Source organism: Guillardia theta (genome assembly GCF_000315625.1).
Source record: "Guillardia theta CCMP2712 unplaced genomic scaffold GUITHscaffold_63, whole genome shotgun sequence".
Taxonomy (NCBI): Eukaryota; class Cryptophyceae; order Pyrenomonadales; family Geminigeraceae; genus Guillardia; species Guillardia theta.
Genome location: NW_005434611.1, coordinates 5,993 through 70,020, shown reverse-complemented (window position 1 = coordinate 70,020; position 64,028 = coordinate 5,993). Strand labels below are relative to the sequence as shown.

General features: G+C 52.9%; 17 protein-coding genes across 17 annotated transcripts in view; 6 read left to right on the top strand and 11 right to left on the bottom strand.

Annotated features, from left to right (window-relative positions):
• Positions 1–846, top strand: part of GUITHDRAFT_112926 (hypothetical protein) — a gene marked incomplete at both ends in the record, with an annotated part of 4,865 nt that extends 4,019 nt beyond the window's left edge. Inside the window, 4 exons of the mRNA XM_005827845.1 lie at positions 1–64; positions 108–256; positions 300–471; positions 678–846. The exon at positions 1–64 is cut by the window's left edge and continues 84 nt beyond it. Of these exons, the coding sequence (XP_005827902.1) occupies positions 1–64; positions 108–256; positions 300–471; positions 678–846 (554 nt within the window). The remainder of the gene's footprint in view (positions 65–107; positions 257–299; positions 472–677) is intronic.
• A 245-nt stretch (positions 847–1,091) lies between these two features.
• On the bottom strand, positions 1,092–3,780 carry GUITHDRAFT_112925 (hypothetical protein; the record flags this gene model as incomplete). Its single annotated transcript, XM_005827844.1, has 9 exons — positions 1,092–1,166; positions 1,358–1,498; positions 1,996–2,109; positions 2,158–2,280; positions 2,336–2,392; positions 2,449–2,658; positions 2,708–2,903; positions 3,199–3,389; positions 3,442–3,780. 9 exons carry the CDS (start codon positions 3,778–3,780, stop codon positions 1,092–1,094), a joined length of 1,446 nt encoding a protein of 481 aa, XP_005827901.1.
• A 1,214-nt stretch (positions 3,781–4,994) lies between these two features.
• On the top strand, positions 4,995–10,557 carry GUITHDRAFT_142321 (hypothetical protein; the record flags this gene model as incomplete). Its single annotated transcript, XM_005827843.1, has 13 exons — positions 4,995–5,392; positions 5,420–8,291; positions 8,632–8,992; positions 9,037–9,125; positions 9,177–9,326; positions 9,376–9,476; positions 9,520–9,624; positions 9,673–9,792; positions 9,853–9,949; positions 9,997–10,071; positions 10,121–10,186; positions 10,333–10,415; positions 10,473–10,557. 13 exons carry the CDS (start codon positions 4,995–4,997, stop codon positions 10,555–10,557), a joined length of 4,602 nt encoding a protein of 1,533 aa, XP_005827900.1.
• Positions 10,558–11,179: 622 nt separating this feature from the next.
• On the top strand, positions 11,180–13,048 carry GUITHDRAFT_175501 (collagen type protein; the record flags this gene model as incomplete). The annotated part of the gene is made up of 10 exons (XM_005827950.1): positions 11,180–11,504; positions 11,555–11,799; positions 11,852–11,924; positions 11,973–12,062; positions 12,257–12,318; positions 12,370–12,408; positions 12,571–12,656; positions 12,710–12,760; positions 12,813–12,886; positions 12,996–13,048. The coding sequence occupies 10 exons, from the start codon at positions 11,180–11,182 to the stop codon at positions 13,046–13,048; spliced, it is 1,098 nt and encodes a 365-aa protein (XP_005828007.1).
• A 7,476-nt stretch (positions 13,049–20,524) lies between these two features.
• On the top strand, positions 20,525–20,762 carry GUITHDRAFT_43357 (hypothetical protein; the record flags this gene model as incomplete). The annotated part of the gene is made up of 2 exons (XM_005827842.1): positions 20,525–20,564; positions 20,611–20,762. Coding segments are annotated over 2 exons (192 nt in total), but the record flags the coding sequence as incomplete, so codon positions are not given.
• Positions 20,763–21,201: 439 nt separating this feature from the next.
• Positions 21,202–21,465, bottom strand: GUITHDRAFT_54660 (hypothetical protein; the record flags this gene model as incomplete). Its single annotated transcript, XM_005827841.1, has 1 exon — positions 21,202–21,465. A coding segment is annotated over one exon (264 nt), but the record flags the coding sequence as incomplete, so codon positions are not given.
• A 3,402-nt stretch (positions 21,466–24,867) lies between these two features.
• On the bottom strand, positions 24,868–25,847 carry GUITHDRAFT_88558 (hypothetical protein; the record flags this gene model as incomplete). Its single annotated transcript, XM_005827840.1, has 3 exons — positions 24,868–25,121; positions 25,168–25,329; positions 25,596–25,847. 3 exons carry the CDS (start codon positions 25,845–25,847, stop codon positions 25,056–25,058), a joined length of 480 nt encoding a protein of 159 aa, XP_005827897.1. The 3' UTR covers positions 24,868–25,055.
• A 3,407-nt stretch (positions 25,848–29,254) lies between these two features.
• On the bottom strand, positions 29,255–32,320 carry GUITHDRAFT_88554 (cytochrome P450; the record flags this gene model as incomplete). The annotated part of the gene is made up of 12 exons (XM_005827839.1): positions 32,234–32,320; positions 31,851–31,967; positions 31,713–31,805; positions 31,297–31,506; positions 30,988–31,119; positions 30,750–30,851; positions 30,489–30,548; positions 30,358–30,444; positions 30,179–30,313; positions 29,874–30,011; positions 29,455–29,734; positions 29,255–29,343 (listed from the first exon to the last, which is right to left on the bottom strand). Exons 1-12 carry the CDS (start codon positions 32,264–32,266, stop codon positions 29,255–29,257), a joined length of 1,476 nt encoding a protein of 491 aa, XP_005827896.1. The 5' UTR covers positions 32,267–32,320.
• A 1,288-nt stretch (positions 32,321–33,608) lies between these two features.
• On the bottom strand, positions 33,609–35,387 carry GUITHDRAFT_112917 (hypothetical protein; the record flags this gene model as incomplete). The annotated part of the gene is made up of 8 exons (XM_005827838.1): positions 33,609–33,722; positions 33,767–33,873; positions 34,098–34,144; positions 34,199–34,249; positions 34,297–34,517; positions 34,567–34,707; positions 34,759–34,858; positions 34,903–35,387. 8 exons carry the CDS (start codon positions 35,385–35,387, stop codon positions 33,609–33,611), a joined length of 1,266 nt encoding a protein of 421 aa, XP_005827895.1.
• A 2,532-nt stretch (positions 35,388–37,919) lies between these two features.
• On the top strand, positions 37,920–40,056 carry GUITHDRAFT_112916 (ammonium transporter; the record flags this gene model as incomplete). Its single annotated transcript, XM_005827947.1, has 10 exons — positions 37,920–38,790; positions 38,850–38,946; positions 39,044–39,087; positions 39,146–39,192; positions 39,252–39,491; positions 39,538–39,666; positions 39,710–39,740; positions 39,789–39,866; positions 39,913–39,989; positions 40,033–40,056. 10 exons carry the CDS (start codon positions 37,920–37,922, stop codon positions 40,054–40,056), a joined length of 1,638 nt encoding a protein of 545 aa, XP_005828004.1.
• Positions 40,057–41,426: 1,370 nt separating this feature from the next.
• Positions 41,427–41,811, bottom strand: GUITHDRAFT_158254 (hypothetical protein; the record flags this gene model as incomplete). The annotated part of the gene is made up of 3 exons (XM_005827837.1): positions 41,427–41,519; positions 41,562–41,703; positions 41,750–41,811. The coding sequence occupies 3 exons, from the start codon at positions 41,809–41,811 to the stop codon at positions 41,427–41,429; spliced, it is 297 nt and encodes a 98-aa protein (XP_005827894.1).
• A 1,014-nt stretch (positions 41,812–42,825) lies between these two features.
• Positions 42,826–43,834, bottom strand: GUITHDRAFT_153953 (hypothetical protein). The gene is made up of 2 exons (XM_005827836.1): positions 43,050–43,834; positions 42,826–42,999 (listed from the first exon to the last, which is right to left on the bottom strand). Exon 1 carries the CDS (start codon positions 43,591–43,593, stop codon positions 43,402–43,404), a length of 192 nt encoding a protein of 63 aa, XP_005827893.1. The 5' UTR covers positions 43,594–43,834; the 3' UTR covers positions 42,826–42,999; positions 43,050–43,401.
• Positions 43,835–44,037: 203 nt separating this feature from the next.
• GUITHDRAFT_153952 (hypothetical protein) lies at positions 44,038–45,055 on the bottom strand. The gene has a single exon (XM_005827835.1). The coding sequence runs from the start codon at positions 44,585–44,587 to the stop codon at positions 44,327–44,329; it is 261 nt and encodes an 86-aa protein (XP_005827892.1). The 5' UTR covers positions 44,588–45,055; the 3' UTR covers positions 44,038–44,326.
• Positions 45,056–45,802: 747 nt separating this feature from the next.
• On the bottom strand, positions 45,803–46,976 carry GUITHDRAFT_164498 (hypothetical protein). Its single transcript, XM_005827834.1, has 6 exons — positions 46,543–46,976; positions 46,433–46,489; positions 46,246–46,389; positions 46,097–46,178; positions 45,943–45,989; positions 45,803–45,889 (listed from the first exon to the last, which is right to left on the bottom strand). Exons 1-6 carry the CDS (start codon positions 46,966–46,968, stop codon positions 45,818–45,820), a joined length of 828 nt encoding a protein of 275 aa, XP_005827891.1. The 5' UTR covers positions 46,969–46,976; the 3' UTR covers positions 45,803–45,817.
• An 810-nt stretch (positions 46,977–47,786) lies between these two features.
• On the top strand, positions 47,787–50,769 carry AP12B1 (Adaptor protein complex 1/2 subunit beta 1; the record flags this gene model as incomplete). The annotated part of the gene is made up of 5 exons (XM_005827833.1): positions 47,787–49,099; positions 49,151–49,604; positions 49,773–50,168; positions 50,228–50,392; positions 50,497–50,769. The coding sequence occupies 5 exons, from the start codon at positions 47,787–47,789 to the stop codon at positions 50,767–50,769; spliced, it is 2,601 nt and encodes an 866-aa protein (XP_005827890.1).
• Positions 50,770–51,107: 338 nt separating this feature from the next.
• On the bottom strand, positions 51,108–52,595 carry GUITHDRAFT_112911 (hypothetical protein; the record flags this gene model as incomplete). Its single annotated transcript, XM_005827832.1, has 10 exons — positions 51,108–51,182; positions 51,304–51,397; positions 51,447–51,538; positions 51,583–51,648; positions 51,693–51,763; positions 51,815–51,907; positions 51,957–52,049; positions 52,096–52,235; positions 52,283–52,354; positions 52,519–52,595. The coding sequence occupies 10 exons, from the start codon at positions 52,593–52,595 to the stop codon at positions 51,108–51,110; spliced, it is 873 nt and encodes a 290-aa protein (XP_005827889.1).
• A 3,688-nt stretch (positions 52,596–56,283) lies between these two features.
• GUITHDRAFT_153949 (hypothetical protein) lies at positions 56,284–57,551 on the bottom strand. Its single transcript, XM_005827831.1, has 11 exons — positions 57,499–57,551; positions 57,393–57,453; positions 57,296–57,347; positions 57,177–57,242; positions 57,043–57,127; positions 56,944–56,999; positions 56,823–56,879; positions 56,707–56,782; positions 56,546–56,661; positions 56,445–56,501; positions 56,284–56,401 (listed from the first exon to the last, which is right to left on the bottom strand). The coding sequence occupies exons 6-11, from the start codon at positions 56,992–56,994 to the stop codon at positions 56,330–56,332; spliced, it is 429 nt and encodes a 142-aa protein (XP_005827888.1). The 5' UTR covers positions 56,995–56,999; positions 57,043–57,127; positions 57,177–57,242; positions 57,296–57,347; positions 57,393–57,453; positions 57,499–57,551; the 3' UTR covers positions 56,284–56,329.
• Positions 57,552–64,028: the final 6,477 nt, after the last annotated feature.

The window sequence follows — 64,028 nt, the reverse complement described above, 5'->3', positions numbered from 1 at the left end:
TCCTCAACAGCCCCGTCATCTCTTTCCTTATCAGCACCCTCCAGCACGGCCCTTACCACGCCAGGTGAGACGAGCTAGCTGGGCAGCAGCTGAGAAGCGACTCTCAGGTACTTCGCTTGCAAGGCCTTGAAGCGGCTGTCATGGACTGCGGAGCATGCGAGCACGATTGTCTCTTCCAACGCCATCCCCCCCCTCGTCAAGCTCGCCGGAACTCCCCGCACGTTGATCTGCGAGCCCGACGAGAGCGTCAGCGATGGTCCGAGCTGACTTGCTGCTGGGCTACAGCTGAGCTTGAGCAGGAGAGACTGTCCATCTCGACCTGCACATGCAAGCTAGCCGCGTGCTTGCCGCCCTCGCAGTCTGCATGGACGTGCATGTGCTGCTGGTCAAGGGAGGAGCGCTGGGATTCATCGTCGGCCTCTGTCGGTCGTCAGTCCCCAAATATCGCAGAGAAGGAGCGACGACCCTGGCGTGAGAGACGCGCGCGATCCTCCGCCTCACACCCTCCGCTCTCCTCCTCCACCCTGCTCCTCCTCCGCTCTCCTCCTCCGCCCTGCTCTTCCTCCGCTCTCCTCCTCCGCCCTGCTCCTCCGCCCTGCTTCTCCGCTCTGCTCCTCCGCCTTCACGCCCTCCCCCCTCCTCCCTCGCATCCCATGATGACGCACATGCGCGTGCAGGAACATAGCAGAGATCAGAGCAGATGCAGACTGCATGCTGCAAATGGTGCAGGGAGGGGCCATAGAGGCCCTGCAGGGGCTGACGGAGAGCAAGGACGACTTCACAGGAGCAGAGGCCATCCGTGCACTGTCCTTCCTGCTCAACTTCGACAGCGGGTGGGCAGAGTGAGTCCTGGATGAGGAGGGCAGCAACGAAGATGGGGCGAGAAGGAAGAGCAAGGGAAGGACTAGGACAATGGAGGGAGGGAGGAGGAAGGCAGAGAGGGGAAGAGGAAGAAGGAAGGGAAGCAGGAAGGGAAGCAGGAAGGGAAGCAGGAAGGGAAGCAGGAAGGGAAGCAGGAAGGGAAGCAGGAGGAGGACAGGAGGGGCATTGCTGTTTCCTCTAGTCTACTCGCTAGTAAAGATATCCATCTCTCAGGCCTCATTCAGCACGGCTTCCAAGAGGTCCTGACCGTACTGCACGTTGTCCGGCTCCCCGCTGAGGATCACCTGGCGGGCATGCTGAGGACGAGATCATAAACCTCCTCCTCCTCCTCTTTCTCCTCCTCCTCCTCCTTCCCTCCCTCCTCCTTCCCTCCCTCCTCCTTCACAGCCCTCTTCCTCACTTCTCCTCCTCACTTCTCTTTCTTCCACAATCCCCCTCCTCCCTTATCTGCTACCTGAGAGGAGGACACTCGTACCCCTCGCAGCTGCGCCTCCTCGCCGACTGCCGCGAGCAGCTCGTGAAGGGAGTCAAGCTTGCGGCGAGAGAGCGCGAGACGGAGGGGGAGGGAGATCTCAACGTCGTTGTCCGTCTTCGGAGAGGAGCTCTTGTAGATGACCTGAGCAGTGATTTTAGGCAGCGAGGAGGAGAGGAGGAAGAGGAGGAAGAGAAGGGCGGGGAGGAGGGAGCGAGAAGGAGATGATAGAGACAAGAAAGAAGGGATAGAAAGACGAGAGACAGACGTGAGGGAGAGGAGAGGAGGAGAGAAGGAGAGGGAGAGGAGGAGAGAAGGACAGGGAGAGAAGGAGAGGGAGAGGGAGAGACTTTCTGAACCTTCCAGCTCTCTCCATTTGTATCAGCATCCTTGTTGTTCATCGAGTCCACCTTGGTCCTCGCGCCCCCACAACATACATCTTACAGCCCATTTTAGCATCCTACTCCTCCTCCCTCCTCCTCTGTTCTCCTCATCTTTTCTCGCCCTCTCCTCGCCCTCTCGCTTCACCTCTCCTCCCTGTCCCTCTTCCTCCTTTCTCTCCACATTCTGCTCCTCTCCTCCTCCTTGTCACTTCCTTCATTCTTCCATCTCCCCTCCATCCCCTCCTCGTCCTCCCTCACTTCCTGACCTGCTCTGATCCCCTGAATCTCCGCCTTCCCTCGACCCGGCGGCTCCTCCTGCGCACTCTGCATCCTCTTCGGATTTCCTTCCCGCCGGTCAGCACATCCGAACATCTTTCATGCGTCATCAGTACAGGAGACTGTTGCAGTCCCACCCCTCACCCCCCGCAGAAATCCTCCGATCCCCAGCCTTCCTCTGCTTGAGGCGCTGGTGTCGTTTGACGCCGTCGAGTGGATGTTGGAGGGTTTGTCAGCAGGAGGAGCGGGAGGAGGAGCCTTGTTGATCTAGTTGAGACCAGACATGAGCTGACAGCGCAGAAGCGCAGGCAAAAAGATGTACGTGATCATGAGAAGGAGTTGGTGTTGGTGCTGTAAATGCTATTGATGCTTTCTCGTGCTGATTGTAAACACGTAAACTCCAACAAGTTTTTGGGCATCAAACAATTCTGTCACCTTCCACTCAGTTGTAGATTTGCTCGGAGCCTCACGTGGATGGGCCACACTTGCTATTTTTGCACTTTCGGCTTGCTTGCTCTCGCGATGGTTGTGAATTTCGTGCTTGTCATTTTGGTTGTCAATTTGGTTTTTCTGGGTATGATTGCGATTGTTCAGCTTCCAATCTATCTCCTCGCTCCTTCCCATCAGAAACGATTCCAAGTCTTCCTGCATTCTCTCATGTCATGAAATCTCAACAGCAACATAACAACTCTACTCGTGCAAGCTTCTCCGTGTCCTTCGTCCTCTCTTGCAACCCCATCCGCTCCTTCCCTGTCGTCTTGCCGTCTTCCCCTCTTCGTTCCCCCGCACCTCCCGACGTCTTGATGCTCGCTGTGGCTGCGGTGGGATGGTACGGGGACAAGGGAGGAGGTTCACCGGAGTAGGCGTAACGATTGGCAGAGCGCGACTTCCTGCGGGAAATTCACGCGCTGACAGAGGAGAAACGAGTGGACCAAGGAGGAACAGGATGAGAGGAGCGAAGCAAAGGAGGGGGAAGAGAGGTAAGAGGAGAGGGAAGGAAGAGAGAGTGAGGGAGAGAGGGGGAGAGACTGGCGAAGGGAGGGGAGGAGGGGAGGGAAGAAGAGGAGCAGTAGAGCAGGGAAGGGAAGGAGAGGGAAGAGAAGGGGAGGGAAGTAGAGGGAAGAGAAGGGGAGTAGAGGGAACGGGAGGGAAGGGAAGGGAAGCAGTGGGCATGCAGACGATTACCTCAGCTCGGGGTCAGTTGGGCGAGGAGTGTATCTACAGAGGCCCTGGACGAGGTCGAAGGGGTCTTTGAGAGGAGGACGAGACTTGAGGAGCTTCTCCGCCTCCTTATAGCCCCCCAGCTCCTGCTGCAGCCCCTTGCCCTGCTGGCTACGAGCGTCCTTGTCCCGCAGGCTCTTGCGGTACCTGAGCTCCTGCTCGCCACCATCCTCGTCATCAGACGGCCAGCAGGAGGGCGGGACAGACCTTCTCGACATCCGCGTGCTCGCCCGTTATGAGGGTCGAAAGGAAGGCGTCGCGCTTGAAGGATGTTCTAGTCGGGTCCTTGCGGATGTCGAGCAGGAGAGCGGATTCCTCCTCCTCCTCTTTCTCCTCTACTCGAGGATTTCTCCCCAGGACCTGACGGGTCAGCGTCCCACTTCGACCGTCTCTTGTTCTCTCCTCGAACATCTTGGGGGCGCTGGAAAGCTGTTCCTGATGTCTTGAGGAAAGGTCGGAGAACGCTCTCTGAGATCTCAGGAGCTCCTCGCTACGTTCTAGCAAGCTCGGATGACGAGCTTGTTTGTCCTCGATGTTCAACGACATGCGTTCAAAGGAAACTTCAGCCCCCCTGCCCTTATCAGCTTCAATTCCGTCAGCTCCATGTGATTGCTAGAGCTCAAACGCTCACCTGCTGAGATGGGTCTGAGATCAGCATGTTCCTCGACAATCTGAGCAGACAATGACTCTAGGTTAAGACTCTGCCGCTCGCTCTCATGCTCTGATTCAAGATTTCGTAATTCCGCGGCTGGTTTCGAAATCAGTCCTCATACACGCGGTCAAACAAGCACAGATTGACCTAGACTCTGAATTCTTGACGCCGTTTCATCAAAATCCATATCTTGATGTCTGCAAGGCACCATGTCATCACAGGAAAGACGGCTAGCTTTGGCTTTGAACTTTTCGAATTGTGGCATTCCCAACCTCTCATTTCTGTTTCGCACTTATATCATTCCCAGTCTTGCCCTCCATCATCCTGCTCCCTTCCTGCCCCCTTCTTCTGCTCCTCCATCTACCCGCGTCCTTTCCCTGTTCTGTTCTCATCCCTTCATGTCGCTCTCTCCTCCCGCCATCCCTTCCTCTTCTCCCTTCGCCGTCCGTGTCGTGGCATCGTTCGCCCAAAACAGTCTTACAATATATTTAAAGTTTATAAGTGATCTTGGTAGTGCTTTGCTGTTTATATGCAGTAAAATATTATATATCGATACACTCAACATAGTAAGCAAATCATCATCATACTTATTAATATGTATTTTAATGTCTGTACCAGGATGCATCTAAAACGTTTTATGTTGCGGATTTTGTCAGGGGAAAATGTGGTGATTTCACCGCCGACACAACACGGCGCAACCCGTAGCAGGATGGCGGTACATGAGAGCAACCCGTAGCAGGATGGCGGTACATGAGAGCAGGAGGATGTTCCTTCAGAGGCTCCTTGAGGAGTCTCAGCGGGATGCGATCCTGTACGACTACGATGGCAAAGGCGAAAGGTTCGTTTGTTGCCTCGCCAGTGGGTGGAAGAGCGCTGCATGCCTGTCACTGTGCACTAGTCTCGACGAACAGGAGGACAAGTTTGACCTCGTCTGGCAATCGACCGATGTTCGAGAGAAGATCGATGATGATGATGACGATGATGAGGAGGAGGAGGAGGAAGAGGAGGGAACTAGGGGGACGGTCCTTGTTCACGTTCTGCCGATAGCGGATTGGGGTTCCGAGGGTCAGGGAGATGCTTTCCCTGCCTTGCCTTGTCACACTCTGCCATGGGGCAAGATTTGCCAGAAGCTGGTGAAAGTGTGAAAGGCCTGACAGACTTTATGAGATTTTTCACCCTCTTCTACCAACCTGTTCCTCGCAGCAGGCAGGCAGACGGGTCACGATCTTGTGGTCTCCTTGTTGTCCCGCGACATTCTTTCCTGCCGGAGATCTCAGATGTTGTTCTCGTTCCAGCAAGAGCGCTGATCGTCGTGAGCAAGCTCGTGCCGACCTCTGTCGCCGACGTCATCAGGTTCGATCAGGACCGGCTCGCACAAGACTCGACGAACGTTCTCTTCCTCCTCTACCAGGTAGCTCTCCTAGTCGAGTCCCTTCACCGTCACTCCTTTGCCTTGGGCTGCCTGGACGTCCGGAGCTTGTCGATCGACGCGAGTTGGACCATCAGGTGTAACCTGCTATTCCCTTCCAGCAGACCTTCAAATCAAGTCCAGCAGCTTGCCGACTTGAGGGCTCGGGCGGAGGAGGAGGTGGAGGGAGCAGGGAAGGTGTACCGGCTGCCGAACAGATGGAGCCTGCTCTCGATGACACGGAGCTGGGCTGAGGGGACCTGCTCCAACTTCGACTACCTCATGGCCCTCAACGCCATGGCAGGGCGACGACTGGGGGACCCCTCCTTTCACCCCATCTTGCCATGGGTCTCGGACCTCCATGCTCCCTTCGGCGGTTGGCGAGACCTGTCAAAGTCAAAGCTGAGGCTGACAAGGGGGGACGTTCAGCTCGACGTCAGCTGGAGGAGCTCCTCGCCGCATCACGTGACGGAGCTGTTGTCCGAGCTGACCTACTGTATCTACCTCGCCCGGAGGCTCCCCCGCAGCCGCCTGCTCCAGGTCGTCCGTTCGCAATGGCAGCCGCACGAGTACCCGTCCTCCCTCGAGCGGCTCTACGCGTGGACGCCAGACGAGTGCATCCCTGAGTTCTTCTGCGACCCCCAGGTCTTCTCCTCCACTCACTCGGACATGCCCGACCTGCTCCTGCCCTCCTGGGCTCAGTCGCCCCATCACTTCATCGAGCAGCACCGCATGATGCTCGAGAGCGATGAGGTGTCGGCGAGCCTGCACGAGTGGATCGACCTCACGTTCGGTTGCAAATTAGTCGGACAGGAGGCGATCGACGCCAAGAACGTGCCTTTGAAGGAGAATACCTTCCCGTCCTACCGCGGGTTCTGCGTCTTGTTCCAACGTCCGCACCCCCCGCGGAGGGTCTCGAACAAGCAGAAGGTCGCCAACATCGAGCGATACCTCGTCTCCTCCGACTCCTCCTGCTCCTCCCGCGAACGTCCGGTGGAGGCAGATCACCCTGTCCAGGTTGCGGAGGAGGAGGGAGGGAGCGAGACAGGAACCTTGAAGGTGGTGGCAGAGAAGAAGACGAAGAAGTCGCTGTTTGCTGGGATCCGAAAGGCGATCGGGGAGCGGGTAGACATGGAGATGCTGATCCGACCGTCGAACGCGCATCGGGAGGTGTTGGGAAGGAGTCAGAGGAGCTCGGGGGATGAAGGAGAAGGAGCGGAAAGAACTTTCAGCTCCCTGGGCTTTGACGAGTCTTGCCTGCTGACGGACGAGTCAAACTCCGCCTTTCTCCTTGTGCAGGATCTAGTGCTGATGGAGGCCAGTGGCTGCTCCGGGAGAGCAGGAGGCTCGTGCTTGGGGGAGGATGCGACGAGAAGGGATCTCAACTTTGTCGGCAACTTCTCCTCCTACATATGTCACGATAACTCGACGATGATGGAGCTGATTTTGAGCGACTCTCACCTGCTCAACGACTCTCTCTGTCACTTCCCCTCAGTCGACTTCCCCTTGGGATCGTTCGTGGACTCCGTCAAGCAGCTGCAGGCAGGAGGAGGAGGATTGGGAGAGGAGGGCAACAAGTCACGGGCGGGCTCCATCCCAGCTCTACTTCAGGACGCTCTCGAGCATGCGAGGACCAGTCAGTGTCTCGCTAGGATGTTGCGATCAGACGTTGAGAGCAAGTCGAAGGTGCTGACGTCCGTTCAAGAACCCTTCAACAGCGACAAGGTGCTTCGGCTCGGCCTGCTGGGGGAATACTCGCAGTCGATCTCAACGGACGTCAAATCGATCGCACCTGGACCTGCGGAGCCTTTGAAAGCTCTTTCCTCCCATCGCATCTTCCCTGAGTATTTTCATCCCCTCCTCGAGCTCGTGCAGCTCCTCCGTTGCTCCGTGAACGCGGGGATGAGAAGAGAGAAGGTCCGAGCTGTCCTCCAGGACACGCATCGAGCTTCCGCTGCTCTCATGCGATCTCCCCTCCTCCTCACCCTCCTGCCTGACATCCTTCAGGCGTTCGAGGAGGAGGAGCAGGAGGTTGACGTTCTGCGCTCCATTGTTCCCATCTTCTGCAGAGGCATCGGGCAGAAGGAGAGCGAAAGACTGGTCCTGCCCCACCTGCTCCAGCTGATCTCCAGCGGAAGCAAAACGGACCGGGACAGCAAGCAGGAGGCGATGGCGATGGCTGGGCTCCTCGACGTGTCCTCTGTCGCCGGATGGATCGACTCGTTCGGCGTTGACTCGTTCCTCCACTCCCTCCTCCCTCGCCTCCTCGCCCTCCTCGTGAACTCGCCGAGCTCTACCGTCTCCTCCCGCGTCTCTCGAACCCTGGTGGGCCTCACAGGAGAAGTGCTAGGGGAGGCAGTCAGCCTGATCCACATCGCCGACCCCCTCGTCCCAAAACTCGCCCGGGATGCCTCAGGGCGGGTCTCTGGGTTCCTAGTGGATCTTGGGACGAAGATGGGAGAGGTCTGGTGCTCCCAGCTCCTCGTCCCGCGCATGCTCGCCGTCCTCTACGACTGGACCTTCGGGTCGACGGAGGGGAGGAGAGGAGTGGCGGCACACAAGACGCTGGCAGAGGAGAGGTCCCCCGATGATAGCGATGGGCAGAGGGCGGGCGGAGCTGGGAAGGACGGGAAGACTTTCACGCGCAGAGACTCTTTTCTGCTGATCTTGACGACGATCGAGCAGATGCTGCCCATGGTATCCAGCACGAGCTCCATGGACCTCTGCCTCCTCCACAACTCCATCCTGCTCCGCCTCCTGACAGAGGTTCCTGTAAGAGAGTGCAAGCAGGAGGAGGAGGGGGGCAGTCGGATGACTTCGAGAGAGTCTGTCATGGTGACTACGAGTATTCTCTGCGACCTGCTGGGCAAGTCAGGACCAGACGCAGTCAGAAAGCATCTCCTCCTCGGACTCGCTAATTGGCTTATGTCGCTGACTCAAATTTATTCCAAGGGGTTTGTGACTGGTAGCAATCCCCTCGGGCTCGGAGGGTCGGATGTAAGTGCCCTCTCGTCTCCCCATCCTCTGCTCTTCCTCTCCCCTTCAGCAAGGAGGGAAAAGGGAGAGGGAAGGGAGAGAGGAAAGTTCTTCCTGTGGTTCCTCCTGTGGTTCCTCCTGTGGTTCCTCATGTGGTTCCTCCTGTGGTTCCTCCTGTGGTTCTTCCTTTCTCCCTTCCTTCTCCCTTGTCGCTCCTTTCTCTCTCCGTCCTGTCCCCCACCTCTCTCCCTCCTCTCTCGTCCCTCCGTTCTCGTTTTTCTTCGTCTTTCTCCTTCCTCATGTCTAGTTGCCCTCACTTCCCTTCCTTTCCTTCTCGCAAGCCTTGACTTGTCCCTCCCAGCCGTCTTCTCAGCGCGGGCTGTCGGCAGAGAGCAGGAGTCAGTTGAAGCTGATGTACAGCGCTGACATAGTCCATGACGTCTACCACTCCCTGCTTGATCTTGTCCCTCCCTCCGACCCTTCCTGCGCCCAGTGGCAGTCGACGATCCGTCAAGCTGTTCGCAACCATGCCTTCATCGAGTCTCTTGTCGCCAAACATGCGTCCTCCAAGCCTCTCCCGACTCGATCGCTTGCCGAGGACAGGAGGGCGGCGGATCGAGAGAGCGGGATAGCGCGCTGGTCGGGCTTCGGGGAGCAGCGGCAGGCGGGAGAAGGGAGCATCGTGGTCAAGGACAGGTCGTGGGAGTGGACCTTCAATGGAGGTGGAGGAGGAGGTTGCGAGACGAGCCTCTCACTTCTCCCTCAGCTCTCGCGTGCTCGTGGAAGGGACACACAGGAAACGTCAAGTGCATCTGTCGGCATCCCAGCGAGCGAGTCTTCTTCACAGGAAGCAAAGTCCGCACATCCTCGCTACCCGCCCCTCCTCTCCTCTGACTTGACCTGCAGGACTCGACCGTCCGTCTCTGGTCTCCGCATAACTTGAACTGCGAGGGGATGTACACAGGACATCGCGAACCAGTGACGCGCGTCCAGCTGCTTCCCAGCAGACCCTGGGCTGTGTCACTTGACACTGAGATCCACGTGTGGGACTTCGAGGTGCAGCGAGACTGAAGGGCCGGCGAGCGAGCTTGACGCAACACGTCAGGTGCTGCAGAGGATGCAGACACACAAGGGCGTCTTGACGAGCGGGCATGTTGCGAGCATCACCAGCTTCGCGTGCCTGGAAGGCGACGTTGCAGCGACTGAGTGGGAGCAGCAGCAGCTCGTTACTTGCCTCACACAGCCGCAGGTTCTGGTTTGGAGGCAACGCCATCCTTGCGTGTACCGCCAAGTATCCTGGGCCTGTCGCTGTCAAGGTTGTAGACCTGAGGAGCAAGAGCAAGGGAGTCGAGTGGTGAGAGAGGGAACTGGCGACGGCGAGCATGACCGACGTTGCCCGCAGGCACCTGCCGCCTGCCCTGAACAACGTGCTGAGCATCAAAGCATCACGAGGGTCGATCTTCATGGGCACTAGCACAGGTCAGGTGTGCGTGATGGACCTCAGGTCGGGGGTCTTGCAGAGGTCAGGCGGACCTGCTGCGAGTTGCTGAGTCTGCTGAGCTGCTGCTGGATGTGTTTACAGCACGTGGAGGGCGCACGAAGGAGCGATCACGGGGCTGGAAACGAAGGGGACGCACGTTATCACTGCCTCCATGGACAAGTCGCTTGCCGTGTGGGATGTGAGAGGAGGCGGTTGACGTGGCAGGGGGTGACTGCCTTGTGTCAGAGTGAAGGCTCAGAGGAGCTGCTGTGGAGCACAGCATGGCTGATGTTGCCGAGGCTGTCGAGGTGGAGCGGGAAGGTGCGGGAGCAGCGCAAGCTCTTCTCCCCTCCTCACGTCTGAAACGCAGGAGGGAAGGGATCGGCTGTACCTCACTGATCCTGTGGTTGACCTGAAAGTGATGCCCAGCTCGATGGTAGCGCATGTTCACTTGTGTCCTGCTAGTCTCCCTGCTTGTTCCTTCTACTACTGCCCTCCTCTCCTCCTCACGCTATGGCTGCTCTCCCTCAGTCTTCTCCTGCTCCTTCCTACCGCTGAGCTTGTACCTATCGCTCTTGTCAGGCTGTCGCTGCTCTAGCTGGAGGGCTTGTGTTTGCAGACGCTCCTCGAGCTGTCGATCAAAGTCGGATGCGAGACGTTCGAAGGTGAGCCCAGCTGGACCGGAGGCGGGTAAGAAGCTGAGCTGACCGAGGCTGTCGCAGCAACATCTCGTGCGTGGAGGTCCTGCCGTATTCCCGCATGATCCTCGTGGGGTGCGAAGATGGGCGCGTGCGGGGATGTCAGTAGAAGAGGCGAGTGAGAGTTTAATTGCCGCTAGAGGCGAGCGAGGCCCGGACGATGACTCGTGAGACCCGGAACTCGGAAAATAAATGGACAACGGACTGACAAGCCTGTTCAACGGTTCCGAAGTTCGGCCATTAACTTCCGTCTGCCCCGTGCCCGGCCCGCACTGTTCAGTGCCACTGATGGATCGATACTATGCCAGCCGTGCCAGTCAGATAGCGCCGAGTTAACAAAAACTCTCATGTAAACCAGCCGTCTCGCTAAGGTCCTCTCATGTCTGGATGCTTGGGTTTCACATCCTAGCGTACAGTCTATCTCTCATGTGCTCCTCAATTCTGGTCAAGTCACTTTTGTGTACATTAAACTTGGTCTTGAGCAAAAACTGTCCGATCTTGTTACAACTTGTCACTGTACAAGTCTAACAATCTTGTGCTCCGTCAGCCACTACCCGACGGGAGCCTCAGGCGGTCACAGTGACTCGCTGGGCCGGCCCGGGCACTGGCAGGACCGTACGGTGATGCCCAGGCCCTGAGGGGCCCGGGGCCCCGGCAGGCCCCGCCTATCGAAATATTCGTTATCAGAAACGGATTTCAACGGTTCCGAAACCGCCGTGTCTCTTCGGGGCATGTCGAGGAGGAGGCAGGGAGCGGCGGCGGCGGCGGCAGGAGCTGCAGGGCTGATCCTCTTAGTCCTCCTGTCCCTCGTCAGTCTCAGAGCCCATGAGCGGAAGCCAACGTCCCTGGTCGAGGGATCGCGAACGACCATGATGCCCACATGGAAAGTCACCGGAACGCTCAACCCCGTGGAGGAAACGGAGAAGGAGGTGGAGGAAGAGCCGTCTTCGCCGCCACCACCAGCCGTGCAGGCGACCCCAGATGTTCCTCAGGAACAGGAAGCTGAGCCGTCACAATCGGAGTGGGTTCCTCCACCTAAGCCATGGGAGCCTCTAGGTTTGCACGTTCTATGTGATATTTATGCCGGTCTGACATGTTCGAAATAGCTGAGAAGAACATCGGCAGACTCGAAAGAACCAACAGAGAGGTTGTACGGGGTGACATGGAAAATGCCAACATGATCAAGAAACTTCGAGCTGCCATGCGACTGCTCAAGAAGCAGTTCGCCGCCAAGATCGTGAACCTGGAGCAGGCGTACGACAGGAGGTTGGCGCGCGAATCAAGGATCCTGCATCAGAGGATCAACACCGTCGCAATGCAGCCCGGACCAACCGGCATGAGCGGACCCCAGGTATACCGCCGCGAAGACGCTGTCCTCTAGACATACTCACTGTGCCTGGTAGGGTCTCCCTGGACCGACGGGCCCTGCAGGGCAGAACGGTTCTCCAGGCTCACCCGGTGCCATGGGCCCTCAGGGTGCGTGGAGTGAGTGAAAATGCGACGTGCCTTGACGTTCACCGGCAGGTCCCATGGGCCCTAGGGGATATCGGGGCCTGAGAGGGCCTCCTGGCGATCAAGGCAGGCCTGGTGACACGGGACGACCCGGGGCTCCAGGTGAAGAGAAAGCTGACATCTCACCGTAGCCTCCTCAAATCGTCTTGCTGGTCCTACTCCTATCTGTGTTGCTGTGTCTCGTTGTGGTTGGCCGCCATCTTATCGCGTCTGTGCTCGACCTTTCTCAACGTGTACCACCATCTTTACCTCCCACTGCTTGGCTTCTGGACTCAAGTGTAGTGACTACCCCACAGGTATTCCTGGTCAGATTGGGCAGAGGGGGCCTATCGGTCCGATGGGCGTGCAGGGTCCGGAGGTCAAACCAGCGACGCGCATGCTCCAGGCGTTGACGCTGTGATTTTGACAGGGTCCTAGAGGAAATCCTGGCTTGCCTGGTCCCCCTGGGGTAAGAAATGGCACATTACTCCTTCCCTGCCTCTCCTGTTCTCGCTCTCTTGGCCTGCTTGTTCCTCCAGCTTTTGTCTGTCCTTCCGTCCTCCCTCATGGCCTGGCGCACCTACTTGCTCTGGCTTCCCCTTTGTTCAGGCTCTCGCTAACTTGGCCCCAGGCTCCCGGAGTCCCTGGGATCGGCATCCAAGGGCCCGCTGGGCCTCCAGGACCTCCTGGACGCTTCCCAGCTACCGAGCATTGCAGGTGAAGGAGAGGAGAGGAGCGAAAGGGGTTCTCGAGTTTGACTGAATTGTCAGCTACGTCACTGGCGAGTGTGTAATCAACGGCAACGATATCTTCCATGCCATGTACACCTCCATTCTCTTCCTCGTCCTTCGCTTCTTGACTCGATGACGACAGGCGTGAGACTGGCGATGTTTCCTGCCCTCGGAACTACTACGTGAAGGGCGTCGACTACATCAAGTGCAACAATGGTGAGTAGTGAGAGCTTGAGGAACTGAGAAGGATGGATAGGGAGAAGAGTAGTGCGTTGCTAGCCCTTGTTTCTTGGAGGGGATGGTGGAGGTCTCATGACTGTGGCAGGGGCGGAGTATCACAACACACTACAGCTTCGATTGACTTGTTGTCTGCTATAGAAATCTCTCCATGTGAAACACTTGAACTTTAATCTTTCCCAACCATTTTTACATTCTTGAAGTGAATGAAACCAAATTTGCCTTGTACGAAGTTGAAAATAATGATTGCGACGAGCGAGTCGATTGAGATAACCTAGCTGCTGCTGCTGCTGCTGCGAAAGGATGAAGGTGGGTATGCGGTGGGTGGAGGAGAGACGAGAAACGATAGAGGAAGGCGTATTCAAAAGAAACATTGAAGAGGTGGGGAAGGTAAAACTGATTATGTGGAGGGAGGAGTAGGAGCAGGAGCAGGAGCAGGAGCAGGAGCAGGAGCAGGAGCAGGAGCAGGAGCAGGAGCAGGAGCAGGAGCAGATGACGCGAGTGGGTAGTTGAGGAGCGATGAAGACCAGACCGCCTGTATTCAAATCTTGAAACTTGATACTTGCCTCGATTCCATTTCATAAAATTTCATTTTTGTTGCAGCAATTTATGAGCCAAATTTGAAATACTTCAGCCTCCACCAACCTGTTTGTCGGGGAATGGCGGAGGTAAGCGCGGGAGATGCGAGAGGGAGCCAGTGATGCGAGTAGAAATCAGAGATGAACGGGAAGAGGGAGAGAGAAGATACGAAAAGATGTGAAGGGATGAGAGGAGATGCGATGTCATGCGAGCAGAGCAGAGCAGAGCAGAGGACATGAAGGGATCTAATGGAGTTGTAAAGGGGTAGCTTGTATAGGAGTGGCTTGTAGAGACGAGAGAAATACAAATGTGTGAAGCGATCTCTGTGATCAACTACGACTGACGATCTTCCTTGACACCCAGGACGCCATGCCGGTCAACCCGGCCAGCGCTTTAAGAGAGCTGATAGGGCAGAAGGAGAAGGAGCTCCAGGAGATGAACGAGCTACGGATCCAGGAACGACCTTGAGCCATGATGAGGGAGATGTGACCTTGCAACAGGCCTTGGAATCTACCATCACAGAGAGGGACCGACAGATCGCAGACCTGAAGGAGAACTTCAGGTATGGCGAACCAAGAGCGGCTGACGGTGACCTGGATGCAGGAAACTCAAGGTGGACTTCCAGTACAACCTGAAGCTGATCGAAGATAGGGATGCAGAGCTCGAGAGGTTGTTGTTCCGTGCTGATACTCGTGCATCTGACGTTGTCTGCAGATATGACTCTGCGTTCGTGAACCTGAAGAACATGGTTCGAGATAGAGACGCTGAGATTAGCGACCTCAAGGCTTGTTCAGAGCAAGTGACTTTCCTTCCATTCACCCCAGCGCACAGGTAGCAGCAGATGAGATGGAGTCGCAACTTCGAGCAGAGAGAGTGAGTGGAGCAAGTTGTCCTGTCACGCTGGTTGATCAGGTGCCGCAGGAGCAATCGCGGCAGCTTGCAGATCATCATCAGGTAGTAGTCCTCCTCCTCCAGCTCCGCCCCCCTTTCCCCCTTCTTCGTCTTCCAAGTTTTCTCCTCCTTTCATTGAAGACCGCAACAAGGAAAACATTCTGGAGATGAAGGAAAAGCTGGAAAGTGTGAGACGGAGCAAGGATGAGGAGATACGGAAGGTCTGAACGAAGAATCACCATCGCTCAACTGATGCTCCTGCAGCTAAGGAATAGCATGGATGAGATGCGACGAGACTTCGTGCGGCAGCTCTCAGAGAAGGTATGGAGGAAGGAGACGGAGAGGATGCGATGTGGGTCATGACGCAGTCCACGCAGGATGACGTGTTGGAGGTGCAAAGGAGAGACATGAGCGTGTCGTTCGACGATCTGATGAGAAGATTCGAGGTTGCTGGGGAGACGAGGAGGGTTTTAGTGACGGATCGTTGATCGCAGCATGAGGGCAAGTCAAGGGAAGACGATCTTCACGCTGAGATCCGAAAGTTGCAGAAGAACAATCAAGATCTGAGCACCAAGGTGAGAACACGTTTCTGCTCTCAGACATTCCAGCTTGCTGTGCCTCCCCCCCTGACGCTCTTGTTGACTCATGAGCAGATCACGGAACTTGAGAATCTCCTCGAGGAAGCGAGAAGGTCCAACGAGTCTCTCAACAAGCTATCGTCAGAGAAAGGTACCTGCTCTTGCCCTGAACAAGTCCAGCCCGCGCATGAGCTCTGGAGCCGCCCTTGATCTGCGTTGTGAACGTCATGGTTGCCTCAGGTGAATCGCTCAAGAGAATGGAGAGCGAGATCTTTGCGTTGCAGAGAGACAAGTCAGACCGGTGAGCTGGCTTGTTCAATTCGACCCGCCTCACGCCCCAGCAGCTCCAACGAACACGCCAGGGCCCTGAGAGAGCTCAACGCCAAGTATGAGGTGACGCGTCGACTTGATGGTGGGTGAGGCGTCTGATCTGGCTGCGAAGAGCATTATCGAAGAGAAAGAAGATAAAGTCAGTGCCATGGGAAGACCGCTCGTGTGACCTCACTGACAAGTAGAGATAAGATTGCAGAATTGCAGCGAATGATTCAAACGAGTCAGAGTGAAGCCGAGGGCAAGCAAGAGGTCATTTGCGGTGATTGAGCTGAACTCGTTGAGATGACGTCGATTTGAAGGACTTCGAGATCAAATTGAGAAGAGCACTCGAAGATCAGGAGAAGACACTGAGAGGTTTTCGCTCGACCTCGTTGCTTCTCACTCCTTTCATTGCCGCTTTCTGCTCTTCTCTGCTCTCTATCCTCTTCTCCCTTCTCTCCTCGCTTTCCTTGCTTCTGCCTTCACCCTGTGCGCATACCACCTCACCATGGGATGTTTGGCAAGGTCAAGTGCGGGAGGCGGAGAAAAAGATCGAGACTCTCAACGAAGAACTTGTTGTCATCACCGCTGAGAGAGACAAGTTGACAGCAAGACTTTTAAACTTTTATTTTGAACTTTTCACGTCAGGAAGCATGAGAGTGCAATGAAAGCTCAACGAGACCTGCAGGAGATGGAGCTTGCGCACCTTGAAGCCATTCAGGTGAGGAGGCGGAGGAGTGTGGGTGGAAGGGAGGGAGTCTTTGAGGAGGAGCGGCGGGAGGGAAGGTAGATCTTCGAGGACACGGAGCAAGAGGAGGAGGAGCTGCTGGTGATGTTGCCCTTGCAGGGTCTGGAGAGGAAGTACGAGAACGCTGAGAGCAGCAGAATGGAAGCTGAGAGGAATCTGACGTGAGACGTGATGTATGAGTTCTTTCGTCATGTCGCTGCTGCAGCTCGCAGAAGTCTCTGCTGGAAGAGGAGATCACTGGGCTGCGCGAGAAGGTGGCAGACGGGAGAAACTGTGGAAGGAGGAGGGAGGGGAAAATCAAGGGAGGGGAAGAAGCAGGGGTGATAGGGGGCAAAATAGAGGAGGAGAGGAGAGGAGGGGAGAGGGAGGGAAGGGGAGAGGAAAGGAGGAGGGAAGTTAAGGATGGGAGTGAGAGGGGATGGAGCGGGAAGAAGGATTGAAGGTCTGAGATTGACATTCAGGTTTCATCGTTGAAAAGATTGCTGGAGGAGGTGACACGTGACGTCTCCTTGACGTGACTGACCGTTGGACAGAGGCGTCAAGACCTGGACAAGATGCGGGAGGAGCTCAATGAAGCCTGCAAGCGGGAGGTACCAACAGAAAGAGGAAGAGGAGAGGAAGAGGATAGGAGGGGGAGAAGAGAGAGAGAGGAGAGAGGGAAGAGAGAGGAGGGAGGGAGGGAGGGAGGGAGGGAGGGAGGGGGGATCTTGGAGCTAGGGAGGTTGAGAGCACAAGGCAAGATGGAGCTGAGAGCTGCTTGAAGCAAAGTGAGAAAAAAGAGCGCAAGGAGGAGGAAGGGAGAAGGGGGAGGGGGAAGGAGAGAGGATGGAATAGCTGACTATTTTTGCAGGCTGACTTGAAGAAACAACTTGTTCAGAGAGAATTTGACATGGAGAGACTCTCGCAAGAGGTCAGTGGCAGGGAAGAGGAGGAGGTGGTGACGTATGCTGTCAGAGTGAGGACCAGGCGAACGTTCACTTTGCTGAACTGTTGAGAAACATGACGAATCAACGGGATCAGGCGATGCTGATGAGAGAGGAGGTTGATTCGACAGATGTTGAGTTGTGTCATGACGCAGTTCACAGGCTCAAGACAAGCTGACTGACGTGACGAGACAGCTGCAACAAGCACAAGCGAAGGTGCAACTGATCTTTATTCTCCTCACCGTTCTCTTCGCTCTTCCCTTCAATCCCCTTACCCTCACCTCATTGGATACGTTTGGCAGATCCACTCTCTGACCGAGTTGAGGGATAGAAGGTAGCTTGCTCTGATTTCTTCTCTCGTCTCTCCCTCCAAATTACTGCATCTCCTACTCGAAAACCTCCTCCTCCTACCCCCCGATCCTCCTCCTCGTCCTCCTCGTCCTCCTCGTCTTCGTCCTCCTCCCTCCCCTCAACGAGACGATGCAGGCCCGCAAACCTAACGATTGACCGGGGTGACCTTGACACTCCTCTCGACTCTCCAATTCAAGTTGCTCTCCTCTTGCTCCCTTTCCTCGCTTGACTCAACTCAGATGCCTCCTTTCCCTGACACTCCCTCCCTTCCTCCTTATCTCGGAGGCTCCCGTCCCACCACTGCAGATAGTGAAGCTATCAGGTACGACACTCGCTCTCGTCCTCGTCCTCGTCCTCGTCCTCGTCCTCGTCCTCGTCCTCGTCCTCGTCCTCTCCTCGTCCTCGTCCTCTCCTTGCCTCGTCCTCACCATCTTGCCTTGTCTTGGTCCGCTGTCATCTGGTGATATTTTCATCTGCTCACAGGCCAGGAACGTTGGACTTTGATGGAAGGAGACCGACGACGGGAGACAGCGAGGTGAAGGAAGAGGTTGTCACTGCTTGCCCGGCTGACGAGGGGAGGAAGATGTCACGAGCAAGCTCGCGAGATGTGATAGGAGGAGACGGGAGGAGGGTGCGGACGAGGATACACGAGCTTGAGGTGAGGCTGGTCCGAAGGAAGGCAAGGCCTGACGAGTCGCTCACAGGATCAAAACCTGAGGCTGCGAGAAGTCATCAGTCAGATGCGATCTGAGATCGAGAACATCAGTGGTGGGGAGCAGATAGAGAAGGCGAATTTTTCGAGTCGATTGAGGAAGACGGAGGTAAACCTCGCGGGAGGACGTGAGATTGGGAAGGGGGTGAGAGGCAGGAAGGTGGAGGGAGGAGCGGGGAAGGAGGAGCGGGGAGGGAGGAGGGAGGAGCCCAAGTGCATTGAGAGGAGGAGGAGGAGATGATTTCACAGACGGGCAAGTCGGATCTGATTGTTGACTGTCAGAACGCCCTCAAGCGAGTTACAGCTGAGCGAGACAAACTCATTCAAATCAGCAACATGCTGCGAGCTGATCTCAAGCGTCAGCAGCTCGACGACGCCCGGCCTCACAGGTAGACCACTACTTCCCTTGTTCAGTCCTGATGCCTCGTACAGTCAATGGGACCCGCTGTTCCCCTCCATGCGCCATGCAGACTCCTCGTTGGAGGGCCAGGACGAGGAGGACGAGGAGGGCGATGCGTGGGAAAGCATAGAGAAGTCGATGAAGCTTCTGGTCAAGAAGAACACGAACCTGAAGGCAGCCTCCTCCTGCCTCTCGCCTCGATCTCATTGCTCCTGCAGGAGAGGCTGACGACGGAGATGGAGGCAAGGAATGAGCGAGAGAGGATGTCGCATTCAGCTGGCAAGCACACGCTAGCCCTCGCCCTTCTCCCTCACTTTCTGACCAGATCCCAACCTACGCATGAGGCGCAAAGTGGAGCAGGTGAGGGAAAGCTTGGCGCTAGCTGGACAAGGAACGGACGTGCTGGAACGGCCGCCTGTCCTCGCCAACAGTCTCCGAGCAACTGAGTCGCAGCAGAGGTGAAGAGGGACGGCCGATGCTCCTCTGACGCTCCTGGTGCCGTAGAGCTTTCACGCGCGTCGCCATGCAGGCGAGCAAGAAGAAGCCGATCCGAGTTGTGTTTGACCGGGATGGGTGAGGAGGTTGATGGTGTATAGATGTTCAAGTTGTGTAGCATGTAAATCTCATCAAGTCACAAGCGACTCTCTGAATGATGACTCACCCGTCATACAACCGTGGATAGCGCCAGGTTGATGTTAGATTTGTACTAGAAATTATCAGTTACTTCTTTGAGTGAATTCAGTAGTAGCAGTCAATTTTTTTTCGGAAATTGTCATGTACCCTACCCCACGCTACAGCAAAAGTACCCTACGTTTGAAGCACTTTAGGTAGACAGTCCGTAAGGTGGGGTGATCTACCCTACCTTATCATGATATTGCCAGTTGCGGGCGCAAATCATCGAACATGCTGGTAATGCGAATGCAGGGATCAGATGCTGAAAGCGAAGGAGCGAGGACAGGAGATGGGAGAGAAGAGGAAAGAGAAGACGAGAGAAAAGAGAGGTGGAAGAGATGAAGGCAGCAGGCAGAGTCGAGTAGCAGGCAAACATTCATGTCACTTCGTATTTCTGTTGTGACGTAACACGATTTTTCGACAACTTTGACTTCATGGACAGAATGCAAGTGACGTTCAGGTCAAAGAGAGCTCAGCAAGGCAGAGGGCGATAGAACATCGGAGGCGGACATTTGGAGCAGAACACAACAAGCAGGGAACAAAGGAGGTGAGACTGACGATGAATTTGTTCCTGAAGTTTTACTCCTCACTCTGATGTGAAGGGTTCGCAAGTCTTCCAATCCTCTCCACAGCTCTTCAGAGGGCACGAAATGAACGATCACAGCAAGGTCTCAACACCTCTCCTCCATTCATGTATGCCTCTATCATCAGCAACTGACTTTCTCATGAGCAGTATGAAGACTTCCTAGACCTCACGATGCAGAAACTCAGCACGGGTGAAGGCATCAGCAGAGCGAAGAGCAGTGGAGAAGCTAACAGCAGAATAAAATGGAGTGAAGAAGGCATCAGCAGAACAAGGAATAATGGAGAAGTTTACAGCAGAACGAGGAGTGTTCAAGAAGGTGTCAGCAGAACGAGAAGCCCTGAAGAAGGTATCAGCAGAACGAAGAGGAGTGAAGGTATCAGCAGAACGAGGAGTGTTGAAGAAGGTATCAGCAGAACGAGGAGTAGTGACGATATATCCCAAGGGGACGAGGGTGAGAAGGCGAAGGGAGGATTCGCATTCAGGAGAACCACGTCCACCAACGATGCCGAGAGCATCAGGAAACATGCGCATTCCTTCCGCCTCCAGGGGTTGCAACGGTCGTACGAGCTCAATGGTCAGTTATGCACCCTTGTGCGACAAGAAGGAGACAAGACGGTAGTCAGCCTGTTGAATCAGCCCAACAGATTGCTCAAGGTCTCTCCTTGTTTCAGCTTCAATCTGTCTACTGATGCTCTTCAAGGTCCTTCCCGAGCACTTGTTTATGTTGGACGACGGTTCTCTGCTGCGTTCCAAGGAGTCAGAGAGTGCTGGACAACAACAGGAAGAGATCAAAGGAGGAGCAAAGGGAAGACGCAGGCCCAACGTGAGAGCGAGCTCGGAAGCTCCTTCCAGTGACGTGGAGATCGATCACTACACGCTGCTCGGCGTGTCAAGGGATAGCTCTTGTGAGTCGCCCGTCGCTTGCATCCCTGTCGATGAGTTGTGTTGCAGCGAAAGAGATTCAAGACATGTTCAAGAGACTAGCCAGGCAGTTCCACCCTGATCGCAATGTCGGCGATCCGACAGCAAATCAGAAGTTCTTTGCCATCAACCAGGCGCATCAGGTCTTGACTGACCCCGACAAGCGCGCGGAGTACGACAAGAAGGTGCGGCAAGTTACATGCGAGCCACTCACGTTGACTCGTCCAGCAGCTGCGACAGAGGGACAAGCACAAGAGGTCGAACACGCCAACCAAGTCGTCCTCCCTCAAGGAATCCAGTGAGTTCACTCGATCGCTGAGCGCGGGGGACGCACCGAGCATGCGCGGAGGGTCATGGCACTCGAGCCATTGAAGTCTGATGAGCAGCTGGTACGGCAGGGACAGAAAGATCTTGTATGTATGTATAGCACAAGTCAAGGCAGAGCTGAGAGCTGCAAGAGTAATACAAACAGCTAAGGTAGGAGAAGAAGTGTTGGTGAGATAGCAATAACCCATAAAAACAATATGAGACACCCCGACAGTCACGTCAATCAGACAACTTCTGCGTTCATCGCATGTAAGCCGCCACGTTGTAGTAGAGAGAAGCGTTAGGCGAGACGGTCGGCGTGTAGCTCATCCTCCCTCCGTAAGCTTCGAGCAGGTTCGCCCAGTAGCAGATTATCCGCTGCGGAGTCAGCCGCGTCCTCACGAACTCAAGCGCATTCTGCACGATCCTCCTGACCTCCTCGTCGTGCTCGATGGCCCACTCGACCATCTCCACCAGGTCTGACAGGTCCTCGCTGAGGGGGATGAAGTGAACGAAGGGCTGGAGCTCAAACTCCCAGAACTCGCGGAGGGAAGCCTCCTGCTTGAAGACGGCTGCCCCGCTGGAGAGCAGCGAGCGGAACCTGTTGCTCCAGTGGTTGTGGGGGCCGTGAGTGCAGATGACATACTTGAACTTGAATTGCTCGTTGTGATCAGTCTTGATCCCCTTCCCTCCTTCCCGCACCTGCGCTAGCACCTCCTCCACCCCCTCCCACGTCTCATTCAACGCTGGCCCGACCACTCGGAGGGCTTTGGCATCGATCAGATCCGGAAACTGCCTGCCGAGCTTCACGAGCTCCCCTCGTGCGCTCATGTGCCAGGAGGACACCGTTCCCCTCCACCACAGCTTAGGGACCCGCTCCTCCCACTTGAGCACGTTGCCTTGAATGTACTTGGACCAGTCTTGGGGAGGTTTGTACCAGTCGTGCGGCACGACGTTGTCAGGGTTCCAATAGCGAAAGAAGAGGTCGGGGATGACGATGTCCATATGCGCACTGCTGATGGTCATAGAGAGAGAAGCATGGTTCTCCCCCTTCAGTACCTGTGGCAGCTCCTCGGAAACGCAAAGGTCGACATCCGGGAGCCTGAAGTCTTGAAGGACGTCCAGAACCATCTCAGCCAGGCAGGAGGTATACCACTTGTCGTCTTCGGGCAACTTGATTCCCATCCGATCCACCTGAGGTTGTTCAATGTAGAGCTCATTGTTGATGACCTTCAGCCTCTGCCAGCAAAGTTTGTTCGGGCTGTTCAGGATGTTGATTACGTTCTGTTCGCTTATCCTCGCTCCTCTCCTCGTCCAAGGAAGAAAGCTGGCCTCGAGCACAGGCTCAGACGCCTCACAGTATCCTTCTTCAACGGCCTCCCTCCACGATCTCGGAGCATTCTTGCTCCACATGCCCGAAGGAACTCCCCCGGCATGCGTAATGTCAAGGTGGATCTTCTGATCGCGGTCTGTCCGGGAGATACCGAACATGAACAGGCCCCCGACCTTGCAGTACTGTGACTCGAGCGCACACCGAGTGGTGATCACGTACTCCTCTCTGTCTGCGCTGACTTTGATCATAGCAGCGCTCACGATCTCGTCATACGGCAACCTTGCTGTTGCTGAGAACTCGTTCAGAGCGAACGCAGCCAGCGACTGGACATGCTCGTCGTTGGGCTCTAGGACCTTCAAGGTCTGACCCATCCTCAGTCGCGCAGCGACATACATAGGAGCATCCTTGACCTTGAGCACCTGGATGGAGGCGTCTCGTGTGAAAGTCTCGTTCTTGTCCAGCGCGTCCAAGTCCTTCAAAACAGCTCGGAGCCTCAGCGTGCCGTGGAAGTTGATGTTCATCCCCGCACTTCTGCGCGCAGGGAAAGGAGCCCGCACATGATCCATGTATCCTGTCTTCTCCCACTCGCCATCGTTCCATGCCGTCTGCATCTCCAACTTGAATGTGTGCGAAGATCGCTCGTGAGGAATGTCGGTGACGAGGAAGTGGATCTGGTACCAGGTGTTTTTCCCGTCGATGAGGTAAACTCGGGCTCCGAGATGCTCGAACTCTATGGAGATACTCTGAACACAAGAAGCAGAGAGAGAGAAGACGAGGAGGAGTATGATGCTCTTGGAAAGTGACATTTCAGAGCCGATGTCGATCGAATTTACATCAGGGCAGGCGGCGGTCCTCCACTCTTGATATCACATCGATCCAGCAGCTGTTCTCAACACCTGACAGCATGTTGTTAGTCTCCACGTGTAGCTAAATCGCATCCAAAGCCACATCTCTGCCTCTCGATTGTCACTCGGGCCGTCCTGCTTTATTCTTCCCTCCCCAGCTGACCTCGAACTCAACCATGCCTGTCGCCTTCCTCTGCTGTTTTCTCTCCGCTCCTCTCCCTCTCTGTATCGTCTCCGGAAATTCCCATTTCCACGTTTCATCCTCCTCCCCCTCCCCTCTCCTCCTCCTCCTCCTCCTCCTCCTCCTCCTCCTCCTCCTCCTCCTCCTCCTCCTCCCATGTTTCCTCGTTCCTCGAGTAGTCGAACAATTTCAATACGACCATCGGAGCAGTCCTCGGCCAACCCTACCCACCACAATCAAACATCACCCCCTTTCTTTGCTGAAAGTACCCGTCTTTTTCATTACTCTTGCAGTCTCCATCAGTACCCCTACCCCTAGTTGAAGAGCCCGGAAGCCATGGCGGGATGCAACGAAGACGGGGCGACGACAATGGCGACGGTGATGGAGCAGCATAGCGCTGATATGGCACCCGCAAGCAACATGTGTTGCATTGTTGAGCAGCTGTCTGTGCTTCGACTTTTCGGATCATGTTTGTTCTTGTACCAGTGCTCTTCTGCCCATTTCCTACCCCCAACCTTGCGGTACCATGTTTGACGCCGAAGATTGTGACAGGAGTGCGGAGGAGCTATGAGCAGCAGCATCAGACGTCCTTGAGCGCTTACACAGGAAGACCTGCTCTGAACCTCCGACCCATCCCCTTGCCGCCTCTTTGACGGATTTAGCATGGTTCGGTTGACCTCTAAAAACACCCCCTGCTCAGACGACGAAGACGACGACGACGGCTTCACACCCACATGTCTGAGGCCCTCGGGATCAAATCAATCCGAGCAGAACAGCACGTCTTCGCAGCAGAACAGACAAAGAAGGTTTTCCACGAATCTCTATGCAAAGAAGAAGCAACTGGATATGATTTACGGTGATTCCTCCACCCTCCTGCCTGCCTGCCTGCCTGCCTGCCTGCCTGCCTGCCTGCCTGCCTGCCTGCCTGCGAGTTGTATTATCATCGGGTCTCACAGTCGTGGTTGTGCAGGCATTCATGCTTTCTTAGCAGCCGTGACAGGAGCAATTGCGATTGTCCACCCACAGGTGAGAAAGCGCTTGCCAGGGACATTCCGAATTCACATCTCTGTTTCCGTGCACTTGTTTCAAAACTTTGGTTGACTGACGTGATCTACTTGTAGTTGTACGAGATCTTTATGAATCTCAAAGGCGAGGAGCAAGGGTGCAGGATAATGGCAGAGCAAGCCAACACCATCATTCGTTTGTATGGAGCGCTCATCTTCTCCCAGAGTTGGCTGGTCTGACTCAGCTGTCCCTGTTATCCTTGTTGTTCTCCCCTTTCTCTTCACCCCGTCCTGGTCTGACTCAGCTGTCCCTGTTATCCTAGTTGTTCTGCCCTTTCTCTTCACCCCGTCTGCTTCTTGTTGCTCAGTGTATCTTGCTGATCCTCTTGTTTAAGTGAGAATCATCTCGCAGGTGTGGAAGACAAGAGAGGTCCCGGATCCGTTCGTAAGGAAGATTTTTGCTCAGGGATATTTATTATGTTTCAGCACATCAACTCTTGTCTTGGGGTCAGTTTGGAATTTTCTTGACATGCCATGATGTTGTTCATGCAACAACTGATTGTACCTGTACCGCACAGGTACAAACAGATCTTCTCTTCTGAATGGGCTGGTTACAACTGGGTGTGAATTGTTGCTCTTCAAAGGCTGATCACACTGACATCCTCCCGCCCAGCCCGTCATCGGAATGTTCTTCCTCTTCTCCGCTATCTACGCTTGGTTCCTCCTTACCAAGAAGCTGCCGGAGTTCGAGCACTCCGAGGCAGCAACTGTTTGACTTCATGGTGACAATGAAGGGATGAAACTGTCTAGTCCTTCAACTCCTGGTTCATCAACTTCGACTCCACAACTCCTGCTTCCCCCAGAGGCCAGATCTGACGCGAGCAAGTCAGACTAGAACGGCAGGGAGACCCGACGTGCCTTGTAGAACACCTTCCCCCGGATGAGAGCGAGAGGAACAGGACCGTAGTGTCTCGAGTCGGTCGAGTTGGGAAGGTTGTCTCCTTGCAGCCACACATGTCCATCTGGAACCTGTACAACACCATGAGGGTTGATATCCGGCCTCTTCTCACCTTCCCTCCTCTCCTCCTCCCCCTTGCCTTCTCCCCCGCCCTCGTTCCCAACATGCTGCAGTTGTACATGCTGCCGTTGCTGCTGTTGTACATGCTGCCGATCTACACGCTACCCTCCTATACGCTGCCCCCCTACATGCTGCCCTCCTGCCTTCCCCTGTTGCTCACCAGGAAGTTCCGTGCACTCTGGAAGGGATGCTGTGGGGCCACTCGGACGATCTCACCAGGCTGCCATGAAAGTGAGCACGTCTCTGCCTGCTCCTCCTCCTTCCTCACCATCCCGCAGATTCGTTTGCACACTGTCTGCTTGGGGTTTGTCGGGGACTTGGCGACAACGACATCTCCATTCACAAGCTTCTGCCTCCGCGTGGTCCAGAACTCCACCAGGACGACATCACCCTCCAGGTTGAAGGTAGGGATCATGGAGGGCCCGATACAGATGGTAACGTCAAGGATGTGCTCATGGAAGCAGTGGAGGAGGCAGCCAAACTGCAGCAGCCCCGTCGCCTGTCCCAGCACCTCCCGCATGGCGGCGCTCACCCTCCCTGCCATGCGGCTTCGCCTTGAGGCCTGTTGCTGGTCAGCAAGTTCGCCCAGGTGAAAACGAGGGAGACATCAACGTCTACTTAGAACTCCGACCTACTTGGTTACTCCAGTGACCTTTCCGGAGTCCCTGGCCGGCGCCGGGCCCAACTTGGGGCCGGGGGCCGGCGGGACCGGCGCCCGGCGGGGCGCGGCCAGTCCGCGGCAGGCCGGGCTCAGGCGCTTGCCGCACTGTGCGCCGGGCCGTAGCGCCCGACGGCCGCGATGGGACTCCAGTGCAGCCCGTGCCGCCCGTAATCCTGGCATTGATCATTCTGGGGTGGCGATTTACTCAAAGTTCACCCAAGTTGAATCATAAACTGACCACACTGCCGCACTGAGTGCGAAACGACTCTAATCCTCATGTCGAAACCTTTCCACGTTCTTCGAGAGAAGTACACTGTACCGGTTCATATCTCGTATCTCGCTCCTGTCGTACGCCTTGCCGACCTTGTCCAGCATCGCCTTTGCCGCGTCGTACTGACCCCAGAAGATTGCTCCTGCATACCGAGTGAGATAGAGCTACAGGTATCTACGTAGACATACGTTGAATGCAGGAGTGGTTGAACTTATTTTTGAGGGTTGGGTCCGCTCCATACTCCATGAGCTCCTTCACCAGTCGTGTCCTCCCCTTCACCCCTGCCATGTGGAGAGGAGTAGCCTCGGTCTCGTCCAGTGCGTTTGGATCCGCCCCGAGCTCCAACAGCGCCTGTGGAAACTCAGCCAGGCACTAGCGCGCAGCAAAATCACCATCGCAGCCTCCTCCTTCCCCTCGTAACATGCCACATGCAGTGGAGTGCGAAGGTGGTCTCCGTGGGGACATCCAGGAAACACTCTCGTACTCAAGTTTGCGCCTGCCGCCACGAGCTCTCGGATGCTGCGAGGAGTCAGTCAGGAACGCGCAATGGGGGAGACAATGCAGAATTGTGAAGGAGAAGACCTTGCGGGGTTGTTGGCCAGACTTGCAGTCTGGAGCCCGAAGTCAATGATGGCTTGTCTTGGTTGAAAGCGATCCTTGTACTGCATCTCGATTGCACTGCAAGGGATTTAGATGCACAAGAGCAATCCTCTCACTCACCTTGGTACGGTAACGATTTCTTCCATCTCATCGACTCTCGTTCCAAGAGGAGGAATGATCTGCTTCCCCAGCCCTCCATCATTGTGCTGCGTATCCCAGAAGAACTTGTTGGTGTACGAGCTGAGATTCAACCGTTCCAGGATCTCCAGATCTTCTGCAGAGAGCTGGTACAATCGCTTGTCTGAGAAGGATATGTTCTCCCTTGCGTTGGGATACAACTGGTTGAGCAGGATCCAGGCTTGGCTCTCTGCCTTTGAAATGCTTCCAGCATCAACTTCTGCATCTGTTGTCTTAAGGTTTTGAGGTCGGACCAAGATCGTCCTCCCTGTATCGATCATCTGCACTTGGTACCGCTCCATCGATCGTCCCACCATCGCTACCAACTTCCCGTTGTACTCGGGCCTCTGTTCGAGGTTGACAAGCTGCATGATAGTTCCCGGTTGGATGAGAGGAAGCGACTCATCTTTCAGAACCCATCCCTGATTTTTACTCATCCCCGCAGATTTGTTCAGGAGATCTTCACGCTCCGCATCGAGCCGCTTTTTCCAGCGGCTGAAAGTTTTGATGGGAGGAGAAGCAAACAAAGAGTTGAGGAACTCTTCTTCTCCGATGTCGATCACATCTGCTCTCTTCACTAGCTTCACATCGCAATCGAACGCCACGTGAAAGGGCTCATCAGCAAAGATGTCTTCCTCGACTGTAATGTTTAGAATTCTCTTCTCAGGAATCCACAGTGCGCGTTTGAGCTTTCCATAGGGCGAACATCGCAGGGGCAAGATCGTTCGATTTTCAGGGCCAGTGTAGTTGTAGCAGAAGACTAGGAGCAAAGTCAGCAGCAGGACAAGAGAAAAGGTTACCCACTGATGATATGCTCGCCTACTGCAATGTCACGGTTTGCAACGAATTCAATGCCGGAAATCTCCTCCGAGGGTCTTCCGGTGGGGTCGAGCAGCTCCTTACATCTCTCCTCAGCCGCTTGCTTCCAGAAGGACACGACTCTGCATGCCAACATTCAGTTCTCTCTCCCACAACACAGGCTCACCCACTCGTTCCCTGATAGGCGAATCTTTCCCCTGCATTGTGGACCCACGGTCCCGTTCGCAAGGCACCTCGGCTCTGCAAAACAGAATGCCGCAAATCCCAGCTTGTCTTCACTCGCAAACCGCATCTTTCTCCGGCGCAGCAACTTCAGCTCTTCGTCTGTAACTTCCATCCTCCCATCCAAGCGCATATAGATGTCACCAAGGTGGACGAACTCCCTTCTTCCTATGGCATTTGCTTTTGCCAACTCGTTGTTCGCTATCCGGACAGAAGTCAAGTTAAGGTAGTAGTCATCATCTTTTTCGTCCAGCTCCTCGTCATCCCCATGCTCATCGTCTGCCCTCAGCTCCAGCATTCTTGCAATGTCTTCCATGATTCGTTGTCTCTCAGTTTGCATCTGCCCCTCTGTAAGTTGCCCTTGAGCATAGAGCTCATCTATCTCATTCAAGCGCTTGATGATTTCTTCTTGACTCACAGTCTCTCCCCCTCCTCTCAGTCTCCCGGATTGAGATTGGATACCGCAAGGGTATCGAGAGGGAACGGGAGACGAAGGGGAAGGATGGAAGGAGAGGAGGGGCGAGGATGGGGAGGAAGAGAGAAAATAGCGGGAAGAGGATGAAGAGGAGGAAGAGGAGGAAGAGGAGGAGGAAGCAAAGAGAGGAAGGGAGGGTGAGGATGGGGACTGGAAGGACGACAGGCAGAGGAAGAGGATCATAGCGGCACGCATGATGCTCTGGGATCCGCCCATGACTTTGTGGACGAACTTTGAAAAGTTTGTATCGCACAGAGTTTGAAACGTAAAGTTTCAAACTTTTTCAAGTTTTCTGATTGTCCTCGTACTGATTTTAACTTAACTTTGAGTAAAGCACTCTTATAAGTGCAGTATGCGACTTGTTGACGAGTGAGGTACGGTCAGATGCTCATTGGTTGTCATTCTCTGTTCTACTCACAGGCGGAAAATTTAGGGAAGCGGCTGAAGGGACCAAGGAAGGAGGAGGAGGAGGGGAGGAGAAGGAGGAGGAGGAGGGGGAGGGGAGGAGAAGGAGGAGGAGGAGGAGGAGGAGGAGGAGGAGGAGGAGCTTGATCTTAAGGGGCAGAAGCTAGCAGGATACGAGGAGATTGAATGGCAGGAGCTGCAAAAGCTCAGGAGCAGAACGTTGAGGAGAAAAGCCCGGCCTGAGTAACCTCAGGGACCGTCGGATGACAGTGATGGGCCGGAGCAGAGGCTTCTGACTCAGACGTTCCTCTTCTTGAGGCGGATCATCAGGCCGTTCTTGCTGTGGATGGTTGCGCCAGTGGACATGCCCACCTCCTCTGGAGACCCTGTACGACCTCGAGGTCAGCAGCTGAGAGGAGACGAGAAGGGAAAGGAGCAGCGAGAAGCAAGAGGGAGGGGGGGCTCGGAGATGTAGGAAGCAGGGGGGAAGAAAGCACCAGCAAGCTCGATGTCGAAGCGCTGGAAGAGCTTGGAGAGGATGACTACAGCTTCCTGCATCGCAAACTGATCGCCAACGCACTTGCGCTGTCCTCCTCCGAAGGGGATGTAGCCATAGTTGGCGTCGTTCTCGTTGGGATAGAGCCCCATATCTTTCCTGGGGGTGTATCCTGCCCAGCTGCTATGACCGTTGGTAGCGGGCTGAGGGCGCAACCAGCGGGAGGGGTCGAAGGAGTCAGGGTTGTCCCATAGCTTCGGGTTCCTGTGAAGGTTCCAGACCTGCAAACACAGTCACCGTCCTCCTCCTCTCGTTACCTCTCTGCTCCCTCCTCCTCTCTGCTTCCTCTCCCCTTCCTCCCTTCTCCTCTCCGTCATCTTCTCTGCAGATCTTGCTTCCTTGACTTCCTCCTCCTCTTACCGAGATGAAGATATTGGCTCCAGGGGAGATGGAGACGCCGGATGGCTGCATGTCGCTGCTCGCCTGGTCCTCGTGACTTCCGCTGTGAGCGACAGGAAGTTTCGTCTCCTTGAGAGCTCGTCGGAGGAGAATAGGAGGCTGAAGTACACATCAGCTACCTCCCTTCTCTCCATCCCTCCCCTCCTCCCCCTTCCTTATCCCTTCCTCTCCATCCCTTTCCTCCTCTCGCCCCCTTCCTCCCCCCTATACCCTTCTCTCCTCTCATCCCCGCCCACTCCGTCAGTTCTTCCTTCTTCCATCCTCACCTGGGGGTACAGGCGGAGGCCCTCGGCGAGGACGAGCCGCGTGTACTCGAGCTTCTTGATATCATCCATGGTCGGATTGCGACCCCCTAGGACGCGATCGACCTCCTCCTGCACCTTCCGCATCTCCGCTGGATTCTGAGAGGGATGAGCGACTGAGTTCGGGATGCGCGTCAGCTGACCTGGGCGAGCTCGAAGGCAGTCCAGGTGAGGAGGGAGCCTGTGGTCTCGTGCCCGGCGACGAGGAGAGTCATGAGATCGTCCCTGAGCTGTTGCAAGGGGTGAGAACGGCGACGTCGCTCATCAGCCGCACCTGCTTGTCGTTACAGTCACCTCCTCGCAGGTCGACGAGGAAGCGGAGGAGCGAAGGATCCTAGGAGACTGTCAGTCCTGCATGCGATGCAAGTTCCGGACAAGAGAGAAAGTTCAAGGAAGACGCGGGGGGAAGCGGGAGGGGGGGGAGAGAGAGAGGAGAGAGGAGGGAAGGAGAGCAAGTAGCCTCAAGAGAAGAGATGGGGCAACACGTGGGGAGAGAGAAGGAGCAGCGTCCACGTATCGGATCATGCTGAAGCACCTGGATACTCTTGTAGTCTCTTCTCTCAAGAGCCTCGAGATCATCTTCGTTCTTCAGCGATTTTGCTTTCTGGATGATTGTGTCCAGCGTGTCATTCAACACCTACAAGATGTCAGCATCGCCCCTCCTCTCCTCCTGCCTTACGTCCTGCGCCCCCTCCTCTCCTCTCCTCTCCTCTCCTCTCTCCTCTCCTCTCCTCTCCTCTCCTTCCCTCCCTCCTCATCCTACTGTATCTTACCTCCAGGTGAGCCGCAAACTCCCGCTGACGAGGAACAACTGAGAACTTGCCCTGACCAAGGAAGGGAACGTTCCAGTAGGGAAGGAGGAAAGTCGATCTGTGCTCCGCTTCCTTGAGGCATGCGTACGCTGCCTGAAAACAAAAGGTCATACAGAGATCGGGAGAAAGATGACAAGACTGGAAGAGGAATTGAGGAGGAAAGGGAGAGAGTAGCATCTGCGGAGGGGGAGGAGTAGGGATGAAGGAGGGGGAGAAGGCGGAGGGGACGAGAGCGGAGCTGAGAGCGCATCGAGGGGGGAACGAACTTACCTTGATCACCGGGGACTCACGGGTGACAGAGCCAAACTCGTAGTTAAAAACAGCTTTGCCGATGATATCGAGAGAGACTGAGTTGAACATTCCTTCCATATCCACCAGATTCCCGGCATCTGCCTCTCCCTCAAGCTTGTCGATCATAATCGAGGCGCATTCATTGAAGGTCATCGTCATCCTTTCTAACCAGCGCATGTGGAAACCAGGCTGAAGAAGATGTCATGAATGCCAGCAGAACAGGAAAGTAGACACGATGAAGAGAACACGACCGAAGAATTCAATGGGATGATTTGTGATGAAGACCATGAATATGAATATGAGTATGATGATGACGACGAGGAAAATGCCGATGATACGGATGTTCGGATTGCAGGCGATATAGAAATCGAGCAGCACCACAACATCTGCGTCACCTGGATCACGGGGCGTCGCTGCCTCCAGGTCTCGGGGTCTGCGGGAATGAGACCTTTTCCAAGGATGGGCTCTAGAATCTCAGATAGCAGACCCTGTCCATGCGTCAGCAGCTGGCAGACTACCCCGAGCTTCGAGACCTTGTCAAAGTCGTTGGGACTCTCTTTCAGAACGTGCTTGATCGCGTGTGGGTCAGAGAGCACGTAGAAGGTTGCTTGTGGCACAGGAGCGAAGGAAAGCTTGTAAACTCCTCCATACTGCCAGACAAAGTGAGATGACGTAAGAATGCAGCATGAGGAGCAGCTATCGAGATGGCAAGGGAGGGAGGGAGGGAGGGAGGGAGGGAGGGAGGGAGGGAGGGAGGGAGGAAAGTGAGGACTTCCGTGGTTTGTCGCAGAAACAGGGAGTAAGAGGAACACGGCGGTTCACAGGATAAAGAACTGGGGAGAGAAAGGGCGAGGGAGAGAGGAGAAGGGAGCATGCTGAGTAGAGGGATGCAGCATCTGAGGCAAGTCGTCCAAACCTCGCGGAAGTACTTGTTGAGCGGCATGAACATGGGACGATCGCCGATGAGATCGTTGATGTGTCCCACCGCCAAGACAGCCTTGTCGTTTGGCCACAGAAACTTTCCCCCGATCTTCGATCAGGCAGTCAGCACACATTGATCAAATGAGAGGGGTTGGGAAGAAGCACCTGGAACAGCCCGGTGAGAAAGTTGTCCATCATGTCCGGATCCTTGATCTCCTGTGACTTCACAGCTGATGTGCCTGTGTGGAACATCTTTGGGCTCAGCAAGGGAGGAAGCTGGTGGGCGTGATGGCCATGGTCGTGACCCTTGGCTGCTCCATGCAGCGACTGCTTCGTCTCTTCATCGGACGAGAGCGTTTGTCGCATAGACAAGATGCTCGCCCTCCGTGGTGTTCGCACTACATCAGCTTGCAAGGTCAGGTATCTAGCAGGCGACGACAAGGCAAGTGAACTGTAGGCCGTGACCTCCAGGAGACCTGAAGCACAAGTCAGTCAAGTTTGATGCTAGCTCGATTAAAAATAGAAATATCACAACATGCACAAGCGATTTATTTACAATCAATGTCCAAAGCAGACAAACAGTAGGTCACGAGTAATCTCATCGCAATAGACAAAATGTTTGAAACCACACGAATCTTACCGCATGCGACAAGCAGAACAACTTGAAGTGTGCGAGCAGAATCCATCGGTACGAATTGATGAAGCAAGGTGGTCGACTGGTTCAAGACTCTTCCTCCGACTGATCCTCCTTCCTCGCTTCTTGTTCTCCTTCCTCGCTTCGTTGCTCGTTTCCTCTGACCCTCAACAGCTCCTTATCTTATGCTTCTGTTGCTTCTTTCTTCTTGCCTGTCCTCACCTCCCTGCCATACTTCCCGCGGCCGCGAAAATCCGACTCCATCACCCCCTACCCTTCTATATCTATAGCACCCTCCTACCCCCTACCCCTGTATTATGCTCTACTACCCTGGACCGCTCCCAGCAAATCCTGTGATTTCGGTTCTGTTGTGCTACCCCTACCCTTTCCTTTACATTACCCCCAATCTACATAAAGGGACGATTACCCCTACCCCTTGCTTATGCCAGCACCTACCCCCTTATGGCCTGTCTATCACCCCGATTTTTCTACAACCCCTACCCCCCCGGATCGCCCCCCTCCTCTCTTGTTTTCCCCCATTGACCCCTTTTAAAAAGTATTTTTTAATTCCTCCAACCGTCGCGAAAACAGAAGGTTTACGACTCAATTGCAATTAATCATTTTTAAAAACACAATTGGGACGAAGAGAGATGGTTTCATGGTGTTACGAGAAATAAAACAAATCGTTTCATTCTATTACATTGAAAATAAATCTTTTCGAATCAGCAACTTCTTCTCAACGCTGAGGATGCACCCCTTTGAGAGTGATCCAGTAGTTCGCTGCCCACTTCGTTCCGTTGTGAACGTCGCACCCGCCATGCCAGGAGGCGACATCGAGTCCTCCGCTTCTCTGTGGGACATGTCAGGCACATGCTGGCAGGCTGTGGGTCGAACCTGTCCATCGGCCAGCAGCGAGTAGAAAATGATTGCCTTGCCTCGCTTCGGAGGGACGCGCAGCCCGCGATTGCAGTCGGAGTAGTCGGTGATGGGCCGAGGATCACCTTCTTGCACTGTGAGCTGTGACAGCAGAGGAAGAGCAGGAAAAGAAGCGGATTTCGTCTCGTGGGAGGAGGGAGGAGGGGGGGAGCTTGGGGTACCGAAGGACTTGATTCAGGGTGGTGGAGAGGGGAGTTCGGAACAGGGAAAGCAGAGTGGTTGGGGAAGTGAGGTCGGAGAGCAGGCGTAAAAGATAGTTTGCCTGTCATGGGGAAGCATGTCTCGCCACCACGCTCAACATCGGTTAAGTAGAAGAAGGCAGTAATGAATCGGTTCCTGTCCACATAAACATAAATAGTTCTTCACGGTCAATAAGACATCCATGCCGACCTGCCGTCTCCTTGTAGAAAGCCGCGATGCAGCACAGGGTCGAAGTAGTCACTGTAGAAAATGTGAGGGCCGGCTTTCAAACTCAGGCATCTATGTACTGGTGAATGTGATAGTGCTGGTTCACTTCGTATCGAAGAACCTGCCAGGCTGTTACGCTACTTCCACCCCTCTTGTCGATTGCCTGTAAATCCTCGACCACGACATGCTCGTGCTTTCGAAAATCAATGCCAACAAGGCTCGAAACTCTGTCGTACAGCTTATTGGCAAGGGTGTGCGAGTGGGGTGGAAGCCAAGCTGTGCTGGAGGTCCGCGAGCTCTCCTGCATCACGAGATCTTCAGTTCTTGCCCACACTGCCACTTCCATGCACCTGAAGCGACACCGCTGAGTCACCTTCTGCGCTTACTGTGCTCCGAGACATCAACGGCTTCGCCGACGAGATGAGTTCGTGACATTCCTCGGGAGTGAGGAAATCTTCTACTTCGAGGACCCGCGGGGAGATACTCCTCACCTTGAGTAAGGTGACGAGTCGCTCAACTGCCTTAAACCTCTCACGATTTACCTTTGCGATGGAATTCCTGTTGGCCGATGGCAGCGGGATGTCGAAGGTATCACCGACCTCGCAAGTCGGGAACACGAACAGCTCGTCTCCAGACAGCACCCTACGGCACTTGTCACTCAGTGAAACATGCCATGGCTTCTTTACCAAACATTGGTTGGAAGATACTCATTGATCAGAGTAACTCCGTTCCCTTGCTTCACTTCCCTCACCTTTTCGCCCTTGAGAGCCGCCGCAGCCGCTGTCAGTATGCGAGAGTACGCTTGTTCGGGCGACAAACTGCAATCTTGCTGGAATGATGCGAATGGCTTGCATGAGCCGACGTGATGCATGTCAACAGTCGGTGAGCATCTCGCTCTCGCAACTGCAGGCTGAGACGATGGTTGTGCTCTATGTTCCGTATTCAGACTTGTCTTCTGAGGTATCCAGTGCCACATCATCGATGCCAGGAAGACAACCGTTGCTGTCAAGACTGCACATCGCACCCACAAATCCCTGGTGTTGGTAGACTTGGATAATCTCCTGCAATCAATCAGTCTCCACTTGCTCGTTCCCCTCAATCCAGCTGACCTGAAAAGGGCAATGCATGAATTGTAAGTCGAAAAGAGTCGCTTGCTCTCTTTGTTCTTCATTGTAACCAGGGAAGGGAGGGAAAGGACCTCAGACGAACTTCGATATATTTCTGTCCATGACAATAGCCACTGGCACAGACATCCATTCAAAGCCAGAGGATGAGGTCAGAGACAAGGGATGGAAACCTGTACATCACAATCAGTCTCCATTTATCCGGGCATGCACTCTGTGACAGCTGGACTAGCATTGCTTCAAGCAATCTTGAGTTCTGCCTCACTGACTGCCATTCTTCCCCGGCTTCCTCTCTCTCACTCGTCCCATCAAATGTGGACCCCATCACAGTAGGCAAATCCGGGAAAACATTCGGCGAGCTTGAATGATGGCTGACCGGCCCCCCCCGGCAGGCCGGCGGGCCGGGCCGCGCCGCCAGCTCAGTGCCGTACGCCGGGGCCGACCGTGAGTGCCAGGGCGCGGCGCCGCCGGCTTCTAAGTTGCGGCCGGGACTGAGCCTCGGAGCGCGGCCCACCGTGACAGCACTGCACACTGTGACACTTGAAACATGATTCGGACTTGCCAAAAGTTGAAGAATTGAACTGCATCCGCTGCCGGGCCCCGGCGGCGGATCCGCCGTACTATACGGTCACGGTCGCCTGCCAACATTGCCGCGGGGCGGGCCCCAGGGCCCGGGCCGGCCGGGCGGCGAGATCGCGGCGGGATGATGCCGCTGTGCACTGCAGTACGGTACGGCCCGGTCGCGCGGCCACTCTAACAAACTTGTCTACTACTCACTGAGTAGGCGCGCCGCTAGGCCGGCGGCACCGTCAGGCTGGCCGCGGCGATTCAGAACTGAGTTCAGTGACTTCACCCGGTTCAACCGGGTTGCCAACGCGCCGCCGCGGGGGGCGGAGTCACCGAGTCCGGCGACGGCGACCGTACACTGTCACTGAGGCAGTGACGGTGCCACGGTGATACGGGGCGGTCACCGTCGAGTACGGTAGCCCGGCCGCCTAGTAGAGCGACTCAGGCCCGGGCTTCGCGGCACCGTGGCTGAGGACCGGCGTGAGACTAGCGGCGTCACAAGTTACAGTACCGTACTCTTCAAGCAGTAATACTTGCGGCACTGTCGGAAACCGTCACGGCACGGTGGCAAAGGCGCGGCCCAGGATCAGATGCCCCGGGCCCGGCCGGCGCTCACTGGCAGCCGCCCACTGAGGTTGGCCCGGCAATGACCGAAGTATCCGGCCAGTACGTAGGTGAAACAAAATCAGTTCGACATCAAGCTCGAGGGATCGTGATCGATAAGACGAGGTATGGATATTTCGTACCTATAAACAGAATATATTCATTTATATAACTGTACCATTTTTATTTAACATTATTATTATACTTATAATCGTAATATGTTGTACAGAATTGTTTATTAACTAAATGGTTCTAGCTCCAAATAACATACCACCCACCTATCACAACCAGTTCGATCCCTATTGTTGGGTTAACATTGGACCCACGGGGTCTACCTCGGACCCACCTGAATAGACCTTATTGCACTACAAGTACCCGGGTCGTATTAAAACCAGATGAATGTACCCGTACTGATCCCACCCTACCCCCTATTGACTAGACCAGCATCCCCCAATCCTGGAGATTGCTAGCCGCTAGTGAAGGGGAGAGCAGGGAGCAAGCGCGTGATCGTGATGCCTTCAACCCTCCCCGTGCTGTCCAGTATCCCTCACTCTCCTCACTCCCCTCACTCTTCTCACTCTCCTCTCTCCACCTCTCTCCACCTCTCTCCACCTCTCTCCACCTCTCTCCACCTCTCTCCACCTCTCTCCACCTCTCTCCACCTCTCTCCACCTCTCTCCACCTCTCTCCACCTCTCTCCACCTCTCTCCACCTCTCTCCACCTCTCTCCACCTCTCTCCACCTCTCTCCACCTCTCTCCACCTCTCTCCACCTCTCTCCACCTCTCTCCACCTCTCTCCACCTCTCTCCACCTCTCTCCACCGCTTACATTTTGCTTGATTGTTTCCCCATCTTTCTCTGTCATTTCTTCCTCCTTTCATCCTACACTCAGTCCCTCCATCCCTCGTCCATCATGTTTCTTCCTCATCACTGGCCATCTTTCCATTACTTGACGTCCTCCCTGCTCAGAATTTTGATGTATTAACCCATTTTTGACCATAACCATGTTGGTGACTGTCTATAGCTCTCCCTGGCATCATTGCAACTATTGAGGTAGTTACATTCAAACCATAGCTAGCTCCTCACACTGAATGCTGTTGAATCTTCGGACTGAACCTCGACCTTCATACCCAACACGCTGCATACTAGCCACTATTTCAATTTCTTTCCTTCCTGTGAAGTGTGACATTCATCTCGCTTTGTTGCTACCGTCTCAAACATCTGAAAAGCAAGAACAGACCGGAATCCGCAGGCTGCGTTGAATAATGATCGTTCATTTGCAATGCGAGTCTGATATCATCTATCACATCTAACTTTTTTTCCCATTTCTCAGAGCCTCGCCAACTTGTCGCAATGAGTTTGATTTCCAACAAGACAGTTGTGGTGTTCGCGACATGAAAAATCTAAGCATGCCACGGTTTTTGTACTGCGTTCTCAAGTATTTTTCCGTTGTCATCTTCTTGGTCTCGTGTAGTGCTGAAGGACAAGTGGATTGGAAGGTGAAACCACAATCTCCGGCATTGAGAGCAAGCGTGGAAGCCGTCAAATCGAAGGAGTTTCCCAATGCCAAGTCTTCGCTCCGAGACAGTGACCTGATCCTAGAGAAGATCAAAGCGCTGGAGAGCACCATTTCTCAGCTGCAAAAGAACATCTCCACCAGCAACAGCATTCCAGCTTTCCAGTCGGGCGATGTCTCATGGATTCTCACCTCCTCCGCCTTGGTCTTCATGATGACGATTCCCGGCCTCGCCATGTTCTACGGAGGCTTAGTTCGCGTTCAGAATGTCCTTTCGACCGTGATGCAAAGCTTCAGCATTGCGTGCCTGATAACGATCCTGTGGGTTCTCTTTGGATACAGCCTTGCTTTTGACACTGGAGGGAAAGTTTTTGGAAGCCACCAGAAGTTTTGGCTGCAAAAGGTGAAGCTAACGGGGTTCCATCCCCTCTTCCCGTCTATCCCCGAGCCTCTCTTCGTAGTCTACTCGCTCACCTTTGCGATCATCACCCCGGCGCTCATAAGCGGAGCATTTGCAGACAGAATGAGGTTCGGGCCAATGCTCGTCTTCATCGGACTGTGGCACCTGCTGGTCTACTGTCCTATCGCACACTCTACCTGGATGACGGATGGCTTCTTGCACAGTGCAGGCGTCATGGACTTTGCAGGAGGGAATGTGGTACACGTGGCTGCCGGGTGTGCAGGGCTGATGTCTAGCATTGTGGTGGGGAAACGAGCAGGGTACGGCAGGGAGGTGTTTAGCCACCACAACATATTGATCTCAGGTGAGTTTGACACATGGTGGGGAGGAGGGAAAAATGATATGCTCGCCGTGCTTCTTCAGTGTTGGGGGCGTCGCTGCTCTGGGTGGGATGGTGCGGATTCAACGGAGGATCGGCGTTGGGCGAACGATACCCCGGGCAACCTACCGGAGTTACCAGGTATGCGAGTTTAGAAGAGAAATAGGGAGAAAGGTTAGAAGAGGAATAGGGGAAAAGGGGAGGAGGGGAAGGAGGGGAATCTGACTTGAGAGGTCAGCGGACTGGCAGCAACGTCTGTCTTGAACACAAACCTGGCGGCAGGTGAAAGGATTGCAACAGTTGGACATGCATGTTGAGATACTGAAATGATCCTTGACAGCTACGGCATCACTCACGTGGATGTGCACAGAGTGGATGATCCGCAAGGTGAGGAGTCGACGTGGCAGGTCTTCTCCTCGTCGCTACAATCTCACTCCTGTCGGCAGCGACCGAGTGTCTTGGGCATCATCAGCGGCATGTTCTCTGGCTTGGTGACCATCACAGCCGGAGCAGGCTACGTCAATGTCACGGGCGCGTTCTGCATGGGTTTTCTAGCTGGGCCCGTCTGCTACTTTGCGGCTCAGCTGAAACATCGCTTCGGCTATGACGATGCGCTCGACGCCTTCGGCATCCATGCGCCTGGAGGAGCCTTGGGAGGAATCTTGACCGGCTTCTTCGCGACTGAGGTGAGCCCGGGTGGGTGGGACAGCTGAAGTTGAAGACTCGTGCCAGGAGATCACCGGGAAGGGATCTGGCAAGAACGGGGCCTTCTACGGGAACCCGAAGCAGATCTACCTGCAGATGTACGGAGTCGCCTTTTCTGCCATCTGGTCCCTCATTGTCTCCTACATCCTCCTCAAGGTCTCCGTCCCTTCCGCTCGCTGCTCTTGACCTTCTTCTCCAGCTGGTCGACATGACGCTCGGGCTGCGAGTTGGTGAGAGTTGGCAGGCGCAACATCACGCCAGTGCTGACGGGGTTGCAGCCATTGAAGACGAGCTGAGCGGCCTCGACATGGTCTGCCATGGCGAGAGCTTGGTTCCCTTCCACCTCGACCCTGACGGTGAGAGCTGGAGGGCTGACAAGCTCGAGCGCTCACGGGGCTGCAGGAAACATAAACCGCTCGTCCTTGGAGCTGCCTCGCTCCTGCTCCCTGGAAGCGGATGTGGAAAGCTCACCGAGCAAGGTGGGGAAGTAAAGCAAGAATTCATGACTGACTGAAGCAGCAGGGAGAGGGCAATGGTTTCATCTGACTGCAAAGAACAAGAGGCGTGTACATTATTGGAGCGATCAAGAATGTTGTTTAACGTAAGCAAATTTCTCTGAACTTGAAGGCCCTTCACTCGTTCCTTTCCTGGATCATGCGCACTCTGCAGTCTTCAATGCTTCTGTGCAGAGTCGAGAAGCAGCGAGGAGAAGCATGGGACCTTGCGGCTGCCTCAGCCTCTTTCTCCCTCCCCTCCCGCCTCTCACCTGGTCCGCTCCTGGTACTTCCTCCGACGGGGAGAAGAGGATGGGGCGACGGACATCTAATCGCACTCAGCAATTGCCCATCAAACCACTTTCCCCTCACCTGCGCTGGGAGACACCAGCGGTCTCTTCCTCGATCCCTTCGCCTGAGCTCGCTGCGAGGAGGTCAGTGCGGGTGTGCAGAGGTGTAGGAGGAGGAGGAGGATAACAGCTTACGCTCGAGGGACTCTCGGCCACAGGAGAACGAAAGAAGGTGGAAGGGGAGAAGAGGCCGCCGGCCTCGAACAGGTCATGCCTCCCTCGCTTCACGCTGGGAGGCAAGGTCAGGAGATCAGTCAGGAGAGGAGACAGCAGAACCTTGAGAGAAAGCCAGCGCCGGGATGGAGAGAGGAACACTTCGGGGTGTGCGTGGTGAGGTTCTCGAGGTCGCTGCTGTCCTTCTCTGCCGAGGGAGGGAAGATTTGACCTGAAAAGACATCAGCTGAACCAGCAGGTGGAAGTTTCGACTCACGAGGTCGACAGTCAGCAGAAGGAGACTCAGCAGAAGTCGGCGAGTGAATGGAGCTTGTCTCGTTCTTAATGAAGATGGTGGGTTGGTCTGACATGACGGTGTCGTCCAGCGCAGAGGAGGAACTGCTTCTGTGCTCTTCCGGCGAGAAGAGAATTTTCGCAGGGTTCGGAGTGGAGCCTAAGATGCTCCCAAGCGTCTCGACCTGGTTGATGTCAAGGCAGAGCAGGAAAGAGAGGTCTTCCTCTCACCTCGCTGTCTTCCAGCTTCCGCCGCTTCGATCGCACAGAAGACGCATTGAGCACGGCGATAGGACGGCAAGTTGTCGTGAGCTTGGAGGAAACATTCGACTCCTGAAAAGAAATCAATTATCGACAAGGGAGAGAGGCAGCGGGAGACCTTGAGGTCCTTGGAGTTCGAGTTGGGGGGGTTGATCCTGTTGTTGGCTACTGGCAAATTCTTCTCCTCAATTCTCTTGTCTTCCTTCTTCACTTTGCTGCAAGTGTCTGCAAGGCCATCAACCCAGCTGCCTTGCATATGCAAGAAGAGATAAACCTGCAGGTTTCGGAGGATCTTTCTTGGCAAACTCTTCCGCGGCCATGAATCTCTTTCCTGCGACGAGATGAGTGAAAGCTCGGCATCTAATCACTCACTCATCGATGAATTCCATCTGTTCTTGATCGCGTTGTCGGTCCTCCCGGGCAGACGCTTGGAGATTTCCACCCAAGCACTTCCCAGCTGAGACTCTCGTAAGGAAGAGCAGCAAGTAGGGCAGAGCACCTCAGCATGGGCTTGCATCAGAATACGGTCTTCCTCCTCCGTCCAACTTTCCTTCTTAATGGCTGGGTCCAATTGGTTGTGCCATCGCTCTCTGCATTGCTTCCCGTTCCGCCCAGGAAGGTTCGAAGCGATGGACGCCCACCTGATCCGCTGATCAGGAGGGGACAGGCAGAGGCGAAGAGAATAACCTTGTGGGCCCATAGAGCTCGACCAGGCGGATAACAGTTTCGTCCTCTTCTTTGGTCCACATTCCCTTGGGAGCAGATCTTTGCGCTGCCTTGACGGTCTTGGAGTTGTTGTTCTTGTTCGTTGCTTGAGTGTCAGTGTGATACATGCGGGAATAAAAGCCCGATGAAGAAAGGGAAGAACTCATTCAAAAAACACGAAGCTAAAAGTGCGCGTCAGTTCTCTCAAACAGAAGTCTTCTTTCATCACTTACAAATTTCATACAAATTGTGTCTTTCTGATTTCGGGTAGTTCCAAATACAAACTTAAATCTGATGTCACCTGCGACATGTTAGATACCCTGTAATTGTGTTGCTTTCCTGGTTGAAAACGCATCATTTCTTTCAAGCAGTTTCTGAGAGATGATCAAATTTCGTAATTAACCTGCATATCTATTGATGAATATACTATTATTGAAACAAAATTTTCTGAAATCATGAACAACAACAGCTCTTTGGCATCTATTCTTCACAAATGGCTCATATTTTTTCTGATGAATCATGCCTTGTCGGTTCATATCAAAACCCCAAAAGAACAACAGTTGCATTAGAGTGTCCATTGCGTATCTTCTGAGATAATTGAAGTCAACCATGTTAGTTCATAGATTCTCTGGTTTCTCGTGTTCTTCTTGCCCCCATCTTCTACTCTCGCCGCTGCCTGTTCACATTGCTCTTTGCCTTGTGCTTGGCTACATTTGGAATTTTCAAATTCTCAACACGCCACCGTTACACATAGTAACCGCTTGAACCACCCACCCCCTGGGCACTGCCCGCGAGCCAAGCGGCGAATACCATCCCGGATCGGGCCGGCACCGGCCGGGCCGGGCCGGGCTTCCAACTGGCAAGTTCACAGTGCCGCTGTGCGAGTCAAGTGACTCGGCCGGGCGGCCGCCGCCGGGGGGCGCTCGGATGGACTACCGCACTGCGGCATGATGCCTCACTGTCAGTGGCTCGGATTACCGCACTTTCCACAGTCATCAGTGTCGGACTATAAGCGGCAATGCGACCGACGGTCAGAATTGGCTTAGGGGAGACTAACGCAGACCAAATTCAATTTCATTCTGGTACTAATTTTAAGTCAACTCGTGCTCGAGGTCGAAAAAGCAAATTGAAATCAAACTAAAAGTTCATTATATTTGAATTTCAAACGATGCGTTTGCAATTTCCGAATTTCGTCGCCCCTCCCTGCCATGGAAGGCGGGACGGGCATGTCGCTGGTGGATAACATACCCATCAATGATGGGTCGGATGATTATGAATTTACCTGCAGTGATGGAGAAGAAACCATTTCCGAATCGTCCAGTGACGAAACTGAGACCTTAGGTCCACCGCAGAAGAAGAGACATCTTCGGAAAGGGAACAGGATCGGCAACTGGACGAAGAGGAATATGAGCAGGAAGAGGCTTGATTGGTACGAGTTTCAAAGAACTTTCAGTGACTATCAATTTCGTATATTCTATCGAATGTCTCGCACTGCATTCTAACATCTTTTGTCTCTCATTCGTAATGATATTACTGGCAAAGAGGAACATGGAAGGAGGGGCAGTCCATATGGGTGTATCACGGCGGAGTTGAAACTGTCCATGATAATCAGATGGCTGGCAGGTGGCTCATATTTAAAGATTCATCACTTCCATTGAGTCTCTGATTGTGCGCAAGAATGAAGTACTTGTGGCCATCTCGAATTGTGACCGTCCCTTGCGCATCAGATATCCTGATTTGAAGGACACGAATGCTTTGCAAAGCATCGCCACAGGCTTCAAGATGAAATATTCTCGTGGCGTTTTTGATAGATGCATCGGTGCCATTGATGGAGTACTGATTAAACTGCATTGTATCAAAGGAATGGAGTCGTACAGAGCTGCACGTTATTTCACTCGCAAGGGATACTATGCATTGAGAACCGTCGATTCCTTTGGTATGGTATACACAACCCGGTTAGTACACATGATAGCCTTGCTTTCTGCAAAGGAAAACTGGAGGATCTCAACCTCCTCCGTCCTTCTGTGCGTCGGTAGCTAGCGCCTTGGCAGCATCTTCTTGTAACGCGAAGAAAATGAGGGTAAAATTGGATATTGGATGTTATATTGAGCTCTCAGAATACAAATATTTATGTTTCAAACCGTTTCACGTAACGAATTATTTCAAGATTTGCGAAATTGAATTTGGTCTGCGTTAGTCTCCCCTTAAAACAGCGGCTTGGACAGTATAGTTCAAACTCACCGCTGGTCTTAGGTCTGGAGAGGCTGTATAAACATGATGCAATTTTTATTCATACACGAAGTGACCAAATATTTCAAATCAGTCGCTAAATAAAGAGAATAGCGTCAAAAGCCAAAATCATAAACGAAAACAAGATAGATCTCATAAACTGTCTTGCCACATTGACTGGTATGATTGACCAACGTGATTTCAAGACGCTGAATTTGCCGCGCGTGTTAGAAGTGATATTTGGCTTCACGACCAATTCCTCAGGCCTCCGCTTATTTTTCCGCTTATTTTTGCCGTCTGGGGGAGCAGAAGCCTGAAACAATGTCAGGATCACAAAGGAAGCAAGGTCATGTGCGCAGTGCCAACCTCAAGGACCTGAACCGTGGCATTCTTCTTTGCTTCACTGTCATCCTCGGAGTGCAAGAGAGGCTGAGCAGAATACGAAAAAGACGCAGAAGAAGCTGTGAGTGAATGTCTCGGCAGACTCCACAGGTAGGACCATCGTCCAACAGTTACTAACGGACATAGCAACACGAAACCGAAAAAGAAAAAGCCGAAAAGTGTATGTCTGACAAAGAGCGCCTTGTACATCGAGGAATATTCTTCGTTCTTCGCGGAAACGGAGTCGCATGATGGCAACCACTTGGATTCAATATGCGTGCAGTTTCCCGCGGTCGAGTCTTGAGATATTTCAATATCAACCTGCCAAACGTGACAGTTAGCATGGCGCAAAATCGCACAGCAGACACAAGACCATTGTCGCGGTTTTCTCCTTCAGCCTGCATGCTGTGCATACACCCTCTTGCCCGTCATTTTTGTCCTGGAAGAAGAGAAACTTGCATACTTTGCAAGGCTTTAAATCGGAATCTTTTCTTTTGGTGCTTTTACTTTGCCCCTGATCATAAGAAGCCATCAAATCGAGGAGTTTTGCATTCGTGCTTTGCTTCCACGATGAAGTTTCATCTTTGAAAGGATTGCTTTTCTCTTTCTCGAGGGCTTGCCCTTCTTTGGTGTCTGCTTTCTTGTTTGAAAACTGCTGGGGCGACGAATTCTCATCTCTGCTTCCGATGTCAGTAGGATGTGAGAACGAGAAGAAGCAGTCTCACGGAAAGGAAGACAAGTGTGACGACTCTTTTGATGTTTCTCTGGATTTTTGTCTGATGGCATCTGCGACCACCTCCGGGCATAGCTGAAGTCCCGTGAGAATTGCGTCCAAATCCTCCTCCATGCTGTGCGCCCGTTGGGGCCCCGAGGATCGACGACTCATGCTTTTAAGCCTGACGCTGTTGATAGATTTCTCTCTACCTTTCATCGCATTCATCGCATGCTCGATGCTCTTCTCGCCTCACTCCTGCTCCCGCCGCTTAGCTTCGCTTCTTTCCCATTCCTCGTCTCCTTCCCGCGCGCTGGCGCCAATTCGCCCCTACAGCCCCTGTAGTAGGTTTAAAGTAAGAGCATACTTAGGAATACACTGCTGCCTCCACTGCCTAAATTCACTGAGGGGGACTCGGATTTTATCACTGCTACTACTCACGGCGGCCGCCGCCGGGCCGGGCCTGTGGGCCGCCACAGCCTGTGCAGCGGCCATCGGTGTCACCGGCGGGCCCCGGCCAGGCTCACTGGCTCCCGCAATGCAGTCTGCAGCAAGCTCCTTGCTGCCCATGATTCGCTGCCATAGATGCTCCGACAAAGGGATGTGTAGAACTGAAACTGGGACTCGGAGCCTGCCACTGTAGGCTAGCTGCCGCAGCCACCGTGGTGCCGCGGCGTGCCAGTGACGGTGTGCAGAGCTCACTCGCGGTAGAGAGTGGCCCAGATATTTTATTGGGCAAATACGCTCTGCCTTGGCTTCACTTTTATAGACTGAAGGAAGAAGAAGAAAAGATCCGGTTCCTGGGCATCACGTCAAGTTGTCACTAGGTCACATAAATCCTGAGTCGGATAACCTTCGAGAAGAGTTCAGCCGGCACGTACCACCCAATGGACCAGAAGCCTTTGTGAAAGCAGAGTCAGAGGACAAGGGATGATGGGGTATAAGCATGCAGTCTATGCACGGCGAAAGAGAAAACTAGAACAAGGAGAAGAAGAGAGTGAAAGCACCTCCTGGCGTTTCGAAGAAGAAGACCAGACTATCAGAGATGCGATCTGAATTTGTCCGAAAAGCTTGAGCAAGGAAAGGAACCTGAGGAGAAAGCATCATTCATTCATAAGGACACGGAGAGCATCGACGAGCAATATTAATGAAGAACCTTAATATCGTTAAAGTGTTTCGTGACATCTTCTGGAAATGCAACAGTAGAAATCGAGCACCCTTCAACTCGTTGCGTCATGCTCTTTGCTTCCGCTGCACAGAATGCTTCAAGTGTTTGCACATCTGCAGAAAGATTCCCCCTCTAAATGGAATCAAAGGCGAAAATACCAAAGGCGAAGAGAAACCTTTTGAAAGGACATGGTGATTCGGGAGATCGCATCTCCGTCACTATATTCATACACCTGTAAAGGGTGTGAGATAAGAACATTCCGAAGCCTTCTTCTTTCATTTTCACCTTGTATATTCCAAGCTGCTTGGCTAAATCCACATTCTCGTCATGTCCAAACGGCATCTGCACTTCAAGAATGGACGTTGGATCATCCTGTCCTTTCTCATAGTCATCTCCAACTTCAACACTCTTTCCTGACGAGGACATGGCACGCCAATCACATGCAGTCCCGCGCAGTGTCGAACAGCAGCGGAGAAGGTTCGATGGAACAGTTGGACATGACAAAGATTGTCTGCAATTGCCACTGGTGCTGAAGCGACTTTTTGTGGGCAAGCATCCCCGAACCAAGAGAGGGGCGCAAAACGAGTCGGAAGAGAAGGAAGGAGTCAACGTGGTGTAGGCTAGAGGTCTGAGTTGCGACGAGAGGGTTCTCTGCATCTTTCTGCTCGCTTCTCTGCCTCTTTGCGCTACATGCTTCACAAGGGACCCCATGCCCGCGCCCTATATGACGCAAACGTAACGATAGATAACCGCTATGTTCAGAATTGTAACTCCGATGAAACGGAATGACAGCGGATCTGTAACCGATATAACGACCACCTTCCACATACGCGGCGCGCGATTGATGTTGTGTCATTCTTGTGCAGTAGATGTTATAGTTCATGTTCCTCCTTCCCCGCTCACAACTCTCACCCATCACCATCCTCCCTATCCTCCCTATCCTCCCTGTCCCTCTTCTGTTCCCTGTCTCCTTATCTTCCCTATCTTCCCTATCTTCCCTATCTTCACTCCCCAACCTTCCCAAGATGTGGCATCTGTCTTATCCTATTCCTGCATTTGCCCCCCTGCCCCGCCATAAACCCCTGCCTCCTTAGTCGCCATGCTTATTTCTGATACGTAGGAACAATATTTGATCATGCGAATGTCAACACAGTAGTGCTTATGATAAAAATCGTGTATTCGCAGCGGAGTTAGTTTCATCCTTGCATTGGCGATTCTTCGTTTCGATAAAGGTAGTCGTGAATTAGTCAGTTCAGGAACACAGACATTGCTCTCGCTTTGTGGCTGACTACTCGTTTTCTGGAGTTTCCCACCTGCCAATGTTTAGCACTCGAATGAGAATATGATTAGCTTCCGACTTATGGGTTGCGAATCACAACATGATTTGTTGGCTGTATTCCAGCCCTTGCATGACTGCAGATCTGATGATCTTTCTTCTCGTTTTCTTGGTACAGGTTTGACGCAGATCCGATGGAATTTTGAAGAACCAGAATCTCAATTGTCCTGGCGTGGTCACATCAAACTGAAAGATGTCGGATGCGAAATATTTTCAGACCACTAAGAGAGGGGAGATACATGAACTCAAGGAAGAACTGCACACAAATGATAAGTCAAAGCAGAAAGAAGCTGTAAAGAAGGTGATTGCTGCAATGACTGTTGGAAAAGACGTCTCCATGCTGTTTCCCGATGTTTGTAACTGTATGCAAACCCCAAATGTGGAGCTGAAGAAACTAGTTTACTTGTATCTCATCAACTATGCGAAGGCTCAGCCAGATCTAGCCATCTTGGCGGTCAACACTTTTGTAAAGGATGCATCAGATAGCAATCCATTGATAAGAGCTTTGGCAGTACGAACTATGGGGTGCATTCGCGTCGAACAAATCACTGAGTACCTCACAAATCCTCTCTTAAAGACGCTTAAAGACGAGGATCCATACGTGAGAAAGACAGCTGCAATGTGCGTTGCGAAGCTTTATGACATCAATCCTGATTTGGTAAAGGAGCAAGGCTTTCTCGACCTTCTCATTGGCTTGATCTCAGATCCTAATCCAACTGTAGTGGCCAATGCTGTTGCAAGTTTAACTGAGATTGCAGAAGCAAGCGGTATGAGCGACATCTTCACTTTTGCGCCAGAGGCTTTGATGAAATTGTTGAGCGCTTTGAACGAATGCACTGAGTGGGGTCAAGTGTACATTCTGGATGCCATCTCGACTTACCGTCCGTCAGACGCGAAGGAAGCAGAGAGCATTATTGAACGGGTCATACCAAGGCTTCAGCACGCCAATGCAGCAGTTGTTCTATCAGCAGTCAAAGTCGTTTTGGGTTGCTTGCAATTGTGTACCAATGCTGAATCAGTTAAGACTTACATCAAAAAACTCTCCCCTCCTCTTGTCACTCTGCTGGCATCTGAGCCCGAAATTCAGTATGTTGCTTTGCGAAACATTCAGCTGATCTGCTCAAGAAGGCCCAACATACTTGCAAACGATATCAAGGTTTTTTTCTGCAAGTACAATGATCCCACCTACGTTAAGGTTGAGAAGGTGGATGTGATGGTCATGTTGGCAAACGAAAGAACAGTCGAGCAAGTTCTTTTGGAACTTAAAGAATATGCATTTGCTGAGGTGGATGTAGATTTTGTTAGGAAGGCAGTTCGTGCGATTGGAAAATGTGCTTTGAAGATCGAAAGATGTGCAGAGCGATGTGTAGCTATCTTGCTGGATTTGATACAAACTAAGGTCTCCTACGTGGTTCAAGAAAGCATTGTTGTCATTAAGGATATATTTCGGAAGTATCCTAATCAGTATGAGAGCGTTATAGGGACACTGTGTGAGAATCTTGAAAGGTATTTTCATTTTAATTTGTCACTTGAAATCATTTGACTTTTGTTTGGCAGCCTGGAACACCCTGAGGCCAAAGGGGCCTTGATATGGATCATCGGTCAATATGCTGAGCGGATTGAGAATGCAAAGGAGTTGTTGGAGGCTTTCATCGAGGAATTTGCAGATCTGGATGTTGATGTGCAGCTTCAGCTTCTAACTGCTACTGTGAAGCTGTTCCTCAAGCGACCTTCCAACACGCAAGGGACGGTGAAAGAAATTTTGCAACTAGCGACGACCAAAAGCAACAATCCTGACCTTCGAGATCGCGGGTACATTTACTGGAGATTGCTTAGTACAGACCCGGAGAAGGCAAAGATCATAGTCCTGGCAGAACATTCCACGGTGCAATACGATCCGCAAAAAGTTGACAACCAGCTTCTAGATCTGCTTCTCCACCAGATAAGTAGCTTGGCTTCCGTATATCACAAGCCCACTTCGAGCTTTCTAGTTAACACGGGACGACAAGCTGTTTCCAGGGCCAAGGAGCCAGCGATTGGCGGTTGGGGCTTGGAAGATCAAGAGGACGACGGTGGATGGGACTGCCCTCAATGCACACTCCGCAATCGTGCCGACTCCACGCAGTGCAGTGCTTGTGATGAACCCAAACCTGACGCCCCTGCAGCGATGACGAGAAAGCAACCTACCCAACAGTCCACTAATACATCTGGAGCGGTGATGGACGTGATGGACTTGCTAGGAGGAGATCTTTCTTCCAGCGCGCCGTCACAGCCTAAAGCCCAGCAGCCAGTTGTCAACGATTTGCTGGACCTGATGAGCGACCTTTCATTCCAACCCACAAGCACACCCTCGGTCGACATGGTCGGTTCTCATTCTCTTCCCGCCAAGATGAACTCTCTCCTTACTGCCGACAAGGGAGGAGGAATGGCTGTAGATGGCATTCTCGTGCGATCTGGTGGCAAAATCTCGTATGAGCTTCAGTTTAAGAATATTTCTGCTGCTGGTCCGCTGAGCGGTTTTGCCATTCAATTCAACAAGAATTTTTTTGGTTTGACGAATGCGGTTGCACTCCAGGTAGATGGAGATGGCGATGGCGTGGTACATATGTTGGCAGACAATGAATTGTTCACCAGGTTCCAACCCTCACCGTTGGTCAAAGTCAGACAGTTTCGCTTGCGATGACTTGCAAGGAGGACAAGACCTCTCCAGCCACTCCTTCATTGGGCCTGCAGGTTGCCATCAAGAACGCAACTGGAATTTATTATTTCAAGGATACCATCCCTCTCGAAGTGATCCTGGTATAGTGAATTGCCCTGGTGTCTTTGCTTTCTGCTGCTGTTTCTCTGTTTTTGGTCTTGCATAATACTGGTAGAGACGTATGTTTGCCTGAGTAAGTGTACAGTCTGAGAATGGAAGGATTAATGGGCCGGAGTACCCGCAATTGTGGCAGTCGATTCCAGCTGCAAATCAGGTACATACCAGCTTGATGAATCCCAGGAGTTTGTTTGTTGACATTGGATTAGGCGGTCTCGGGCTTGAGTGGTTTTCCTTTGGACAGTTCTTTCATCGAGGTTTCTCGCATCCTCCCGTCCCTCCCTTCACCACTTTCGCCTTCTTTCGCAAACCAGTTTCCTCATTCTTATACCTGATTCTGAACCCTGGCACGACAGAGTAAGCTCTCCAAGTGCAACATCTTTGTCCTGCACAAGAAGAAATTGAGTTCGGGTGGCGAGTCGCTCTACTGCTCAAGCAAGACCGACTTGGGGTGAGCATAATCGCAGGACGACATGCGGGGAGGAGTTGACATCTGCGTAGACATCTCCTTCTCTGCGAAATCCAAGTGCTGCCAGCATCTGCCAGGTGTGCGAGCCGCTCCGAACAAGCCGGTAGTGCCTTTGCAGCGATCCTATCGTTGTTGTGACTTGTGTATAGTTCTGAGCCAAGCAATGCCCAAGTCGTTGCAGGAGATTTTGACACGAGCTTGACAAGAATACAAAATTTACTGGAAACGTTTCAAATGTCCTTGACGATTTCTGATACGTCAGGAATCTCTTGGATGATGTTGAGCTCTGCCAGTGTGTGTGCGACCTGCAGCAAGGAAAGAAATCAGCTTCAAGAACCGCGAGTGATCGGAAAAGAGAGGAGGAGAGATGAAGAAAGTGATGAGAACAGAGCACGAGCAGGGAGTGTAGGCCAGACAAAGAAAGACCTTCAGGATCATTTCGCGATCAGTTTGACATGCCGAGCTCCACTCAACGCTTTTCATCCACTCGCACGCGTCTTCATATTTGTGCTCAAACGTCCTGGCGGCACAAGTCATTAAGTAACGAATTGATCACGTTTTGAACACACTGTGCCACCAACGCTGGAGACGTTTCGTCCGCCTTGAACTCCTGGCAAACCTTCTGAACAATGTCGATCATCTTCCTGACGTCTGCAGATCTCTGGAGCTCCGTCACGTCACGTTCGTCAAAGGGGTTCAACTCACTTCTTGAAGAATCTCGTTCCTCACTGCGATCACGAAACATGGCCATGGCGTTGGAATCTCTCCTACCTGCGTGAAGCCTAAGTCCCTGCCCCCCACCCCTTCTAACTGACCCTACGGAAGACTCCCCCATCCACAAGAGGCTTTGTCATGAACTTCTCCCAGAGAAAGCCGTTGGCAGATCCTGGCACGCTCCGTCAGCAACAAAGACAAGGAACAATCGGAGCAGGAACACCATCAGTAAGAGCTTCCTGCGCGCCTTTGATGTCTCCAACGGTCTTGAACTTGAGGCTCGCCGTGTCCCATCCCTCCTGCTTCGCCAGTACGACTAGAGGAAGCGGATAAGTTCAACGGCATTGAGTGAACAAGCAGCTCACAGGCCATGAGGTGCGAGCCTGAGGTGAAGCGGCTGATCGCCCATATCTTCTCATTGAGATCCTTCACGGCTGTCACGTCTTGCTGTTTTGCTCCTGCCGCCTCTCGTCATCGAGCAGACCATGAGGACCCGCGTGGCACCTGTGTGGATTCCCCAGCAAAGAGGACTGGAAACAAACGTAGAGACTATTTTGCTCTTCTTGTTGCAGACAATGTCCTTAACAATTCCTTCAGTCAGGAGTACGCAAACATCTGCTTCTCCATCGTTCAGCGCTTTTGTCCTATTTCATCCGGGTCAGCGTAACTCACATCGCAGTGGAGATCTTACATGGCACCTGTACCTCCAGGAAAATCTTTCCATTCTACCTGCAATCCTTCCTGCTCAAACAGTTTCCTTTCTCTGCGTGATTGTTTCAGATATGTGTCGTGCATTTGCAAAGATCATATTATAATATCTAGTTTCCATACTTCTTCTTACTCTATGATCTATTTCCTCCGATTACACTTTCTCCTTTGAAGTTGTAATCACTGAATTCATGATGGTGACATTGAACATGATCATACGGTCGCATCTCTACTTGCCTTGCCAGCTGCCATGGTAGGTTGAAGTGCTCGGGGACGCCACCGACTCGTAGCGCCATTGCTGCAAACTTTCACGTGAAACATGTGTGAGAGGTCCCCATCTTTTATTACAGACCTCAGGCACAAAAGTTGGACACCGGTCCGCCTTTTTTCCCAGGGATACACCTGACTCATACGTAATGTTCAAGAGATGGGATGAGCATGGAAGACGAGAGGAGAGGAGAGGAGAGGAGAGCAGAGCAGAGCAGAGCAGAGCAGAGCAGAGCAGAGCAGAGCAGAGCAGAGCAGAGCAGAGCAGAGCAGAGCAGAGCAGAGCAGAGCAGAGCAGAGCAGAGCAGAGCAGAGCAGAGCAGAGCAGAGCAGAGGAGACTAGGGAGCGAGCGAGCGAGCGAGGGGAGGGAGCAAGGGAGCGAGCGAGAGAGGGAGGGGGGGCGAGAGAGAGGGCGAGAGGACCTGGAAACTAACTTGTGCGACGTAGGAACAGTGTAAGTGCAAGGCAGCAAAGCAGAGAGGTACAAGGCAGCAAATCAGAGCCATGTTGACAAAGCATGGGGGATCGATCGCGTTCGCAGTGATGGGAGCAGTTACAGTTGGCGTCGTATACTTCATTCACGATTCTCAAAACAAGGAGAGAAAGCTCATGCGAGAAGGGGTGATCAAAGACCTGGAGCGCCTGCACAAGAGAGAGCAAGAGCTGAGTCAACGAAACGTCTGAACGTACTATGAAATGAAGCATGGGTTTAAACGATCATGGTGTGCAGCTTGTTCCCGTCACAAGGACGCGAGGGCTCTTCTCCCATCTTTTGTTTCTCCATTCCATCGCCTCACACAGTTTCGGTCCAACAGGACGGAAATTCATCCTGCAGTTGAGCGGTAGCAGTGGGAAAGCGAAGCTGACGTCTTTTTCTTTGAGCTTGATTGAGGTCAGTCTTTCTCTGATCAATCCGTGGTCAGAGTCTTGTTGCAGGCTTTGAAGCCAAGCGATCCCTTTGCAGTCTTCTTGCAGAATCTGATTCTCCGTCATCTGCGATCTTTTCGCGATCAGGGTCTCTTGTGCATTTTGATGTTTCTGGAGTTGGCTTTGTCGACGTGTCAGGTTTGCTCCCTTCATCTTGACCTCATTGATTTACTTCACTAGCCATGTGATCACCAAGAGCGTGAGAGCTTAAGTGAGAGTGAGCGCTTAGAAACGCTTGCTGGCTCAAAATCTTTTGGGGTCCATGTAGAATTTTTGTCCAGTTTGGATTGCTCGTTGCTTCATCGGGATTCGTCATCGCACATCCGTCAACAACATCTTTCTATTGCTCTTGCTGCTCTTGAGGAGTGGATACTTGACTACTTCGCTTGGGCAAGCTGCCCCGTGGTGATTCGTTGGGCGAGCGGAGAAAATATTTCGACTTGTCCTCTCAACAATGAGCACGATGCTGCTCAGTTGACCCATGGCAAGCATCAACATCGTCAAGAATGGTTCCTTCGATCTATTTTGAGATCCGTTTTGGTGCCGAAGTTAAGCTTTCGTCTAAATGGGAGGGAAATCAGTTTTCTGGTTGATCTTGTGATGGAAGCATTCAGAAGGTAATATGCCCGTCCTGGTGTTCTATGACTGATAGGATGCTAAAGCGTTGAGGAAAAAGCTTCCTTCCGGATATTTCCCGTCCCTGGATTGTCTGTTTTGAGGTTTCGTCAGATCTATCTAATGACATAAGCAAACTTCTGACTCAATAAGCAACAGTTCCAAAGTAGTACAAGGTCTCGTCATCGACGCTTCTATTCCAAGCGATTCTCGATTGAGGTTAGACTGAGCGCATCGTATTCCCCTTACGCTTCAAGTGACTCACAGGGCCGAGGTTGATCGCTCGAGAATTGTTTTGTTTGACGTTGCACTGGAGCCTTTTGACGGCTCTGCCTACCAACATGCAGCTACTGGAGCGTTTCAGTTTTCGCGCCACCGAAATGTTTCAGAAAACGTAATTATCCATGTCATCTTGCAAAAGCGAGTGACAGAAGGGGCAGGGAGATGAAGATGCTTTAAGACATCTACGACATCTAGTTGAGAATCTTCATCGCAGTCGCGTGCACGTCCTTGCTTGTCAACGAGGAATCGATCCAGCCATTCAGGTAGCTACTTGCTTGTGACACAAGATTAGAGTGTCTGTGTCAGACGAGTGATAATATGTGTTTTACCTGAAAAGGAGGAATGTCTCAGACGAGGAATACTTCCCCTCGAAAGGCTTTCAGTCCGCCATATGAAGAGCTTACAGGTTTGACAAGGTTTTGTGTCCATATCTGAGCAGAAAGAGAATATCGTGTCAGCGACAAGACGATTTGATTTACTTGATGCGCTTGCAGGACATCACAGGTGCAAACATCCTAAGTTCCATCCTTCTTGATGTGTGTGAGGATGATTTTGGGGCGTTTGGAAAATTGTCCGAGGTGAAGAATGGTCGTTGCAAGATTCGATTTCTGTTGAAACCCAATAGGTGATCATTTCTGGGAGGAGATGCATGGTCTTTACCAAGAGCAATGCATCTCTTATCTCTAAAACATTTTGCACAATCCTGTTGTGTTGTCCAGAGGAGGTAATATTAATGATCAAAATCCATCGATTTTTCTCAAACTGTCTTCTACAGTCAACCATGTCAGATATTTCCAGCGTGATGAAAAATGCTCTCAGATGCGTCAATGATGTTCATTTAAACGGGTTTGCTGTGGCTGGTGCAGGATGCTTTGAGGTAATGAGTTTGGGAACTTGATGCAGGAGGAGGGGGAGCGGTTGGGGCAAAGCGCAAGGGACGAGATAACGCTCATTCCGTTTAATGCAGATTCATCTGGTCGATTACCTCTCAACAAGATTGAGCATTGCTACGAAGGAAGCTCCTCGCTGCTCTCAAGGTTCCGATAAGATCAGCGCAGCTTCAGGAGCCTTTATCAGTCGAATTTCCTGTGAAGAGGAAGAGAAGAAAATGATTTTCCGTGCCCTTAGAGAAATCATGAATCATCTTTCGCTTCTCCCGGGGTATTTACCTCTCCTTGATTTGTTTTGTCAAATGTTTCACCTGCTGTTCTCTTGGAATCATTTTAGTATCGTTCCTCGATTGAGCCTGTTTTTACTACTCCCCTTCCCACCTCAGTTTTTGATCTGAGGTTGCTGCAGATACCTTGACCTCAACAATCACCAAAATGCTTGCGAACGCTTGAAAGAGGCGAATTGCCAATCGCTCCATGAGCAGAGGAATGCAGTTTATGATTGGTTTCATAATACGGTTTGTTCGTATTCCCACTCTCACAATTTTCATGTATGCTCTCCAGCTTGGGACTTGCAACGGTGCAGATATTCTGTTTGGTTGGGACCCGATCGAACAGAAAGCATTTCCCGTCTGGACTGAGAGGTGAAATTCATGAGCTTGTGCTCTTGTTGGTCATTACCATTGCACAGGACTCTGGACTTGTCGTCATTGAAAGGTAGAAGTTGTTGCTCTGTTGATGTCTTTCTCTCACACGCCATTAGAGTTTGTGTTGGATGACGGTTTAGACAAGAAGAGAGCTTTGCTCTCGGCGTTGGAGATGGCGATGGAATGCTTTCAGGTACATTCAAGGCTCAAGCGCTTTCCTTTTCATACCATTGTAGATGCAACATGGCGTCGTCTTGGCTCGTTCTTCTCAACAGGTGCTCGATTACACATAAGTCAAAGAGTTGGTGTTGGATTCAGCAACGAATGCCAAGTAAGGTTGAGGAGGACGTGAAGCCGCAGCGGTTGATAGTTTACATGGTCGACAAAGGGCAAGAAAGGTATCAGGGAGAGAGGTCAAAAGATCCAATCAAGCTTGACATAAGCGAGTTGTCGCTTGCAAGGAGACTTCGATACTGCACTGCTGTCAGGGGTTCAACAGCTGCTCCTCCAGAAAACCTCGGAAATCAATTCCTCGTCCGTCTTCTTCCCTAGCACCCATTGATGAAACAGCATCTGCCTTGCGTTATGTCTTTGCACGTGCCCGCAATCGATCTCACCTTGTGCTTCCTGTTCAATTTCCACACAGGAAATGTCGGATCTCCGCCTCTCACTGTCGCAGGAACGCGTTCGGCAGCTGTGCGAGACGCCTCGTTCATGCTCAATCTCAGAGCTTCTGCGATGCAACTATCACACAGAGTTGAGCCTGTGGGCTGCCTGCCTTCTTGCTTGCCCCCGCTAGTTGGTGTCGATAGCCCCCAGTGACTCAGCATGCAGTCACTCATGGTCAGCTGAACCTGAGCACGTGTCAGGGAAGCAGATAGCAGGCAGAGGCACCATGTCGGCAAAGTATCGAGCCTGCCTTGCTTCTTCTCGACTCGGATCTTTAGCCACCTGATTCACAATGAATTCCAAACAGTGCAATAAAGCGACGAAAAGGAATGGTGAAGCGATAAACCTTGATTGGAGGCATCAAAATGAGCTGCATGTTGTTGTGAACTTGAGTCATGGTACCTTCACATGAGTAAGATCCAGACCGCGAGTGCAATGAAGTTACGTAAGAGATGGTGGGAGAAGAGAATGGTTTCCCAGGATGCATTGAAATGTTGCGATGAAGCGAATCGAAGGCAAACGGGAGAGACCTGGAGATCAGAGCTCAGTTTGCTTTCTCTCTTTATCTGTGGTACCAACAGGAACCGATGATACAAACGCTCCTGTGCGGAAGGTCAGCATACCGAGGCCATTTGTCGTCGTTCCCTGCACATCTCTCACTTCCTTGGCGCCCTTAAGCTACAAACCCCTGCAAGTACCTCTGGAAAAATAACCACAGGCGGATAGCATTTCCGACATGTCGGACAGTTTCTTGTGTGAAGTTCAGAAAAAGGATTCGCTTCCAATTGTAACAACTTTATGATACAGTCATATGTCTCAAGGATCCTCTGCTTGACTGTTTCACTCGAGCTTTCACCTTTTATCTTGTTATTGTTTCACATCATGGTTGAAATGAAATCACCTTGTCCAACAAACACTACGCCGAGAGCTCGAGCTACGGATCCCACACAAGGAATGTCTTTGATGTACTTGTGGGCCACAAACGTGCAGCCAAACTTCATCAATCTTGTCATGTTGCAAGCATGTATCTGGTCGCTGATAGACCTGACTGAGAAGAACAAGAATCTCTAGCCAGCTTCGAGAGTCACCCACATGTTATGCAAGTCATTTTAGTACCCGAGATGGTTCGCCACATATAAAGCTGGTCTTGGCATGTCGGGAACAACCTCAACTAGAACACGAAACAAGCAGTCTTGTCAGCAAGTGCAGCATTCTCTTGTTGCTTGCCTTCATCAATGGAATGCCTTGATGAGATGGTGCGGATGCTGAGAACTCCGAACGAGATGAAGATTCCTAGTATCGTCATTTAACAGTAAGTTTCAAGAATGAGACTAAACCTGCACGAATGAGAAGGCGGATACAAACATGTATTCCTTTCTTTAAAAGCGTCGCCATAATTATCACAAACGGCATTTTGGCTTCTTGCGCCACCAATGTATGGGTGTCTGTGATGTAATCGCAGAACAACGACAGAGAGGAGAAGAGAAACAACAGAACCAGAAACAAGCCGAGAGTCAACATCCTTTGAGGCAAGAATTGTTAACTGGACGTTGATGTGGACAAAGGTACCTCGTAGGTAGAAGAAGTGTAGACGTAAATAGAGTCTTTATGACCTACTTTGTTGATCATTTTCGTTTAACAAACCCAAAATTTACCTCAGATAATGACCATGGCGGGCTATCTCGAATAAAAGGGGCATAGAGTCTTATGATGTCATCGCGGGTTGACATCATCAAATGTTTCGATCTTCTTTTCACTGATTCAACATCGCATTTATCCCTGTTTGTTCTGCCATTCCACAACACCAAGTAGACCACCGACACATGAAAGGATTGAGATTTAGGGTTTAGTTAGGGTTTTTTTTTTTGAGTTTAGGGTTTAGGGTTTAGGGGCCGGCCCCTAGTAGAGGCAGCTTAGGGGTTTAGGGTTGAGGGTTTAGGGTTGAGGGTTGAGGGTTGAGGGTTGAGGGTTGAGGGTTGAGGGTTTAGGGTTGAGGGTTGAGGGTTTAGGGTTGAGGGTTTAGGGTTGAGGGCAGCGCCGGTTATTTCAGGCACCAGCGCCGGTTATTTCAGGCACCATGGCTGCACGCGTGGTGTAGGGGAAGCTGCCAGGGCGCCAAGGAAGCTGCAAGCGAGAGGTTTGTATACTTCAAATAGCTTTCTAAGTATGGTTCTTCAGTATGATGAAAATGTTCGCAACCTGCTGTATCGGAGATCATGCCAATACACGCAGAGCGGACTTGTGGATGCCTCTGTCCTCGAAGCTGATCTCGTCGAGAGGGTGAAGAGCTTCGCGAAGCGTTATCCGAACAGCAGGACAGCCCAGGCTTGCAAGGCTGTGGAGGGATGCACCCCCGACGCTATCGCAGAAGCCATCCGCTCGACATGTCAGCAGGCACGACGTGAGTTTCTGCAAGAAGCGATGGCTGGATGGAGTGACGCATCCAGAGAGTGGTTTATGCAGCAGATTGAAGAAGCCAAGAAAGAGAAGGTCGAGACATACACCGCCTCAGCAGGCAACGAGGTGACTTCCTTCATCTCCATGACTCTCCTGGGCATCTCCTCGGTGTATGTCAACCATGAAGAAAAGCTGAAGAAGAAATTTGAAGAGATCGGACTGATCGTAGACTCAGTGCAAGAGAGTAAAGCAATCATGTGGAAGGCTCCGTATAGACCCGAGATAGCGAGTGCTGAGGAGATCCCGGTGACTGTTTCCTTCCTCCGCAATGCACAAGCGGAGAAGCTCTGGCAGGGAAGAGAGGACTTCGCGATCGATGGTCGCAAGTTCACAGCTGTACATGTGAGCATCGTGCACGATCGATCTTTCAAGATTCGAGCCAAGAGAGGACCCTGGGGCAAAGGGGGCAGCTTGGCAGAGCTGACTCACCTGCTAACCTTGGGCGGCATGACAACGGCTGAGATAGCTGCCGTCTATCGCTATCAGCTGCTGCGCCAGTCCCTTGCAGCGGTCCAACTCCAGCCGCTGGCAGGCATGCTGGTCGCTGGGGCGCCAGGACAGCAAGTCCACAAAGGCTTAGGTCAGAAAGGCTTCATCGCTGTAGGGGCCAACGTCATCTGGAGACAGAGGGAGGTGGAGTGGATCGTCTCCTCGAGCTGCCCAGAGGCGAATGATACAGCATTTCGAGCTTTCCGAGAGAGCGAAGCGATGGAGGGAGTACACCTGACTCTGTTCAGCGAGGACCCGAAGATCAGAGAGGCGCTCGCAGTCGAGTTGACAGCTGATCGCTTTGTGTCCAGAAATAAGTTGAAGAAGGCATCAAGGATGCAGAAGAAGGCAGGCGGCAAGGACGGCAAGGAGATCAAGATCATCATCAAGTCGACGGCGGCATCTGGTCGCTTCACGAGGAAGGAGATGGAGGGGCTGTGCAACGGCGGCAACACGTCTATCGCAAGAGTCAAGAGAGTCTTGTTGGAGATCGCTAACAGGCTCGAGATCAACGTTGAAGGCATCGACATGGAGGAGGATTTGAACACCAAGTCCTGGAACGGGTCCAAGCTATGCATCCTCCTCGGCTCCACGGAGGATGCTCGACGCATGATGAAGGAGCTGCCCTTCTATCTCGAAGGCGCAGCCACCAAGCTCGAAGCAGTCGGCTTCGACAAGGAGCCTGACTCTGAGGCGGCTGGTCAGCGGGGCACCAGCGACGCAGCGCAGCGACAGGAGGAGAGCGAGGGAGAGTGGCTGGAGTTTACAGACCTGGAGAGGATCACAATGGAGGCAGCATCTCCGTCAAGCCAAGAGGACATGCAGCTCGTCAGCGAGCTGTCAGCAGTCATCGAAGATGCAGCTTCTTTGAACGAGGCAGGGACGAGCGAGCCGATCAAGCTGGTCCTGGACAAGGCCGTTGGCAACCTCCACGACACGTTCTACTCTCCGGGGAGCCTGGAGTTCATGTCGCTGGGAGAGTGGGCGAAGATGCCAGAGGAGCAGGGAGTTGGGCGCAACGTTCTCAAGGAGAAGCTGGGGAAGTGGCTGCAGAGCAAGCGCTGGACTCGCGTGCAAGGAGAGAGCAAGAAGGCAAGGAGAGGCAGCGCGTTCTCGCCACGGGCAACGGCAGCTGCTGAGCTTGAGCAGGAGGCGGAGAGCGACGACATAGAGCGTCGATCTCTTAGCTTCCTGTTCATAGCACTGAGTAAATTCGCAGAGATGCATGTGCTGGCCTGCTCGCTGAAGGTGGACAAGAAGGACCGACTGCGAGTGGAGATGAGGGAAGATGACGAAGAAGAGGAAGACATGGAGGAAGAGCAAGGCGAGGGCGAGGAAGAAGACGGGGCGAGCCCGTACCGAGCTTGAGCTGAGCTCAAGGTAAGGAGAGAAGGTAGGAGGCGACCGAAAGCCAAGGTGAGGAGAGGCAACTCTCCTGACTGAGGCTGAGGAAGCTGAATGGAGGAGGAGTAGGTGGCGACCGAAGGCCAAGGTGAGGAGAGGCAACTCTTCTGACTGAGGCTGAGGAAGCTGAATGGAGGTAGAGTAGGTGGTGACCGAAGGCCAAGGTGAGGAGAGGCAACTCTCCTGACTGAGGCTGAGGAAGCCAAGAGAAGACAGCAGAAGTACAGAGTAGAAAGACGCCTCAGAAGCAGGGTTCGCATTGTAGCCTCTTTAGACTAGGATCAAATTGCATAAGCCCACAACGAGGCCGAGCAACATTCTAGCATTCTAATTGAGCAAAGAGCAATAGTTCTTAGCTATGAAATTCTTTAGGGTTTAGGGTTTAGGGTTTAGGGTTTAGGGTTTAGGGTTTAGGGTTTAGGGTTTAGGGTTTAGGGTTTAGGAGACCGCTAGGGTTTAGGAGACCGCTGGAGTAACAGACAGACCGCTGGAGTAACAGACAGACCGCTGGAGTAACAGACAGACCGCTGGAGTAACAGACATGCTCTCCTCCCCTGCAGTTTGAGGGGATCCCTGCGAGCTAGTGTGCTGAACAGGATATTTTTCTGTGCAGAAACGGTTGTTTGATCATGTGGTATCTATCCAAAGAGGAAAGGAAACAGATTGCTCGTGTCCGAGTTTCCCAGTTCCTAAACAAGGACACGACGCCTTCAGCACCTTCGCTAGGAGAGCTGATCCGAAGATTGGAACACTTCGTCAGGCAGTACCCTCAGAGCAGGACAGGCAGAGCCTTGCAGTCCAAGGAAGTCTCGATGAACGCCTTAGCCGAAGCCATTCGACAGACCTGCAAACATGCTGAAGTCAGGAGCCAGGAGGATGCCATCAAAGAATGGGGGGAAGAAGGACAGTCGTGGTATGTCTCTGCATGGAACGCAGACAAACAGGAGGTACTAGACAAGAGTGCCTGCATCGATGCTTCAGGAGCGTCCCCCGAGAGTGGTAAACTGATTACCATGGCTATCCTCGGAGTTCCTACCCAGTACATAAAACAAGTTGAGGTACTGTGTGAGAAGTTGAAGGATCAAGGACTCTTGGTGCACGAGGAGCAGGGCAAGAAATGCATCTCGTGGAGAGCCCCGATCAAGAAAGATTTGATTCCGACAGTGGATGAAATCCCAGTCGTGGCAACACTCCAATTGAACGACGCAGCAGAACTGCTGTGGAAAGGACAGACGAACTTCAGGATCGACGGAAAGATGATCCGCGCGGTGAACGCGCATTCGAAGCATCCTTGCTCCTTCAAGATAAGGCCACAGAAGGATAAGCACTCTGGCAAGGCGGGGGCCCTAGCTGAGTTCTCTCACCTCCTCAAGATGAATGGCATGAACTCAGCCGGGATTACGGAGATCTATCGTCAACACATGCTGCAACAAGGAATAGCTGTGTTGGAGGTGCAGCCGGAAGCGGGCATGCAGCTAGAGGTCAAGACGAAGAGGAGACCTCAAGGTCAGCCCAACAAACGCACTTTCGCAGCAGCCGGAGTGGACGAGATACGACAAAATATCTCGGCTATCGCATCTCTCTGTGGAAGGAAGAAAGACGAGCACCACGCTACGGATGTTTGAGGGAGACGACAGGAATGGAGGAAGCATACACCTCGGACTGATGTCGGAAGATGAAAAAATCCTCAAATGGTTCACTACTCAGGTTAGTGCAATCACCAGGGTAACGAGACAGCATCCAATTAGGTTGGACTTCTTGCCCGACGCGCTAGGAGCAGTACCACGAAGAGTGACCTATGAGGTACTGGTCAAGAGTAAAGCACAGAAGGGAAGGTTCACCAGAGAGGAAGCTGAACAGATCTGCGACGGGGAGGATCTCTCTATGGGCATGACAATTCGAGGACTGAGACGGATCGTGGCGAGCTGGAAGGAGTCAGCGGCTGAGCACATCGTCAAGATCTCCTCGAAAGAAGATGTCGAGACCAACAGCTGGAACGGTGAACATCTAGTGCTCAGCTTCTCAGAAAAAGAAACGGCGATTGACATCCTCAGGTCCTTTGCGCCTGGGAAGCGATCGCTACAGAACCCCCTACAGAGCCTCTTTGGGCTCAGGTAGATCTCGAACGGATCGAGAATGAGATGGTGTATGAGTGGCGTGTACGAAACAGTTATCGATCGTTCTCTACAAAGTTCTAGAGGAGACTGTCAACCAGGGACAGAGTGCAGAAAACCAAGCTTGCAAACTCAGGCTCGATGGAGCCATCGTCGGCCTGTACGACAGCTTGTCATCTCCTGGAAATGCATGTTTTCCGACACTGAAGGAATGGGCGGAATCATCCTCGGCAACCCAGGACGACGACATGCAAGTTTTGAAGAGTAAGATTGCAAGAGTAAGCGAGCAGCATGCGTGGGAGACGGTAGCATCAAGAAGACGCCAGGGAGCCTTTGCAAAAGCAACAGGGAGAGGAGGGGAGAAACAACAAAAAGAATTTCGAACTGACCTGTTGTTTCTTGCCCTGAATAAATTAGTTCTCACAGCTACGCTAACCTACCAAGGCAGCGTTGGCTCGGGAGACGAAATTGAGTTTCTCTTGAGCAAGGCAGAGGAGGAGATGGGACTGGAGATGGAAGAGGAGAGTGGCAACCAAGAGGGAGAGGTTGCCTCTCAACTCTAAAACCGAATCATGACAGGAGGAGGAAGGGAGGAGGAAGGGGGGAGTGCCGGGAGTAGGCAAGGGGGGGAGATGGAAACGGTTTCAAAGGAAACGCAACATGTAGATAGAACACTGTATTTTTTTGATTGGATCGAGGAGATCCCATGGTCAGACAAACGAGGCGACAAGGAATTTGGCATCACTGCCCTGAACAATCGAGGAGTAAGCGGATTTTTATGCGAGAACATGATCGAAGTTACTCTCAATGAGATGAGCAAGGCTCTTCAAGGAGGACGAGCAATACACATGGTACGCAAAGGGAGAGCCCACGAGGACCAGCAAACGCGGAACATCATCTTCTTGCCAAGGGTAATATCCAGTCTGCGAGACGAGGCGTCCCGCTTGAGAGTCGGGAACAGATTTCA

Bases quoted from the DNA above. Each gene is read 5' to 3' on its own strand.
- GUITHDRAFT_153949 (XM_005827831.1), bottom strand. From the start codon at position 56,994: ATGACTCAAGTTCACAACAACATGCAGCTCATTTTGATGCCTCCAATC. The intron at 56,880-56,943 runs GTTTATCGCTTC...ATTGTGAATCAG, and splicing joins TTTTGATGCCTCCAATCAAG to GTGGCTAAAGATCCGAGTCG. The intron at 56,402-56,444 runs GTTTTCTGGAGG...ACAGCAGTGCAG, and splicing joins ACGAGGAATTGATTTCCGAG to TATCGAAGTCTCCTTGCAAG.
- GUITHDRAFT_153953 (XM_005827836.1), bottom strand. From the start codon at position 43,593: ATGGCACCGATGCATCTATCAAAAACGCCACGAGAATATTTCATCTTG.
- GUITHDRAFT_153952 (XM_005827835.1), bottom strand. From the start codon at position 44,587: ATGTACAAGGCGCTCTTTGTCAGACATACACTTTTCGGCTTTTTCTTT.
- GUITHDRAFT_164498 (XM_005827834.1), bottom strand. From the start codon at position 46,968: ATGGGGTCCCTTGTGAAGCATGTAGCGCAAAGAGGCAGAGAAGCGAGC. The intron at 46,390-46,432 runs GTTTCTCTTCGC...GATTCCATTTAG, and splicing joins TCACCATGTCCTTTCAAAAG to AGGGGGAATCTTTCTGCAGA. The intron at 45,990-46,096 runs GTGCTTTCACTC...GCTTTCACAAAG, and splicing joins CTTCTTCGAAACGCCAGGAG to GCTTCTGGTCCATTGGGTGG.